The sequence below is a fragment of the Carcharhinus amblyrhynchos genome, chromosome 12 (assembly GCF_965287045.1).
Source record: "Carcharhinus amblyrhynchos chromosome 12, sCarAmb.v2.hapA, whole genome shotgun sequence".
In the NCBI taxonomy this organism is placed as follows: Eukaryota; Metazoa; Chordata; class Chondrichthyes; order Carcharhiniformes; family Carcharhinidae; genus Carcharhinus; species Carcharhinus amblyrhynchos.
In genome coordinates this window covers 86,230,725-86,302,813 of record NC_137335.1, presented here as the reverse complement: position 1 = coordinate 86,302,813, position 72,089 = coordinate 86,230,725, and the positions used below count along the sequence as shown (strand labels likewise).

The following is a 72,089-nucleotide window of genomic DNA, read 5'->3' as shown; positions in this document are numbered from 1 at the left end:
CTCTCCCAGTGCGGGTATCTCCCCTGTAGAACGCTCTCCAAGTGTGGGGTTCTCCCTTGTAGACTCCTCTCCCAGTGCAGGTATCTCCCCTGTAGACCCCTCTCCCAGTGCAGGTTTCTCCCCTTAGACCCCTCTCCCAGTATGGGTATCTCCCCTGTAGACCCCTCTCCCAGTGCAGGTATCTCCCCTGTAGACCCCTCTCCCAGTGCGGGTATCTCCCCTGTAGACCCCTCTCCCAGTGTGGGTATCTCCCCTGTAGACCCCTCTCCCAGTATGGGTATCTCCCCTGTAGACCCCTCTCCCAGTGCAGGTATCTCCCCTGTAGACCCCTCTCCCAGTGCGGGTATCTCCCCTGTAGACCTCTCTCCCAGAACAGGTATCTCCCCCGTAGACGTGGGTTGATGGGTTTTTGATAAGCGAGGGGATTAAGGGTTATGGGGAGAGGGCGGAAATGTGGAGCTGAGCCAAGACAGATCAGCCGTGATCTGATTGAATGGCGGGGCAGGCTCAAAGGGCTAGTTGGACTACTCCTGCTCCTATTTCTTATGAATCTCATGAATCTTATGTATCTCCCCTGTAGGCCCCTCTCCCAGTGCAGGTATCTCCCCTGTAGGCCCCTCTCCCAGTGCGGGTATCTCCCCTGTAGGCCCCTCTCCCAGTGCGCGTATCTCCCCTGTAGACACTCTCCCAGTGCGGGTATCTCCCCTGTAGGCCCCTCTCCCAGTGCGCGTATCTCCCCTGTAGGCCCCTCTCCCAGTGCAGGTATCTCCCCTGTAGGCCCCTCTCCCAGTTCGGGTATCTCCCCTGTAGGCCCCTCTCCCAGTGCGCGTATCTCCCCTGTAGACCCTCTCCCAGTGCGGGTATCTCCCCTGTAGACCCCTCTCCCAGTGCGCGTATCTCCCCTGTAGGACCCTCTCCCAGTGCACGTATCTCCACTGAAGACCCCTCTCCCAGTGCAGGTATCTCCTCTGTAGACCCCTCTCCCAGCGTGGGTATCTCCCCAGTAGGACCCACTCCCAGTGCAGGTATCTCCTCTGTAGACCCCTCTCCCAGTGCGGGTATCTCCCCAGGAGACCCCTCTCCCAGTTCAGGTATCTCCCCTGTAGGCCCCTCTCCCAGTGCAGGTATCTCCCCTGTAGGCCCCTCTCCCAGTGCAGGTATCACCCCTGTAGACCCTCTCCCAGTGCAGGTATCTCCCCTGCAGGCCCCTCTCCCAGTGCAGGTATCTCCCCTGTAGGCCCCTCTCCCAGCGCAGGTATCTCCCCTGTAGACCCCTCTCCCAGTGCACGTATCTCCTCTGTAGACCCCTCTCCCAGTGCGGTTATCTCCCCAGGAGACCCCTCTCCCAGTGCAGGTATCTCCTCTGTAGACCCCTCTCCCAGCGCGGGTATCTCCCCAGTAGGACCCACTCCCAGTGCAGGTATCTCCTCTGTAGACCCCTCTCCCAGTGCGGGTATCTCCCCAGGAGACCCCTCTCCCAGTTCAGGTATCTCCCCTGTAGGCCCCTCTCCCAGTGCAGGTATCTCCCCTGTAGGCCCCTCTCCTAGTGCAGGTATCACCCCTGTTGACCCTCTCCCAGTGCAGGTATCTCCCCTGTAGGCCCCTCTCCCAGTGCAGGTATCTCCCCTGTAGGCCCCTCTCCCAGCGCAGGTATATCCCCTGTAGACCCCTCTCCCAGTGCACGTATCTCTTCTGTAGACCCCTCTCCCAGTGCGGTTATCTCCCCAGGAGACCCCTCTCCCAGTGTGGGTATCTCCCCTGTAGAGCCGTCTCCCAGTGCCGCAATCTCCCCTGTCGGCCCCTATCCCAGTGCGGGTACCTCCCCAGTAGACCCCTCTCCCAGTGCAGGAATCTCCCCTGTCGGCCCCTCTCCAAGTGCAGGTATCTCCCCTGTAGGCCCCTCTCGCAGTGCGGGTATCATTCCTGTAGACCTCTCTCCCAGTGCGGGTATCACCCCTGTAGACCCCTATCCCAGTGCGGGTATCTCCCCTGTAGAACCCTCTCCCAGTGCGGGTATCTCCCCTGAAGGCCACTCACCCAGTGCAGGTATTTCCCCTGTAGGCCCCTCTCCCAGGGTGGGTATCACCCCTGTAGACCCCTCTCCCAGTTCAGGTATCTCCCCTGTAGACCCTCTCCCAGTGCAGGTATCTCCCCTGTAGGCCCCTCTCCCAGTGCAGGTATCTCCCCTGTAGACCCCTCTCCCAGTGCACGTATCTCCACTGAAGGCCCCTCTCCCAGTGCAGGTATCTCCTCTGTAGACCCCTCTCCCAGTGCAGGAATCTCCCCTGTCGGCCCCTCTCCCAGTGCAGGAATGTCCCCTGTCGGCCCCTCTCCCAGTGCGGGTATCACCCCTGTAGACCCCTCTCCCAGTGTGGGTATCTCCCCTGTAGACCCCTCTTCCAGGGTGGGTATCTGCCCTGTAGACCCCTCTCCCAGTGCAGGTATCACCCCTGTAGACCCATCTCCCAATGCAGGTATCTCCCCTTAGACCCCTCTCCCAGTGCAGGTATCTCCCCTTAGCCCACTCTATCAGTGTGGGTATCTCCCCTGAAGACCCCTCTTCCAGTGAGAATATCTCCCATGTAGACCCCTCTCCCTGTGTGGGTATCTCCCCTGTGGACCCCTCTCCCAGTGTGTGAGTCCCCTGTAGACCCCTCTCCCAGTGCAGGTATCTCCCCTGTAGACCCATCTCCCAATGCAGGTATCTCCCCTTAGACCCCTCTCCCAGTGCAGGTATCTCCCCTTAGCCCACTCTATCAGTGTGGGTATCTACCCTGAAGACCCCTCTTCCAGTGTGGGTATCTCCCCTGTAGACCCCTCTCCCAGTGTGGGTATCTGCCCTGTAGACCCCTCTCCCAGTGTGGGTATCTCCCCTGTAGACCCCTCTCCCAGTGCCTATTAATTGGGAACTTTTGGCTCTGTAGTTTTCCACAGGGGAATATTCACAGTTGTTACACAATGAGTGCACTGTGGGATCACGTTTATTAAACCAATCAACAGATTTATTTCAATCAATCCATAAGGACATGGAATTCAATGATTCGAGAAGATTGTTCTAGTTCTCACGTGTCCTTTGACAAAAGCAGGGAAAAAGGAAGCAGGAAGAAGTGTATTTATTTGGTGTTGTTTATGAACTCTCCCAGCTCACTCACTTTTTGTGGCGACTCGGGGATTTTCGCAGTATCCTGTGACACTAATAAATAAACTTTAAATTTTGGGATTAATGTTCTGCTGAGAAATATTGCATTATGCAATCAGAATCTTGTCCCGACATTCCAGTCTGTGAGCTTTTCTTTGGTTCTGGAGGCCGTGAGCCTCGGAACAAACTATCTCGGAATGAATATCTCACAAACAATGATTTCTCAGTAATCGATCTGCCTGGTTTGAGCTTCCTCAGGGAGGGGAATGTTTTTATCAGGATTTGGAACTTGCTTTATGTCTCCCCTGTAAGTGCCGGTCTCTCCTTCAACAGCAGCGCCTGTCCTGTGTTGTATAAATAGGATATTATTGAACACAGTGAGTGTTTGAGAAACAGTCTGCTTTCCGGGAAACCACGTTATATTTCCTCGACTTTCACTTTGACTTTATCTGCTCTCTGCTTCCCTCTGCCGATTGGGTCCCTGAGTTGAGGTGAATTGTGAAATTCCCCCTGAGTCTCCCGGGGTCGGAGACCTTCCTTCCAACAATGCAACACTCGCTCAGCGCTCTCCTGGATTTTGTGCTCAGGCCTCTGGAGTGACTCTTGCACTCACAAGCTTCTGACTCAGAGGTGAGCTGCTCCCCTTCCCACTTCAGCTGGAGCTCAGGTGTCCACATTCTCACCTCGGAATCTACAGAATTGTGGCTTCAAGACCCACTCTGAGGACTAGAGCTCAAAAATCAAAATACTGACAGTTCAGTGCAGTACTGAGGGAGTGCTGCACTGTCAGAGATACTGAATTTAGGATGAGATGTTAAACTGAGACCCCATCTCCCCCCTCAGGGGAGTGTGAAAGATCCCATGGCACTATTTTGAAGAAGGACAGGGGTGTTCTCCCTGGGGTCCTGTCCAACATTTACCCTCAGTCAACATCACAGAAACAGATGATCTGGGAATTAGCACAGTGCTGATCAGGTGTCCAGTTGGTGATTGAATCAGTCATAGAGACTCTCTGGGGTTTAACCGAGTTTTCAGGATTATACCCTCTCCTGAACAATATGCAGACAATTCTCAGCAGCCGCAAGAGTTTGAAAATCTGACTGTGAGACCCCGCTCCCAGTGCAACTATCACCCCTGTGGACCCCGCTCCCAGTGCAGGTATCACCCCTGTAGACCCCTCTCCCAGTGCGGGTATCTCCCCTGTAGACCCCTCTCCCATTGTGGGTATCTCCCCTGTAGACCCCTCTCCCATTGTGGGTATCTCCCCTGTAGACCCCTCTACCAGTGCGGATATAAGAACATAAGAAATAGGAGCAGGAGTAGGCCATCTAGACCTTCAAGCCTGCCCCGCCATTCAATAAGATCATGGCTGATCTGTCGCTGCTCAGTTTCACTTTCCCGCCCTCTCCCCATAACCCTTAATCCCCTCTCTTATCAAAAACCCATCAACCCGCATCTTAAAAATATTTAGCGAGGCAGCCTCCACCACTTCAACGGGCAGAGAATTCCAGAGATTCACCACCCTTCGAGTGAAGAAGTTCCTCCTCAACTCCGTTCTAAACCGCCCCCCTTTTATCTTGAGGCTGTGCCCCCTAGTCCTACTGTCTTTTTTGAGCGGGAAGAGTCTCTCCACCTCTATCCTATCCATCCCATTCATCATCTTATACGTCTCAATGAGATCTCCCCTCATTCTTCTAAACTCTAACGAGTACAAGCCCAGTTTATTCAGCCTCTCCTCATAGCTCAACCCCCTCAACTCCGGTATCAGCCTAGTAAACCTCCTCTGCACTCCCTCCAAGGCCAAAATATCTTTGCGCAGGTGCGGCGCCCAAAACTGCACACAGTACTCCAGCTGTGGCCTCACCAATGCCCTATACAGCTGCAGCAAGACCTCCCTACTTTTATATTCAATCCCCCTCGCTATGAAGGCCAGCATCCCATTCGCCTTCCTGACCACCTGCTGCACCTGCAAGCTGGGTTTTTGTGACTCATGCGCAAGGACCCCGAGGTCCCTCTGCACCGTCGCCTGCTGCAGTTTTTCGCCACGTAAGTAATAGTCCTTCCTACCATTCTTCCTACCAAAGTGGACCACCTCACACTTGCCAACATTAAATTCCATTTGCCATTTCCTGGCCCATTCGCCCAGCCTATCTAGATCCTTCTGCAGGCACTCCACACCCTCCGCACACTTTGCCGTTCCTCCAAACTTGGTGTCATCAGCAAATTTCGACACCCTACACTCGGTTCCCTCCTCCAGATCATCTATATAAATGGTAAAAAGCTGAGGCCCCAGCACCGACCCCGGGGCACTCCACTAGTCACCATCCGCCAATCCGAATAGCACCCGTTGACCCCCACTCTCTGCCTCCTATTTGACAACCAATCCTCTATCCACGCTAACACCCTACCCCCAACTCCATGTCCCTCAACCTTCTGCAATAACCTCTTGTGAGGTACTTTGTCAAACGCCTTCTGAAAATCTAGAAAGACCACATCCACCGGCTCTCCTCTATCCACCGCCCTAGACACATCCTCATAGAACTCCAGTAAATTTGTCAGACACGACTTCCCTTTAATGAAACCGTGCTGCGTCTGCTCTATCAAGCAATTTCCTTCAAGATGCCTCGCAATTTCCTCCTTAATGACAGATTCTAACATTTTACCTACCACAGACGTTAAACTAACCGGCCTATAACTCCCCGCCTTTTGCCTGGCATCCTTCTTAAACAACGGCGTAACATTAGCCGTTTTCCAATCTTCCGGCACTTCCCCAGAATCCAGCGACGTCTGAAAAATAACCACCAAGGCATCCACTATCACCTCCGCCATATGTGCCCTGTAAACCCATCTCCCAGTGTGGGTATCTCCCCTGTAGACCCCTCTCCCAGTGCGGGTATCTCCCCTGTAGACCCCTCTCCCAGTGCGGGTATCTCCCCTGTAGACCCCTCTCCCATTGTGGGTATCTCCCCTGTAGACCCCTCTACCAGTGCGGATATAAGAACATAAGAAATAGGAGCAGGAGTAGGCCATCTAGACCTTCAAGCCTGCCCCGCCATTCAATAAGATCATGGCTGATCTGTCGCTGCTCAGTTTCACTTTCCCGCCCTCTCCCCATAACCCTTAATCCCCTCTCTTATCAAAAACCCATCAACCCGCATCTTAAAAATATTTAGCGAGGCAGCCTCCACCACTTCAACGGGCAGAGAATTCCAGAGATTCACCACCCTTCGAGTGAAGAAGTTCCTCCTCAACTCCGTTCTAAACCGCCCCCCTTTTATCTTGAGGCTGTGCCCCCTAGTCCTACTGTCTTTTTTGAGCGGGAAGAGTCTCTCCACCTCTATCCTATCCATCCCATTCATCATCTTATACGTCTCAATGAGATCTCCCCTCATTCTTCTAAACTCTAACGAGTACAAGCCCAGTTTATTCAGCCTCTCCTCATAGCTCAACCCCCTCAACTCCGGTATCAGCCTAGTAAACCTCCTCTGCACTCCCTCCAAGGCCAAAATATCTTTGCGCAGATGCGGCGCCCAAAACTGCACACAGTACTCCAGCTGTGGCCTCACAATGCCCTATACAGCTGCAGCAAGACCTCCCTACTTTTATATTCAATCCCCCTCGCTATGAAGGCCAGCATCCCATTCGCCTTCCTGACCACCTGCTGCACTTGCAAGCTGGGTTTTTGTGACTCATGCGCAAGGACCCCGAGGTCCCTCTGCACCGTCGCCTGCTGCAGTTTTTCGCCACGTAAGTAATAGTCCTTCCTACCATTCTTCCTACCAAAGTGGACCACCTCACACTTGCCAACATTAAATTCCATTTGCCATTTCCTGGCCCATTCGCCCAGCCTATCTAAATCCTTCTGCAGGCACTCCACACCCTCCGCACACTTTGCCGTTCCTCCAATCTTGGTGTCATCAGCAAATTTCGACACCCTACACTCGGTTCCCTCCTCCAGATCATCTATATAAATGGTAAAAAGCTGAGGCCCCAGCACCGACCCCGGGGCACTCCACTAGTCACCATCCGCCAATCCGAATAGCACCCGTTGACCCCCACTCTCTGCCTCCTATTTGACAACCAATCCTCTATCCACGCTAACACCCTACCCCCAACTCCATGTCCCTCAACCTTCTGCAATAACCTCTTGTGAGGTACTTTGTCAAACGCCTTCTGAAAATCTAGAAAGACCACATCCACCGGCTCTCCTCTATCCACCGCCCTAGACACATCCTCATAGAACTCCAGTAAATTTGTCAGACACGACTTCCCTTTAATGAAACCGTGCTGCGTCTGCTCTATCAAGCAATTTCCTTCGAGATGCCTCGCAATTTCCTCCTTAATGACAGATTCTAACATTTTACCTACCACAGACGTTAAACTAACCGGCCTATAACTCCCCGCCTTTTGCCTGGCATCCTTCTTAAACAACGGCGTAACATTAGCCGTTTTCCAATCTTCCGGCACTTCCCCAGAATCCAGCGACGTCTGAAAAATAACCACCAAGGCATCCACTATCACCTCCGCCATATGTGCCCTGTAAACCCATCTCCCAGTGTGGGTATCTCCCCTGTAGACCCCTCTCCCAGTGCGGGTATCTCCCCTGTAGACCCCTCTCCCAGTGTGAGTATCTCCCCTGTAGACCCCTCTCTCAATGCAGGTATCTCCCCTGTAGACCCCTCTCCCAGTGTGAGTATCTCCCCTGTAGACCCCTCTCTCAATGCAGGTATCTCCCCTGTAGACCCCTCTCCCAGTGCAGGTATCTTCCCTTAGCCCACTCTACCAGTGTGGGTATCTCCCCTGTAGACCCCTCTTCCAGGGTGGGTATCTCCCCGGTAGACCCCTCTCCCAGTGTGGGTATCTCCCCAGTTGACCCCTCTCCCAGTGCAGGTATCTCCCCTGTAGGCCCCTCTCCCAGTGCGGGTATCATTCCTGTAGACCTCTCTCCCAGTGCGGGTATCTCCCCTGTAGACCCCTCTCCCAGTGCGGGTATCTCCCCTGTAGACCCCTCTCCCAGTGCGGGTATCTCCCCTGTAGACCCCTCCCCCAGTGCAGGTATCTCCCCTGTAGACCCCTCTCCCAGTGCGGGTATCTCCCCTGTAGACCCCTCTCCCAGTGCGGGTATCTCCCCTGTAGACTTCTCTCCCCGTGCGGGTATCTCCCCTGTAGACCCCTCTCCCAGTGTGGGTATCTCCCCTGTCGACCCCTCTCCCAGTGCGGGTATCTCCCCTGTAGACCCCTCTCCCAGTGTGGATATCTCCCCTGTAGACCCCTCTCCCAGTGTGGGTATCTCCCCTGTAGACCCCTCTCCCAGTGCCTGTTAATTGGGAAGTTTTCTCTCTGTAGTTCTCCACAGGGGAATATTCACAGTTGTTACACAATGAGTGCACTGTGGGATTACGTTTATTAAACCAATCAACAGACTTATTTCAATCAATCCAAAAGGACATGGAATTCAATGATTCGAGAAGATTGTTCTCGTTCTCACGTGTCCTTTGACAAAAGCAGGGAAAAAGGAAGCAGGAAGAAGTGTATTTATTTGGTGTTGTTGTTTATGAACTCTCCCAGCTCACTCACTTTTTGTGGCGACTCGGGGATTTTCGCAGTATCCTGTGACACTAATAAATAAACTTTAAATTTTGGGATTAATGTTCTGCTGAGAAATATTGCATCATCCAATCAGAATCTTGTCCCGACATTCCAGTCTGTGAGCTTTTCTTTGGTTCTGGAGGCCGTGAACCTCGGAACAAACTATCTCGGAATGAATATCTCACAAACAATGATTTCTCAGTAATCGATCTGCCTGGTTTGAGCTTCCTCAGGGAGGGGAATGTTTTTATCAGGATTTGGAACTTGCTTCATGTCTCCCCTGTAAGTGCCGGTCTCTCCTTCAACAGCAGCGCCTGTCCTGTGTTGTATAAATAGGATATTATTGAATACAGTGAGTGTTTGAGAAACAGTCTGCTTTCCGGGAAACCACGTTATATTTCCTCGACTTTCACTTTGACTTTATCTGCTCTCTGCTTCCCTCTGCCGATTGGGTCCCTGAGTTGAGGTGAATTGTGAAATTCCCCCTGAGTCTCCCGGGGACGGAGACCTTCCTTCCAACAATGCAACACTCGCTCAGCGCTCTCCTGGATTTTGTGCTCAGGCCTCTGGAGTGACTCTTGCACTCACAAGCTTCTGACTCAGAGGTGAGCTGCTCCCTTCCCACTTCAGCTGGAGCTCAGGTGTCCACATTCTCACCTCGGAATCTACAGAATTGTGGCTTCAAGACCCACTCTGAGGACTAGAGCTCAAAAATCAAAATACTGACAGTTCAGTGCAGTACTGAGGGAGTGCTGCAGGTCCAGAGATGCTGAATTTAGGATGGGACGTTAAACTGAGACCCCATCTCCCCCCTCAGGAGAGTGTGAAAGATCCCATGGCACTATTTTGAAGAAGGACAGGGGTGTTCTCCCTGGGGTCCTGTCCAACATTTACCCTCAGTCAACATCACAGAAACAGATGATCTGGGAATTAGCACAGTGCTGATCAGGTGTCCAGTTGGTGATTGAATCAGTCATAGAGACTCTCTGGGGTTTAACCGAGTTTTCAGGATTATACCCTCTCCTGAACAATATGCAGACAATTCTCAGCAGCCGCAAGAGTTTGAAAATCTGACTGTGAGGCCCCGCTCCCAGTGCAACTATCACCCCTGTGGACCCCGCTCCCAGTGCAGGTATCACCCCTGTAGACCCCTCTCCCAGTGCGGGTATCTCCCCTGTAGACCCCTCTCCCATTGTGGGTATCTCCCCTGTAGACCCCTCTCCCATTGTGGGTATCTCCCCTGTAGACCCCTCTACCAGTACAGGTATCTCCCCTGTAGACCCCTCTTCCAGTGCGGATATGTGCCCTGTAAACCCATCTCCCAGTGTGGGTATCTCCCCTGTGGACCCCTCTCCCAGTGTGAGTATCTCCCCTATAGAACCCTCTCCCAATGCAGGTATCTTCCCTTAGCCCACTCTACCAGTGTGGGTATCTCCCCTGTAGACCCTTCTTCCAGGGTGGGTATCTCCCCTGTAGACCCCTCTTCCAGGGTGGGTATCTGCCCTGTAGACCCCTCTCCCAGTGCAGGTATCGCCCCTGTTGACCCCTCGCCCAGTGCAGGTATCTCCCCTGTAGACCCATCTCCCAATGCAGGTATCTCCCCTTAGACCCCTCTCACAGTGCAGGTATCTCCCCTTAGCCCACTCTATCAGTGTGGGTATCTCCCCTGAAGATCATTTCCTAAACATCCCTGATGTTTAAAATGAGGTAAAATTCATCAGGCAGTGGGACAGAATGGATACTAGCTTTTAGTTTACTTATTAGTGTCACAATAGGCTTACATTAACACTACAATGAAGTTACTGTGAAAATCCTATTTGAAAAATAGACAAAGATTTAAAAAAGGCAAAATATCTGATCTAATTGAAAATGGACAGTAACAGAAAGCAGCTGTAATTATGAACACAAGATTTCCTCTGGGACAGAATCAATTCAATGAATGGAACATGAGGAAGAATGGAATAAGATACATTGGACACTGATTACTGGAACACTCTGTCACCATAGAACACCGTTCCTCTGTGTCACTCAGAGAGCTGACCATGTTTTCAAATAAAAGTAAAATATTTCATCATAAAAATGCATTTAGATTGAGTCTTTTTCACTGATTAATATCAGTAGCTCGGTTCCTTATTGTAACAATGCCATAGCAGCATTTCTACCTCTGAATAAGAGGGTGTAAAGTTCAAACCCCATTTTAAACAGTGCTGGTAAATAGCGGCTGGATCTTCAGTTCAGAGCTGAGTTCACACCCAGTGGGATCCATGTTCCAGCTCTGGTGGGTGGTCTCTACCTGTTGAATGGAGTTGTGAAAGCCGGTGAAACTTTCCTGCTGTGTAGGGCTAGCCCGATCAGTCCCTGGGATCAGGAGTGTTCACATTGTGACTGTCAATCAGTCTGTGGATTTTCCACTGCTCTCACTGCTCTCTGGGGACAGAACACGGAGATGGGAAAACAGCAACTCAGTGACCCCTCTACCAGAATTGAAAAGAGGCTGAATGGCCTCTTTCTGTGCTGTCAAAGAACAAGGATTTTGAAGTGAAATCTCCAGAGAACAGGGGGTCTGTCAGATTGGAGAGGGAGGGCCCTTTAATCGCAGCTTTTGACAAGGTTTGATTTGACTGAAATGAATTTGAAACAATAATTTCCGTTAATGTCACAAAGCAGTGACATAGAGAACACGTGTCTTACTGTGCAATACTGCTGCCCATTGGCTCAGGGTGAGATACCATCTCCATCTGAGATGTAGGGGTGAGGAGAGGACAATAGGGGAGGGCTCCCTGGGGATTGGAAGTGATCTTTGGTCCCTCGAGGAGCTCTCCTGGGACTCCTGACTCCCCGTGAACATTAACATAAAACCTGTACCTCCTGTTTAGATGACAGCTATTGGTCAGATCAACACCAGTAAAAGATCAGCACAGCGAGTTTGTGCTCGGGGAAGTCTAACTCTGCACAGGGAGCTAAATCAGGCATTAATCCTCCTCATTCAAATGTGATCCATTCCAGGGTTGGTCATATTTCAAGTACATTTCAGACGCTGGAGACATCCCTATGGAATTGGTGTTTTATGGATCCATTCAGTTGCAATGGAATCCGATTTCTGCCCTTGGCCTTCACTCGGGTGCTGTGCAAAGCTGGACATGTCACGCTGAAGATGTAGAGCAAGTGGCAGGACAGTCATTCACTGCTCATTCTGTGCTCGCCAGCCTCTCTCTGCTGAACTGCAGCCCCTCAAAGATCGGAAAGAAATGGCTGATGGAATAACATAAAATCCACCATGAAAACGTGAAGACTTTAAGGATACTGAAGCTTCATCAGAGCAGTGTGGTCAATTACGTCCGTAGTGTTAAACACAAGGACGTTACTAAACAAGAGAGCGAGAGCGCATATCCACGTGTCAATCTCCTCGATTTCCTATAACAACAGCAGAACAAATGAATCCTTGTGAAATCTGAAGCTTCAAATCATAATAATTACAACATTTCTATACAAATACCGGTTCGAGATGTTGCTTCATCTAGGAACCTCCCAAACAGCGGCTGCAGCGTGTGCACTATCTGCATTCTGGCAACTCGTAAACATAAATCTTCATGAATCTTTATTTTCCACATTGTTAATGGTGGCATTGCGATAGTTACTGGACCACAATCCAGAACCCAGGTTAATGTTCTGGGAGCTTGAATTTAAATCCCACAGTGACAGCTGGTGAAATTTGAATTCAACTAATGAATAAATCCTGAATGAAAAGGTATTCTCGATCACTGTGACCATCAAACTACTGGGTTGTCAGAACTCATCTGGGTCACTAATTCCCCTTTAGGGAAGGAAATCTGCCATCCTTACCAGGTCTGGCCTACAGCTGACTCCAGAGCAATGTGGTTGACTCTTAACTGCCCTCTCAATCGGCCAATCAAGACACTCAGCTGTACCAAAGCACCACAGAAAATTGAACAGGAATAAGACCCAGCATTGCCCTGGGCACCAGAAATAACAGTGGCACATCTTGATCCCTCCCTAACAGCACTGTGGGTGGCTTTGATGATATTGCATCCACGGTGCGAATTACTCAAGGTCATTCTACAAAGGGCAGCCTTGTCCATGAGCAAGGCATAGTCAGAACCCTTGACCACACTGCCCACCATATCCATCTTTGTGGGCTAGTCTCCTCACTGATGTGGAGATGCTGATATTGGACTGGGGTGGGCGCAATAAGAAGTCTCACAACACCAGGCTAAAGTCCAGCAGGTTTATTTGGAATCACCAGCTTTCAGAGTGCTGCTCCTTCCTCAGGTGAGTCCTGAGCTGAGTTAGCTGCGTCACTCACCTGTTGAAGGAGCAGCGTTGTGAAAGCTGGTGATTCCAGATAAACCTGTTGGACTTTAACCTTGTGTTGTGAGACTTCTGACTGTCTCCTCACTGATGGCAGGAGCTCAGGACACAGAACTCCTTCGATTGGATGTTTTGCAGCTTGTGCTTAAGGATATGAAGTTAACGTACACTCTCGACATTTCCCAGACCTTCTGTGTCCAACAGCAGGAGGCAGTGTTGTTTGCGAGGGTGTGGGACACACCACATCCAGATACCCTTTGTGTGAGCTTGGGCCGTCTCTCCAGCTGAAAAACCTGAGCAGAAAAATATATTTAATTTGAATTTGCTGTCAGAGACAAAATGTGACTGCGCTTAGATTATTAACTATCTGCAGGATTCGTGAGAATCTCTCGTTGTCATAATAAATTGTTCAAACATCTCCAGAACACTGTGTTTATTATGTAATTAGGGACAAGTACATTTCTCCAAGAGTCACTAATATCTCGGGAGTATTTTTTATGCTGGGTGAGTTTGTTTCAATTCTTTGAACCAAATTCAAATTTAATTGAATGAAAGATGTGCAGGTGAGGTGGATTGGCCATGTTAAATTTAAACTGCCCCTTAACGCACCAAGATATATGTGTGAGGGGAAATTAGCCAAAGGGGAGTGATGGAGTGGGGTGAGAGGAGGGGAGTATGAGGGGGGTGAGGTGAGGGGAAGGGAGGGGAGGGGAGGGAAGGGAAGGGGAGGGGAGGGGAGGGGAAGGGAAGGGAAGGGAAGGGAAGGGAGGGGAGGAGAAGGGATGAGATGGGAGGGGAGGGGAGGGGAAGGGAGGGGAGGGGAAGGGAGGGGAGGGGAGGGGAAGGGAGGGGAGGGGAGGGGAGGGGAAGGGAGGCTGGGAGAGGAGGAGGGGGTGGGGGAGAGGAGGAGGGGGTGGGGGAGAGGAGGGATGAGAGGGAGGGGAGAGGAGGGGTGAGGGGGAGGGGAGAGGAGGGGAGAGGAGGGGAGAGAGGAGAGGGGAGGGTGGAGGGGAAAGGGGAGGGAAGGGATGGGATGGGATGGGAGGTGAGGGGAGGGGAGGTGAGGGGAGGTGAGGGGAGGGGAGGTGAGGGGAGGGGAAGGGAGGGGAGGTGAGAGGGAGGGGAGGTGAGGGGAGGGGAAGGGAGGGGAGGTGAGGGGAGAGGAGGTGAGGGGAGGGGAAGGGAGGGGAGGTGAGAGGGAGGTGAGGGGAGGGGAAGGGAGGGGAGGTGAGAGGGAGGGGAGATGAGGGGAAGGGAAGGGATGGGATAGGACGGGAGGTGAGGGGAAGGGAGGGGAGGGGAAGGGAGGGGAGACTGGGAGAGGAGGAGGGGAGGGAGGGGGAGAGGTGGGGGAGGGGAGGAGGGGGTGGGGGAGGGGAGGGGGAGAGGTGGGGGAGGGGAGGAGGGGGTGGGGGAGGGGAGGAGGGGAGAGGGGAGGGTGGAGGGGAGGGAGGAGGGGAGAGGGGACGGGGGAGGGTGGAGGGGAGAGAGGGAAGGGGAGGGTGAAGGGGAGGGTGGAGGGGAGAGGGGGAGGGTGGAGAGGAGGGAAGGGGAGGGTGGAGAGGAGGGAAGGGGAGGGTGGAGGGGAGAGGGGGAGGGTGGAGGTGAGAGGGGAAGGGAGGGTGGAGGGAGAGGGGAGGGGAGGGTGGAGAGGAGAGGAGAGGGGAGGGGAGGGTGGAGGGGAGAGGGGAGGGGTGGGTGGAGGGTGGAGGGGAGAGGGGAGGGGTGGGTGGAGGGGAGAGGGGTGGGTGGAGGGGAAGTGAGGGAGGGGAAGTGAGGGGAGGGGAGGAGAGGTGGGGGAGGGGAGGGGGGGAGGTGATGGGAGGGGGGAGGGAGGGGAGGGGGAGGGGAGGGGGAGGGGTGGAGGGGTGGGGGGAGGGGGAGGGGAGGGGGGGGAGGAGAGGAGGGGGAGGGGGAGGGGAGGGGGTGTCAGAAGGGGGGGTGGTGGATGGGAGGGAAAACAGTGGAATAACAATCCTCGGGTCAATCACTTGTTTAAGATCAAATCTGTTTGAAATATGTTTTAAATAGTAACAATTCCTAAAACATTAGGAATAATGGTAGGAAGGACTATTACTTACGTGGAGAAAAACTGCAGCAGGCGACGGTGCAGAGGGACCTCGGGGTCCTTGTGCATGAGTCGCAAAAACCCAGCTTGCAGGTGCAGCAGGTGGTCAGGAAGGCGAATGGGATGCTGGCCTTCATAGCGAGGGGGATTGAATATAAAAGCAGGGTGGTCTTGCTGCGGCTGTATAGGGCATTGGTGAGGCCGCAGCTGGAGTACTGTGTGCAGTTTTGGTCGCCGCACTTACGCAAGGATATTTTGGCCTTGGAGGGAGTGCAGAGGAGGTTTACTAGGCTGATACCGGAGTTGAGGGGGTTGAGCTATGACGAGAGGCTGAATAAACTGGGCTTGTACTCGTTAGAGTTTAGAAGAATGAGGGGAGATCTCGTTGAGACATATAAGATGATGAATGGGATGGATAGGATAGAGGTGGAGAGACTCTTCCCGCTCAGAAAGGACAGTAGGACTAGAGGGCACAGCCTCAAGATAAAGGGGGGGTGGTTTAGAACAGAGTTGAGGAGGAACTTCTTCACTCAAAGGGTGGTGAATCTCTGGAATTCTCTGCCCGTTAAAGTGGTGGAGGCTGCCTCGCTAAATATTTTTAAGATGTGGGTTGATAGGTTTTTGATAGGCGAGGGGATTAAGAGTTATGGGGAGAGGGCGGGAATGTGGAACTGAGACACGACAGATCAGCCATGATCTTATTGAATGGCGGGGCAGGCTCGAAGGGCTAGATGGCCTACTCCTGCTCCTATTTCTTATGTTCTTACGTAATCCAGGATTGAAACTAATCTGTTTTAAATTGGAAACTGGGTAGGGGTGTATGTTGATAGAACAAGTTTATTACTCGAATATTTACCATTTCTGTTGGCGAGAATGTTCAGTAAGTAGGATTTTCCAATGCCGTATTTCCCAACCATCGACACAATAACCAATGGCTGGTTGAGAGAAATTAGAATTTCCAGAGCATCGGGTCTTGGGACAAGCTTCCCATCCTTCGTGTTTTCAATGAGACAAACGGGAGCCTCCATCCGACCGGAAAATATCAAGCTGTTTGAAAGAGGAAAACATTGAAAAATCTACACCACAAACTGAGGCCAGTCGACCATCGACTTCCTGCTGGCACAAAAAGGAGTTGTCCCACCCTGCCCTGACCTGTCTGCAGTGCTATGATCCAGGTGAGCCCCACCCAGATTGAGGCCCTTCAGTTGCCAGTTATTGTCCACTTAAGAGCCAATTTTTAAATTCTTTAAGGGATGTAGGCTTTGCTGGTATGTATTGTTCACTGCTCATTGCTCCTTGAGAAGGTGGTGATGAGCTGCCTTCTTGATCTGCTGCTGTTCCTGAGGTGTAGGTACACCCACAGTGCTGTTAGGGAGGGAGTTCCTGGATTTTGACCCAGCGACAGTGAAGAAATGGTAAAATATTTCCAAGTCAGGATGATGAGTGAACAAGGAAGAAAGAACAAAGAAAATTACAGCACAAGAACAAGTCCTTTGGCCCTCCAAGCTTGCTCTGACCATACTGCCCATCTGAACTAAAACCCCTATCCTTCCGGGGCCAATATCCCTCTATTCTCATCCTATTCATGTATTTGTCAAGACACCTATTAAATGTGGCATGGAGGTGAACTTCCAGGTGATGGTGTTCCCAGATATCTACTGCTCTTGTTCAAAATGGTAGAGGTTGGGAGTTTGCCCAAGGAACATTGGTGAATTGCTGCAGTGCATCTTGTCGATGATACAGAGTGGTGCTACTGAGTGTCGATGGTGGAGGGAGTGGATGTTTGTAGATATGGTGCCAATCAAGCCGGATGCTTTGTCCTAGGTGGTGTCAAGATCCTTAAATGTTGTTGGAGCTGCACCATCCAGGCAAGTGAAATATTGTGACAATAGAAAATTAATATTGTGCATAACCTTAGGTCCTTAGATTAGGTGCTTTGACCGAACAGATGCTGGAGTGTGGCGACTAGGGGAATTTAGTGTTAATGTAAGCTTTACTTGTGACTAATAAATAAATGTTACATTACATCCTCTGTAAGACATTTCATATTTACAGATTTGTCATTAGTAAATCAGAAATGTATTGTTGTTTTGTGAGCGGAGGAATAGGCTCACTGCTTCCGTGACTGAGACCAATCTTGGCTCAGTTTCAATATCCTTATCTCTAAAACAGATGCATTTCAACCAACTCCATCCATGGGTTTCACTGTAAAGAAAGGGTTGATGTTGTTTGATTCCAAATGAGTGAGGAACTACATTGTTAGGCACATGTGTACATTAGATCCAGAATGCCACATTGCTGATCACTCTCCATCTGCCAAAGTTGGGGGTGTGAGGGTGTTGGGGGAAGGTGGGGAGGGGCATGTGCAGGGGCTGTGATTGTCAAAGGAGGGCATGCAGGGGGGGCTGCGGAGGGGGTCATGACAGGGGACACATTGGATGGGTCCCAATGCCCCAATGCTGGTGACCCATGTTGCCAATGGGGGGGAGGTTACACTGCTGCCAATGACAGGGGATTGTCCTGATGTCTGTGGGGAGATGGAGATGGCAGGAGATGGTGCCAGTGCGATTGCGTCCAAGTGCTCAGCAGCTGGCTTCCCCAGTGAGCTTGGGCTCCACTCCCCTCCCCCCCACTCCCCCACCGCCCCCACCTTCGTGAAACTCCCGACTGCCAAATAATTGAGTGCGAAAGATTTCACGGAGTAACTCACTGATAAAACCAGAGAGAAACACTCTGCTTTTCAGAATTTTATGGCACTTAGAATTTTTTGGTGAAGATTATTCGAGGGCACAGGGTGAGATCTGAGGAATAAGAACATAAGAACATAAGAAATAGGAGCAGGAGTAGGCCATCTAGCCCTTCGAGCCTGCCCTGCCATTCAATAAGATCATGGCTGATCTGTCGTGTCTCAGTTCCACCTTCCCGCCCTCTCCCCATAACCCTTAATCCCCTCGCTCATCAAAAACCTATCAACCCGCGTCTTAAATATATTTAGCGAGGCAGCCTCCACCACTTCAACAGGCAGAGAATTCCAGAGATTCACCACTCTTTGAGTGAAGAAGTTCCTCCTCAACTCTGTTCTAAACCGCGCCCCCTTTATCTTGAGGCTGTGCCCCCTAGTCCTACTGTCCTTTCTGAGTGGGAAGAGCCTCTCCACCTCTATCCTATCCATCCCATTCACCATCTTATATGTCTCAATGAGATCTCCCCTCGTTCTTCTAAACTCCAACGAGTACAAGCCTAGTTTATTCAGCCTCTCCTCATTGTTCAACCCCCTCAACTCCGGTATCAGCCTAGTAAACCTCCTCTGCACTCCCTCCAAGGCCAAAATATCTTTGTTTAAGTGCGGCGACCAAAACTGCACACAGTACTCCAGCCGCGGCCTCACCAGTGCCCTGTACGGTTGCAGCAAGACCTCCCTGCTTTTATATTCAATCCCCCTCGCTATGAAGGCCAGCATCCCATTCGCCTTCCTGACCACGTGTTGCACCTGCAGGCTGGGTTTTTGCGACTCATGCACAAGGACCCCGAGGTCCCTCTGCACCATTGCATGCTGCAGTTTTTCGCCATGTAAGTAATAGTCCTTCCTATCATTATTCCTACCAAAGTGGACAATATATTTCGTATTTGTGTCTGTGTAAAATAATCTGATTATTTCAAACTTCTGTAAGTTATAGGATGTAACAAACGGTAATAACTGACACAGAAACTCAAAGCTTGTGTTCAGTATTGGCGGTTGGATATGTGACAGGATTTCAATATCTATTCTCCCTGTGTTAGAGGACCAAAACAATCCCCGGGGATAAAGTAGAAATGGTCGAGAGCTTCAAGTTTCTAGGTGTCCAGATCACCAACAACCTGTCCTGGTCCCTCCACATTGACACTATAGTAAAGAAAGCCCCACCAACGCCTCTACTTTCTCAGAAGACTAAGGAAATTTGGCATGTCTGCTCCGACTCTCACCAACTTTTACAGATGCTCCATAGAAAGCATTCTTTCTGGTTATATCACAGTATGGTATGGCTCCTGCTCTGCCTAAGACCACAAGAAACTCAAAAGGGTTGTGAATGAAGCCCAGTCCATCACGCCAACCAGCCTCCCATCCATTGACTCTATCTACACTTCCTGCTGCCTCAGACCACAATCCGACCCAGGCCCTACCCCCATATCCCTACATATTCACCCACGAATCCACACATCTCAGGACACTAAGGGGTAATTTTAGCATGGCCAATCAACCTAACCTGCACATCGATGGACTGACAGAGGAAACTGGAGCACCTGGAAAAAACCCATGCAGGTATGAGGAGAATGTGCAAACTCCACACAGACAGTGACCCAAGCTGGGAATCAAACCCAGGTCCCTGGAGCTGTGAAGCAGCAGTGCTAACCATTGTGCTACCCTGCCTCTCCTTACAGATGCTGCCAGACCTGCTGAGATTTCCCAGCATTTTCTCTTTTGGTTTCAGATTCCAGCATCCGCAGTGATTTGCTTCTATCCAGTTTTTTAACGGCGGGGGGGGTGGGGGGGGGGGCGGCCTGGGTTGGGAGAGGAGGGGGGTGGTCTTTATGAAAACTCGAGCCAGTTCCCACAGAAGGGACAATTTTCACTCTTGTGGAGTCTGCACCCTTCACAGCGGCTGTGTCAGGAAGATGATCTGTGGCTGGCAGTTATTAAACATTGATATCCCTGCATCTCTGTATGAAGTTAAAAGATTTGAACAAGGTGGTTACTAACTCAGTACATTCGCATCACTAAACATTTAATTGCACTGCCGCTGCCTGAAGTTTGATAAACAGGCTGCGGAAACGTGAATTCAGACAAGAAAACCCTTTTCAATTCATATCAACAGTAATAAATGACACAATGAAAACAGATTAAAAACCTTTAAACGGTCGCTCAAATTTCTCTGTGATTCCCGGGCTCTATGACTTTCTAATTAATTACTGAGCGTTGTCACAAATTTATTGAGCCTAAAATAACGAACTGGTTAGCAGTTTTCCTTCAGGAAATAGATCTAATACTTACAAGTGAACATATGAATGTTTCAGTCAGAAATAGGTCGTCAATTCTCCAAAGAGTAAAGGAGGCAGCAGTGAGGGCGGGGCAGGTGGGTGGGGGAGGAGAATGAAAGACATTTCCAGTATCAGAAACATTCCTCACATCCAGAGGACACAGAGTGAGAATATTCAAAGGCAGGGAAGATTTGAGAGGAGAGCTGGAATGACAGAAATAGTGAGAGAGGGTAAAGGCAGAGCGAAGGCACTCACCAGACTGTGTCACTTGGCTGGTTCTGTGGGGTGTGCTGAGCCTCGGAAATCTCCGGGCTTTCTATAGGAGACACTCAGTGAGACGGGCTGTACCGAACGACAGAGGGTGCTCCAGGTCAAACAATCAATTTGTGTCCACTCAGCTCTTGATTCAAATCGAAACCACAACACAGTGAGACTGGATCCTGAACTTCCTAACCTGTCGGTATTAAATCTCGTGATAAAATCTTCGGAATTACCCCAAAACTCAATATGATCGTACATTGAAATAAAGCATTGTATAGAGATGGACATTTTTACGAAGGAATTATAAATATCCTCGATGTTTTTTGATATTGTCAGTGTTAGTTCTTTTCGTGTGAAACTCTGATCAGTAAGTGCACAGTGCTGATGTTTCTGATAAGTTCAAATCCCAACCTGGTTGTTTGAAATGTTGAACTCAGTTTCTGAAACTCTGGATTATCTGGTTCTCTCGAGTTACAGAATCATTATGGCGCCAGTGGAGGCTATTCGTGCCATCAGGTCCATGCTAGTCCTCTGAAGAACAACCCACTTCCTCCCCTGACTCCCCTCGGTCTCTATAACCCTGAGGACACTCTAAGTTGTCTATAATTCCTACAAATGCCCTCCAATTTCCTTTTGAAACCATTGACCATCTCCACAGGGGCAGCGAGTTCTGGGTCACTGCCACTTGCTGTTAAAAGTTTCTTCATGGAATCAGAGGCCAGATTTTTCTGCCATCTCACCTCCTCCCCCTCCTCTCTCCCCACCTCTGCCAGTGAGGACAGAGGATTTGACACTCAACCAAATCTCCATTGTAGCGGGACTGGAAAAACCTGCTGGCATGAACAGCCTCAATATCCTGCCCCATAGAATCCTGACAGCGCAGAAGGCCGTCATTTGGCCCATCAAGTCTGCACCGACTCTCTGATAGAGCATCTTACCCAGGCCCACCATCTGCCCTATCCCCATAACTCCTCACCTTTATGCTGCTGGCCCTTTAACCTACACATCTTGAGACACTAAGGGGGAATTTAGCATGGCCAATTCAACTAAGTTACAACAAAAGGAGAAAACGCTGGAAAATCTCAGTAGGTCTGGCGGCATCTGTGAGGAGAGAAAAGAGCTGAAATTTTGAGTCCAGACGACTCTTTGTCAAAGCTCTCAGCTCTTTTCTCTCCTGACAGATGCTGCCAGACCTGCTGAGATTTTCCAGCATTTTTTTCTTTTGGCTTCAGATTCCAGCATCTGCAGTAATTTGCTTTTATTTCAACTTAACCTGCACATCTTTGAACTGTGGGAGGAAACCAGAGCACCTGAAGGAAACCCACACAGACATGGGGAGAACATGCGCAGACAGTGACCCAAGGCTCAAATTGGGAACTTCTTCACTCAAAGAGTGGTGAGTCTCTGGAATTCTCAGCCCAAGTGGTGGAGGCTACCTCGCTGAATATATTTAAGTCACGGGTAGGTAGATTTCTGATAAGCAAGGGAATTAAGGGTTATGGGGAGAAAGCGGGGAAGTGGAACTCTCAAATCACCTCGGGATTGTCTCGAAATTCATATTTTAAATTCCCAGCAATTCGATATTTCAACATCCATTAGGGATAATTTTGCCAATATTTTTAGAAGGGATGTGGGTGTCAGAATTTCTTGCCCATTTTCTCTCCCTGCAGATTCTGTCTGACCAGTTGCGTTTGTCCAGCGCTTTCTGTTTTTACCGCAGTTTACCCAGGAAGGGTAAATTATCGAAAAAAGTTACAGCGAAAGGTAAAACTAGCTGTATCATGCTGCTAATATGCAACAGCAACACGAGTTGTACTTAAGGCACAAAATGTTTTGCCCATCATTTGTTATGTCAACATCAGTGCCAGTGCGATGCCAGGTCCATAAACCGTCCAACTAAATGGCAGGTGTCTTCGGGACAAAGAGCTGACATTCTGATCTTCAGATCAGCCATGATCTTATTGAATGGCGGGGCCGGCTCGAAGGGCTAGATGGCCTACTCCTATTTCTTATGTTCTTAAGTTGAACCCAGGTCCCTGGCATGGTGAAGCAACAGTGCTAACCACTGTGCCACCGTGCCGCCCATCTTCCTTACATTCCTCCTGTATGCCTTATTCAAAGCCTTAAATCTGGGTGTCCTAAGATGGAATCCACCCCCCCTTCACCCCCCACCCCCACCACACACACACATACATACACACACCTTTTCAGTCATGCTGAGGTCTATGTAGTTTTTGGAAGCATGAAAAATGTGCAGGCCTGCAGGTGAGAATGAAACAATGCAGTCCCAAGACCCCCCTCCCCAGCTCACTGCCGGCAAATGTCCAATTGTGGAAAACAAGCTCGACGAACTTAAAGCCAGATTCACTTTCCAAAGAAAGCCCATCAATGCCTTTACTTTCTCAGAAGACTAAGAAAATGTGGCATGTCAGCTCTTTGCCTCTTCACCTGCCATTTAGTTGGACGGTGTATGTACCTGGCATCACACTGGCACTGATGTTGACATAACAAATGGTGGGTAAAACATCTTTGTGCCTTAAGTACAACTCGTGTTGCTGTTGCATATTAGTAGCATGATACAGCTAGTTTTACCTTTCACTGTAACTTTTTTAGATAATTTACCCTTCCTGGGTAATCTGGGGTAAAAAAACAAAGAGCTGGACAAACGCAACTGGTCAGACAGAATCTGCAGGGAGAGAAAGTGGGCAAAAAATTCTGAGACCCACATCCCCTCTAAAAACTATTGGCAAAATTATCCCTCATTAATAAGGTATAGACTTGCTGAGAATTTAAAATGTGAATTTCGAGACAATCCCGAGGTGATTTGAGAGTTCCTTCTCCCTCCTACTCTAGTTGCTCCTGTTCCTAATTACTTCCTGTCGTTCTTGCTGAGGTTACGTTTTTACAGTGACCGTTTAAAAAGAATTTCCTGCTCTGCATTTAACAACAGCTTTTACTGTGATTGGTTGAGTTGCATTATAAATAGTGGAACATTTCCAGGAAGAGGCACCGACCCAGCTTCACACTACTGGACAGAACAAGACAGAATCCGAACAGCGGAAAGGTGAGAACTTCAACTCTTGTCAGACAGGTCAGGCAGTGAAAGAAAATATAAAGTGTTAAACAGCGAAAAGTCCCATTTAAATCCCTGGCACCGACAGGAGAGGGATCTCTGCCAGAGAGTGGGGTGGGGGCAGAGATGAAGGTCAGACACGAGGTGACGGTGGTGGGTAAGGATGTACTGCACCCTTGGGTGCTCCCGCAGCCTGTTCGGGAAAGGGAGACAGAGACAGAATCAGAGACAAGATGCAGTGTTGGAGGATTCGATTATTCCGCATCCAGTTAGGATTGTGAGTGAATGAGACCCGGGGGGGCGGGGGGTGGATGTTTTCTGTTAGCCGCCGCACAGGTCGGTAATCTGATGTTCTGAGTTGTTAAAACGCTACAGGGAGTAGGAGGGCAACAACTGTTCTCACCGTGAGAATAAATAATCTGGATACAAATAAACTAGAATTCCAGGACAGTTTGTGTAGTATTTGCTGAACTGCTCCCTGTGCTACTTTGAAAAGATTCCAGACTGAGGATAAATACACATAACAAAACATGGCTCACAATTTGATATTCGGAATCAGGATATTAATTCTTCAAACAATTTTCTATCAAGGGAGTTTGTAAATATTGAGTAATTTCCATCGTAACAAAATGGGGGCGGGGAGGTATTTTTAAGCAGGATAGGGAGAATAGCGGGAGAGTGAGTAAACTAGAGACTGAGTACATAGATTCATACAATCCTACAGTGCAGAAAGCCATTCGGCCCATCGAGTCTGCACCGTCCACAATCCAACCCAGGCCCTATCCCCATAACCTACTAATCAACCCGACTAACCCCCGACACCAAGGAGCAATCTAGCATGGTCAATGTACCTATTCGTGGAGCAGCAGGGTAGATAGCACAGTTAACACTGCTGCTTCACAGCGCCAGGGACCTGGGTTCGATTTCCTGCTTGGTCTGTGTGGAGTCTGTACGTTCTCCCCATGTCTGCATGGGTTTTGTCCAGGTGCTTCGGTTTCCTCCCACATTCTGAGAGACATGCTAGTTCGGTGCATTGGCCATGCTGAATTCTCCCTCAGTGTACCCGAACAGGCGCTAGACTGTAGCCACGAGGGGAATTTCACAGTAACTTCATTGCAGTGTTAATGTAAGCCTCACTTGTGACTAATAAGTAAACTTTAACCCGCACATCTTTGGACTGTGGGATGAAACCAGAGCAAAGCCACACAGACATGGGGAGAACGTGCAGACTCCACACGGACAGTGACCCAGGCAGGGAATTGAACCTGGGTCCCTGGCGCCGTAGGCAGCAGTGCTAGCAACTGTACCACCGAGCCACCCCAGTTGTTCAGATTGATACAAAAAACACCCACACCAATTGGAGAGAACATTGAGATGTACCTGTGATAATATGAACTAAAGTTGGCCAAGTCTAACTGCAATAGTGGGAGAGAAATAATGAGACTCTGAGAAGGACTGATAAAGTGGAAATTATTAACGTCATAAAGAATTGCTGTTAAGATTCTAATAAGTGAGTTACATATCTTCAAATAAATAAGTGTTTAGAGACCAGACTAGAACAAAATGAGGTGGGGTGACAGTCTATCTAAAACTCAAATCTTAGAACATGTAAGAGAGAAGACACAAAAAAAAGGAAAGGTTCAACATAGAATCATTTTGGACAGAATTAATAGATGAAAACTGAGGTCAACGATCATTGGGATAAACAATACACCCCCCAGGGCAGTGTGAAAGCCTTGATTGTGAATAGTGGGATGTATTAAGGAAGATGCCCTGAAACGAAGCAACTATAATATTTTGTATAATTTCCTGTGATACTTTAAAAGCCTAATGTTACAAGTCAGGTCGTATACTCCAAGGTGTTCTATGAAGCTCGCCTGAACTGTAATGTTTTATGTTGAATTTGGTGAGGATGAGCACGGGAGGTTTCACTTCAGGTCTGATTCAACTGATCCACGAGGAATTTTTATCAAAAACAAAGTTTAATTAAGAATATTGTTGACATGTATAGTAAGACAATTAGCAAGAATTTTTTAACAATTCCAACCAAGAAACACAACATTACAACAATGTGTAATTCTTTAGGAAATATCACTAAGCCAATATCCAAAACCCTCCAAATAAGCACAATACAGCACAGGTTAGTGCTCACTCACTAGAGGAATCCCGCCTTCTGGGCTCAATGCTGAAAATCCCTTCTGAAGAAACTCACAGGAGATTGTAGTTGAACCTGTTTCCCAAAACACAGCTTCTTTAACAGAAGAAAAGAACAAGAGAGAATCTGTTTCCTAGCTTGCTGCTAAACTGCTTCCCAGAATGAAATTCCCCGAAATGAAACTGAAAGCCCAAACTAACATACCCCTATCACCTGACTGCCATAGCTTAGCTCCACACCAATGACATCACTCAAGCTGCAAGCTGCATGGCTTTAAAAAGAAACTTCTCTTAAAGACACACTCACATGACACTCGTAATGCCAATAGTTACAGCATGTATATTGTATTTCTCTGCAATGATCCTATACTATTTCAGTTAACAGGATGGCACCAAACACAGAAATGGAATCTCCAATGCTTCTGATTGAGAACTCGGTAGAAGGGAAACTGTCTGTGTGCCAAAAGGCTGTGGAGGTGTTAAAGAGCATTGACCAACCTTTGGTTGTTGTGGTGATTGTTGGAAAATACCGCACAGGAAAATCATTTCTGCTAAACAAACTTGCAGGAAAACAGAAAGGTAAGTGTGAGACTGTGGGAGAATTGACACCTCCTGCCCATTGTGGAGGCTGATGACTGATAGTATGAGCTGAGAACTGAAGGAATGTTGGGAAGTACAGATGGGGGTGGGTGGTCCTGCAGCAAATGGGAAGGAGCTTTTATGATGTTAGAATGTCCGATTCTGCACTCGGTCAGTGTGACCTAAGAGCCCAGAATTTCCTCCTTGGCTCAGAATTTGGCCAATGTGGATGGACCGGAACTTTATGTGTTGCAGAGAAATATTGGGAGCCACAATGTGACTGTCTCCCTCTAGAAATGTTACCACTCAACCAAAGACTCAATGGGATCATGCGATACTTCAATAATGCATTTATTAACTCATCATGGCAAATATCTACTTTTGGTTTGTCTTAATTGAGTAAAACATTTTGTTGAGGAATATCAATGTTTACAGGCAAGTGAAACTTTAGTTTTCAGATTAATCTGCAAGGTGTAATCTTTAAAAGGCTGTCAGTCCTTCACTTCTGCATGTGACAGCCTAGGCTCTCCGTATAAATACTGGCATTGGTCTCAGGGACAACACCTTCTAACAAAAAGACCAGACTATTATTAACTGAGTCAAACTGTCAAGAATGTTACGCTAAGTACCAGCTAGAAAATAATTCTCACACATCTTATAATTTATCCTAATTCACCAGGATTTCCTGTTGGAGGAACTGTACAGTCAGCGACCAAGGGAGTCTGGCTATGGTGTCGCCCACATCCACGGATGACTGATCACTGCTTGGTGCTGTTGGACACTGAAGGTCTTGGAGATGTGGAAAAGGTAGAAATGTTTACTTTTCACAATAACATGGAGAACAATATTTACACGTACACTGTTTTCTGAATAAATGCACATCTATTCAGTCTGTCGCAATTCAACAGTAAGAAGTTTCACAACACCAGGTTAAAGTCCAACCTATTTACTTGATAGTAAACCGATAGGTTTTTGGGGTTTGCCCCTTTGCAGGTGAGCGGAGAGTTCTGGTCTCAGACAGAGCATATAACAGCACGCACAGTTTACAGAATACTGATTAGAATGCGAGTCTTTACAGCTGATCTGGGCACGGGCATTCAGCCTCTGATCTTTGGGTAAGCGTTCTCCAAGGCAGCCTTCACGACACACGACAGCACGGAGTCGCTGAGCAGAGACTGATAGCCAAGTTCTGCACACATGAGGACAGTCTCAACTGGGATCTTGGATTCATGTTGCACTATCTGTAACCCCCATGACTTGCCTGGGTTTGCAAAACCTCACTTACTGTACTGTCCGGAGACAATACACATCTCTTTAACCTATGCCTAATGCCCTTTCCACTCATGTTGTCTGCATCTTTAAGACTTGAATAGCACGTTAGCTGTGAAGACTCACATTCTAATCAGTATTCTGTAAACTGTGTGTGCTGTTATATGCTCTGTCTGAGACCAGAACTCTCCATTCACCTGATGAAGGGGCAAACCCCGAAAGCTTGTGGGTTTAGAACATAGAACATAGAACACTACAGCACAAACAGGCCCTTCGGCCCACAAGTTGCACCGATCACATCTATACTTACCAAGCCAGAGAACTATCTGTAACTTCCAATGCCATTAGATCCCATATACTCATCCAGAAGTCTTTTAAAAGACCCCAGCGAGTTCGCTTCTACCACCACCGACGGCAGCCGATTCCACTCACTCACCACCCTCTGAGTGAAAACCTTTCCCCTAACATCTCCTCTGTACTTGCTTCCCAGCACCATAAACCTGTGTCCTCTCGTAGCGACCATTTCTGCCCTGGGAAATAGCCTCCGAGAATCCACCTATCTATTCCTTTCAACATTTTATAAACCTCTATCAGGTTGCCTCTCAACCTTCGAAGAGATCTAGCTCCCTCAACCTGTCTTCATAAGGCATGCCTGCCAATCCAGGCAACATCCTTGTAAATCTCCTCTGCACCCTCTCAATAGCTTCCACATCCTTCCTGTAGTGAGGCGGCCAGAACTGTGCACAGTACTCCAAGTGGGGTCTGACTATCAAATAAATTGGTTGGACTTTAACCTGGTGTTGTGAGACTTCTTACTGTGTTTACCCCTGTCCAATGCCGGCATCTCCACAACAATTCAACAGTCGCAGGATAAGAGGCAATCATTGAGGGCTGAAGTGAGGGGAAATCACTTCACTCAGGGGGCTGTGAAGCTTTATCTTATCCCAGAGAGTTGTGGCTGTTCCGTGGTTGAACCCATTTAAGAACCCCCCCACCACCCCACCACCCACCTTACCCCCCCCTTCCCCCCACCAACACACACACACATACAGCCTATTGCTAATAAGACCATATATTTCCAAAGGTGAGTAAATCCTGTCCCCAAGAATCTTCTCCAATAATTTCCCTACCACGGATGTAAGGCTCACCAGCCTGTAATTTCCCGGATTATTCCTGTTGCCCTTCTTAATCAAAGGAACTAGATTGGCTAATCTCCAGTCCTCTGGGAACTCTACTCAAGAGGATAGAAGGATTTCCTACAAGGTCTCAGCAATTTCCTCCCTCACCTCAATCAGTATTCTGGGACAGATCCCATTAGATCCTGGGGAACTGTCTATCTAAATACTTTATAGAATACCCAACACCTCCTCTGTTTTTATATTGACATGCCCTAGAATATCAACATCCAATGAATGGAAAATACTTCTTATGATGACAATACTGTCCCCACGGCATGAGAGGTTCTGGTATCAGTGAAAGCCTTTCATATTTCTTCTCTCTTGTGGTGTCTGTAAATGTAAACACTGGAACTGGGGTGAACAGACAGTCCTTGTGATGCAGATGCTGGGAAATCTGCCCAATATTTGGCCTGTTTGTTTCATACCCTCAGCCTGAGATCAGACACATTTTCACAGCTTGGGAGGAGACAGGGACATGCAATGGAACATCACCAAGACAAGTTTCAGCTCTGCCCAAACACAACCCTCGACCTCGTCTGCCCAGGAATTGGTGGGAAGGGTTTGAGGAATCAATCTTCATCATCCTCCATTCTCATAATTACTGATTGTGAAACTGAAATTGAAATACAAACAGCAACCCATTTCACTCATTAATTTTCCATTTAAATATTAGGAATTCATCTCTGGGGTGCCTTATCTTCACTTTCAGAGTTTTATTTGAAACATTGGATTGTAATTGATTAAATAAACCATGATGATTAATATCAGTCACTGTTTATCTCTGTATTGTAGGGTGATGAAAGCAATGATAACAAGCTTTTCGCATTAGCCATTCTGCTGAGCAGTATGTTACTGTACAACAGCAAGGGAACAATCGATCAACAGGCACTGCAGGACATCGAGTATCCTTCACATGAGATTCTCCATCCTCTTCATCAGAAAATAACAATTGATTGCATTTAACTCAAAATGACACTGTAAAACTCTGGAACGGTTAACAATGAGGAGATCTTGTGATGCAGCTTATAGTGTCCCTGCCTCTGACCCTGTCTCTGGACAAATGTGAGGGAATGCATTTTGGAAGGTCTAATACAGATAGGAAATATACAGTAAATGGCAGAACCCTTAAGAGTATTGATAGGCAGAGGGATCTGGGTATACAGGTACACAAGTAATTGAAAGTGGCAATGCAGGTGGAAGAGGTGGTCAAGAAGGCAAGCGACATCTTGCCTTCATCGCCCGGGCCATTGAGATTAAAAATTGGCAAGTCATGTTGCAGTTTTATGGAACCTTAGTTTGGCTGCACTAGGAATATAGTGTTCAATCCAGATCGCCACACAATCAGAGGGATGTAGAAGCTTTGGAGAGGGTACAGAAAAGCTTTACCAGTATGTTGCCTGGTATGGGAGGGTATTAGCTATGAGAAGAGGTTGGAGAAACTTGGTTTGTTCCTACTGGAATGACAGAAGTCCAGGGGCAACCTGATAGAAGTCTACAAGATTACGAAGGGCATGGACAGAATGGATAGTCAGAAGCTTTTTCCCAGGGAGGAGTCAATTACGAGGGGACATGGGTTTAAGTTGTGAGGGACAAGGTCTAACGGAGATATACAAAGCAAGTTTTTCACACGGAGGATGGTGGGTGCCTGAAAAAAAGTTGAAGTTTATTTATTAGTCACAAGTAAGGCTTACATTAACACTGGAATGAAGTTATTGTGAAATTCCCCTAGTCACCGCACTCCGACACCTATTCAGGTCAATGCACTTAATCAGCATGTCTTTCAGATTGTGGGAGGAAACCAAAGTCAAAAGGGAAGTGTGAAAATCAGTGTCAGAATTGAACTGTAATGTTACAATAAAATCTCAGTGAATCGTTAGAATGTTGCACAATTCAGAAAATGGATATTTACAGGGGGATCCTGTGGGTGGGATGGGTGGGATCCTGAGTAGCAGGGATGAAAGTGAGGGGGGCATAGATGGGGACTGCGATGCACGGCATCGTGGGGGTGGGGCGGAGCAGGGTTTGAATTGCGTATACTTTAATGCGAGGAGTATTTGCAATAAGGTGGATGAACTTGCAGCGTGGATCAGTACCTGGAACTTTGATGTTGTGGCCATTTCAGAGACATGGATAGAGCAGGGTCAGGAATGGTTGTTGCAGGTTCCGGGGTTCAAATGCTTCAGTCGGAGTAGAGAAGGAGGTAGAAGGGGGGGAGAGGTAGCATTATTAGTCAAGGATTGTATCACAGTGTCAGAGAGGAAGTTTGATGAGGACTTGTCTGTTGAGGTAGTATGGGCTGAGATTAGAAATAGGAGAGGAGAGGTCACCCTGTTGGGAGTCTTTTATAGACCTCCTAAAAGTTCTAGAGAGGTTGAGGAAAGGATTGCGGAGATGATCCTGGATAGGAGTGAAAGTAATAGGGTAATTGTTATGGGGGTCTTTAACTTTACTAATATTGATTGGAATAGCTATAGCTCTAGCTCATTAGAGGGGTCAGTTTTTGCACAAAGCGTGCAGGAAGGTTTTTTGACTCAGTATGTAGATAGGCCAACTAGAGGTGAGGCTATATTGGATTTGGAAATGAGCCAGACCAGGTGTTAAGACTTGGAAGTTGGTGTGCATTTTGGTGATAGTGACCACAATTCGGTTACGTTCACCTTAGTGATGGAAAGGGATAGGCATGAACCTCGGGTCAGTAGTTTTAGCTGGGGGAAGGGTAATTATGAGGCTATTAGAAGAGAATTAGGAAGCATAGGTTAGACTAGGAGACTACAGGGTCTGGAAACGTCCAAAATGTGGAGTTTTTTCAAGGAGCAGCTACTGCAAGTCCTTGATATGTATGTCCCTGTCAGGCAAGGAGGAAATGGTCGAGCGAGGGAACCGTGGTGCACTAAAAAAGTTGATTCGCTGGTTAAAAGGAAAAAGGAGGCTTATGTCAGGATGAGACTTGAGGGCTCAGGTAGTGCACTGGAAAGCTTTAGATTGGCTAGGAGGGAGTTGAAGAGTGAGTTAAGAAGGGCTAAAAGAGGACATGAGAAGACTTTGGCTGATAGGATTAAGGAGAATCCTAAGGCGTTCTATAGATATGTTAAGAACAGGAGATTGGTTAGGGCAAGATTAGGGCCAGTTAGAGACAGCAGTGGGAAGTTATGTTTGGAACCGGAAGAGATTGTAGAGGCATTGAACCAATATTTCTCTTCGGTATTCACGCAGGGGGATATAAATGTAGCTGTGGAGAACACTGGGTTACAGGGTTGTAAACTGGATAGTATTGCAGTTGATAAGGAGGATGTGCTAGATATTCTCGAGAGTTTGAAAATAGATAAGTCCCCTGGGCCGGATGGGATTTACCCTAGGATTCTCTGGGAGGCAAGAGAGGCGATTGCAGAGCCTCTGGCTCTGATCTTCAGGTTGTCGTTGGTCACACGTATAGTGCCAGAAGATTGGAGGATAGCGAATGTTGTCCCATTGTTTAAGAAGGGGAACAGAGACTTCCCCAGGAATTATAGACCGGTGAGTCTTACTTCTGTTGTGGGCAAGGTTTTAGAAAAAAATTACTAGGGATAGGATTTATAGTTATTTAGAGAGTAATGAATTGATTAGAGATAGTCAGCATGGTTTTGTGGAGGGTAGGTCGTGCCTTACTAACCTTATTGAGTTTTTTGAGAAAGTGACCAAAGAGGTGGATGGGGGTAAGGCAGTGGACGTGGTATATATGGACTTTAGTAAGGCGTTTGATAAGGTTCACCATGGAAGACTTCTGCAGAAAATGCAGATGTATGGGATTGAGGGTGATTTAGTTAATTGGATCAGGAATTGGCTAGCAGATAGGAGACAGAGGGTGGTGGTTGATGGTAAGTATTCATCATGGAGTTCGGTTACAAGTGGTGTGCCTCAGGGATCTGTTTTGGGGCCACTGCTGTTTGTAATTTTTATAAATGATCTGGATGAGGGTATAGTTGGGTGGATTAGTAAATTTGCTGATGACACCAAAGTCGGAGGTGGGGTAGATAGTGAGGAAGGGTGTCATAGTTTACAGAGAGACTTGGACAAGTTGCAGAGCTGGGCCGAGAGGTGGTGGATGGAGTTTAATGCGGAGAAGTGTGAGGTAATTCACTTTGGCAGGAATAACAGATGTGTAGAGTATAGGGCTAACGGGAGGACTCTGAATAGTGTTGATGAACAGAGGGATCTAGGTGTATGTGTACATCGATCCCTGAAAGTTGGGAATCAAGTAGATAAGGTTGTTCGGAAGGCATGCGGTGTCTTGGCGTTTATTGGTAGGGGGATTGAATTTTGGAGCCGCAGCATCATGTTGCAACTGTACACAACTCTGGTGCGGCTGCACTTGGAGTACTGTGTGCAGTTCTGGTCCCCACATTATAGGAAGGATGTGGAGGCATTGGAGAGGGTGCAGAGGAGGTTTACCAGGATGTTGCCTGGTATGGAGGGGAGGTCCTATGAGGAGAGACTGAGGGATTTGAGGTTGTTTTCGTTAGAAAGAAGGCGGCTAAGAGGGGACCTTATTGAAACATATAAGATGATTCGAGGTTTAGACAGGGTGCATAGTGATAGCCTTTTTCCTCAGTTGGAAAAAGCTAGCACGAGGGGGCATAGCTTTAAATTAAGGGGTGGTAGTTATAGGACGGATGTCAGGGGTAGGTTCTTTACCCAGAGGGTGGTGAGGGATTGGAATGCCCTGCCTGCTGCAGTTGTAAATGCGCCTAGTTTGGGGGCATTTAAGAGATCCGTGGATAGGTTTATGGATGGAAAGGGATTGGTTTAGGTTAGAGGGTCATTGCTTTTTAATTGGTCGGCACAACATCATGGGCCGAAGGGCCTGTTCTGCACTGTAATGTTCTATGTTCTGTGTTCCACGTACTTGTAAAACAAAGTTTATTTATTACATTAACACTGCAATTAAGTTATTGTGAAAATCCCCTAGTCACCACATTCCGGCACCTGTTTGGGTACACTGAGGGAGAATTTAGCACGGTCGATGAACCTAATCAGCATGTCTTTTGGACTGTGGGAGGAAACCCACACAGACACGGGGAGAATGTGCAGACTCCTCACAGACAGTGACCCAAGCTGGGAATTAAACCTGGGACCCTGGCGTTGTGAGGCAGCAGTGCTAACCATTGTGCCACTGTGCTGCCCCAGCACAATACATGACAGCAGAGGATTGATGTCAGTGTCTTGAGGTGGGAAGAGACAGAAACCAGTCCCTGTTTCTGATAAAGGTAAAGCTTGTGGTGCCTTTTCAGGTGAAGTAGCTGAGTCATGTTGCAGGAACACAAACAATGGCTACCCACAGGTAATTTGGAATTGCATTTTCTTATGAGGAGAGGTTGAGTAGGTTGGGCTTGTGCTCAGTGGAGTTGAGAATGAGTGTAGCCTTATTGAGAGTGACACAATGGATTAGCACTGCTGTCTCACAGCGCCAGGAACCTGGGTTTGATTCCCAGCTTGGGTCACTGTCTGTGTAGAGCCTGCACCTTCTCTCCATGTCTGCGTGGATTTCCTCCGGATGCTCCAGTTTCCTTCCACATTCTGAAAGACATGCTGGTTTGGTACGTTGGCCATGCTAACTTCCCCCTCAGAGTATCGGAATAGGCACCGGAGTGTGGCAACTAGGGGATTTTTACAGCATTGTTAATGTAAGCCTACTTGTGACACTAATACATAAACTTAAAACTTAAAAAAAGCTTGTTGGAAGCCGAGCAGACATTATCAATATTCGATAAGAAGATGGACAATTGGTCCACAGAATATGTCGTGGAACTTGAAAAGAGCAAATAAATTCACTTTAGGAAGCGTGGATAGAGGATTGGCTGTCAAATAGGAGGCAGAGAGTGGGGGTCAATGGGTGCTATTCGGATTGGCGGTTGGTGATGAGTGGAGTGCCCCAGGGGTCGGTGCTGGGGCCTCAGCTTTTTACCATTTATATAGATGATCTGGAGGAGGGAACCGAGTGCATGGTGTCAAAATTTGCTGATGACACCAAGATTGGTGAAATGGCAAATTGTGCGGAGGGTGTGGAGAGTCTGCAGAAGGATCTAGATAGGCTGGGCGAATGGGCCAGGAACTGGCAAATGGAATTTAATGTTGGCAAATGTGAGGTCGTCCATTTTGGTAGGAATAATGGTAGGAAGGATTATTACTTACGTGGCGAAAAACTGCAGCAGGCAACGGTGCAGAGGGACCTCGGGGTCCTTGTGCATGAGTCGCAAAAACCCAGCCTGCAGGTGCAGCAGGTGGTCAGGAAGGCGAATGGGATGCTGGCCTTCATAGCGAGGGGGATTGAATATAAAAGTAGGGAGGTCTTGCTGCAGCTGTATAGGGCACTGGTGAGGCCGCAGCTGGAGTACTGTGTGCAGTTTTGGTCGCTGCACTTGCGCAAGGATATTTTGGCCTTGGAGGGAGTGCAGAGGAGGTTTACTAGGCTGATACCGGAGTTGAGGGGGTTGAGCTATGAGGAGAGGCTGAATAAACTAGGCTTGTACTCGTTAGAGTTTAGAAGAATGAGGGGAGATCTCATTGAGACATATAAGATGATGAATGGGATGGATGGGATAGAGGTGGAGAGGCTCTTCCCGCTCAGAAAGGTCAGTAGGACTAGAGGGCACAGCCTCAAGATAAAGGGGGGGCGGTTTAGAATGGAGCTGAGGAGGAACTTCTTCACTCAAAGGGTGGTGAATCTCTGGAATTCTCTGTCCGTTGAAGTGGTGGAGGCTGCCTCGCTAAATATTTTTAAGACGCGGGTAGATAGGTTTTTGATAAGAGAGGGGATTAAGGGTTATGGGGAGAGGGCAGGAATGTGGAACTGAGCCACGACAGATCAGCCATGATCTTATTGAATGGCGGGGCAGGCTCGAGGGCTAGATGGCCTACTCCTGCTCCTATTTCTTATGTTCTTATGTAATCCTAGAGTCTCAATTTGTATTCAAATGATTTGATTGTGCACAAATCTCACACATGCATAGACTTTAGGTTTTGACAGGTGTTAAATATCAAGTTTCAGTTATTAAGCATTGTATCAATAGCCTCCACCTGTACGTACTTCAATTGATGCAATTGCACTCATAAAACCATCTTTCCATTGTTCCTATTTTCAATATTACTCTTTGTTACAGCATGAGATCTACATGTGCAATAACTGTGATCACCTATTTCTTAGTTACTCCGCTTAACAGTCGATCAGTTATGTGACACAACTGACCAACATCATTCGAACCAAGTCTGAAACAGAAAATAGCGAAGGAAAAGACTTCATGGAATATTTTCCTAGTTTTGTCTGGGTTGTGCGAGATTTTACTCTGGAGCTGAAAATTGGCAAGAAAAGTATAACAGCAGATGAATATTTGGAGAATGCCCTTAAACTGAAACCTGGTAAGGAAGTGAAACAATTGATAAAACTCACGGGTAATCAAGTGGTATGCAAATTTAATAAATGATGTTAATCTTCTTTGGGCATGTTGCGCAATCCTATTGGGCAAAAGCAAGATTGAGAAGCATCAGCAATGATTGGAGCCTCACATGATCCAGTTGACATCATCATCAATGGGCTTCCTGAAGCAGGTTCTGGCTCTGATCTCCTTTCTTTACAATCCTGTCTGTTTCCTCTCTCAGTTCTCTGTACAATCCCACTCTTTTTGGGTTGTGCAGAAACATCTCCCTTTAATTTTTTCACTTCCATTCATCCTTCTATCATCACTTCAACACCTGATCCCCAATATTGGGTCCTCTTGTTTCAGTGCTTTTCTTATCTATTTAGTTTACTTTCTCTGTGTATCTCCAAATGCACAACTCATTGGATGCCTGACCTTCTTAACCTCAGTGTCCAAATTTCAGCTTCATACTTTATCAGGTTCATTCAAACTCATCGCTGATCTTTTTTGCAATTTTGTGTTCAGTTGTCCAGCCAATATCCTCATCCTTTATAATCCATTTTAATCCTGCCTATTCTTCTCTTCAGCAAATCAGCCGTTTTCAATCAATACATTTTCCTGATATTTCTATTGTCTCACTTCATCTGAGCCCCGTCCAAAGATGTGTGGGTTCGGTTGATTGGCCATGCTAAATTAATCCTAGTTTCAAGGGGGTTATTAGGGTAAAAATGAGGGGTTACGGGCACAAGGCCTGGGTGGGATTATGGTTGGTACAGACTCGATGGGCCGAATGTCTCCTTCTGCGCTGTAGGGATTCTATAATGAACTGTTCCTCTTTTGTTATAATTCTTTTGTTTACCAGTTTCTGAGATATCCTTTAGATTAGACTTTGATCTTGTTCACATTGATCTGTTTACATTAATTCACCGAATCTGAATGCTGAAAGTGTTGGCTCAATCCTTAGGCAAAACCTGTCGGGAGCCAGGTGTGTCACAATGAAAATCAGGAACCTGTAACTTACCATCACTATTAAAGTAATAAACCAGATGAACTTCCCCTTGACAGTTAGAATTCTGCCCCATTGCATTTCCCATTCGGCACTGATCTGTATGAACAATAAGTGATCTTTATTTCTGTTACAGGTTCAGATGAGAAATCCAAGAAGTTTAATTTGCCCAAACAGTGTATCAGATATTACTTTCGCTCCAGGAATTGCTTTGTGTTTGATTGCCCTGGAAATAAACGCGTTCTTCGGAACATAGAAACAGCCAAAGAGAGTGAGCTGGAACAAGGTTTTGTTCAAGCGTGCAATAAATTCTGTGACTTCATTTACACAAAGGCAGAGGGGAAAAAAGTTCCTAACTGTGGGAACAAGAAGGTGACTGGTGAAAGTAAGTCCTTTTGAATTCTGTGTACAGATTGGAAATACACAAACCAGTCGAAACCATCAAAGCTGCTCAATAAGTAAAAAATACAGACAGTTCAAAAGCAGGACAGAATATCCACCATACAATTTGTTTGGGTTGATTTTGAGATTTTGCTATTGGCTGGAGTACTTGAAGCAGTTTCCTGGCTCTGGTCTCAGTAACAATCACAAGCTACAAGGAAATCATTGACACAATCTAAGGTGCATGAAAATATTGCCTGATTCACCTTTTGTTTTACGCCCTCAGTTTCTCGAGTTCCACCTCCAGCATCACCTTACCGTTAACAAATGGCCTCCTATTTCAGATACATCCACCTAAATCCCTTCAACTTCATGTAACTGATTCATTGACAAGTGATTAATATCAGAGTGAAGATAATAATTGCAGAGATGCTGGCCACAATCTTCCAGTATCGGGGTGGGGGTGGGGTGGTGGTAGTGGGGGGAGGCAGGGGAGCACACAGTGGTTTGCACTGCTGCCTCACAGAGCCAGGGACAGAAGTTCGATTCTGGTCTCCGGTGACTGTCTGGACTTTGCACATTCTCCCTGTAACTGCATTAGGTTGTGTGGATTGGCCATGCTAAATTACCCCTTAGTGTCCAGAGATGTGCAGGTTAGGTGGATTGGCCATGGTAAATGCGTAGCGTTGCGGGGATAGGGTATGAGGGTGTGGGGGGTAATATTCTCTTTTAGCGAGTTGGTTCAGACCTGATGGGCTGATTGGCCTCATTCTGCATTGTAGGTGATCTATGGCAAAAGGGTGGTTCCAAAATACTGGATCACAGATGTTAGGATAAGCTCAGATCAGGGGAAAAGGTTAAATGTGGCAGTTGCAGCCAGTTAGTTCAGCCTCTCTGAGGTGAGAAATCTTTTCGAAATTATAATCTGGGAAAAAATTAACAGCCATTGAGGATAGGTGTGGGCTAGCAAAGAACAGATTTATTAAAGGCAAATCATGTTTGATTAATCCAGTTCAGCTTTCTGCTGGGAGCACAAAAGGTGGATGAGAGCACAGAGCAATGGGTTTTGTGTATTAATGACCGATGATCTGATGTCCTTTAGGGAAGGAAGTCTGCTGTCCTTACCTGGTCTGGCCTACATGTGATTCCAGAGCCATAGCAATGTGGTTGACTCTGAAATGCCCCCAAAAGCAAATTGTGTGGAAGGTGTGGAAAGGCTGCAGAGATCTGGATAGGCTGAGTGAGTGGGCAAGGACCTGGCAGATGGAGTAAAATGTGAACAAATGTGAGGCTATCCAGTTTGGTAGAAATAATAGTAGGAGGGATTATTATTTAAAGGGCAAACAGCAGCAGCATGCTACGGTGCAGAGGGACCTGGGGGTCCTTGTGCACAAATTGCAAAAACCCAGTCTGCAGGTGCAGCAGGTGATCAAGAAGGCGAATGGAATGTTGGCCTTTATAGCGAGGGGGGATAGAATATAAAAGCAGGGAGGTCTTGCTGCAACTGTACAGGGCACTGGTGAGGCCGCAGCTGGAGTACTGTGTGCAGTTTTGGTCGCCGCATTTGCGGAAGGGTATATTGGCCTTAGAGGGAGTGCAGAGGAGGTTCACTAGGCTGATACCGGAGATGAGGGGGTTAGCCTATGAGGAGAGATTGAATAGACTGGGTCTGTACTCGTTGGAGTTTAGAAGGCTGAGGGGGGATCTTGTAGAGACTTACAAGATAATGAAGGAGATAGATAGGGTAGAGGTAGAGAGATTCTTCCTGCTTAGAAAGGATAGCAGAACTAGAGGGCACAGCCTCAAAATAAAGTGGGGGGGGGTTGCAGTTTAGATCGGAGTTGAGGAGGAACTTCTTCACTCAAAGGGTGGTGAATCTCTGGAATTCTCTGCCCGTTGAAGTAGTGGAGGCTGCCTCGCTGAATATATTTAAGTCACGGGTAGATAGGTTTCTGATAGACAAGGGAATTAAGGGTTATGGGGAGAAAGTGGGAAAGTGGAACTGATCCACTTCAGATCAGCCATGATCTTATTGAATGGCGGGGCAGGCTCGAAGGGCTAGATGGCCTACTCCTGCTCCTATTTCTTATGTTCTTATGTTCTTAAATGGCCCAGCAAGACACTCAGTTCAAGGGCAATTAGGAATGGGCAATAAATGCTCTCCCAGACAGTAACGCCCACACGCCATCAATGAATAACAAAAGTAAAAGGGAAATGTGCCCATGTCAGATGGTTTGTTGCTTTGGCAAGGTCCTCTTGTTAACAGAATCGAAATCTGTGTGATAAAAGAAGCAGTATGGAGACAAAATTGGCCAATGGATAGGAAATGGAATCTGTGAATGACTATTTTTTTCATGCAGGAGGGAGGTGGGATTACCCAAATTCACTTCCTGAGCCCCAGTTGTCCCTGATGTTGATCACTTAGACTTGGGTGTGCAGAGCAAAATTTAAAATTTGAAGATAGAGTGAAATTTGGAAGTGTTGTTTATTATTAAACAATGAGGAACTCAGTTATAGACCTCAGGAGGCTTTGGTCAGAATGATGAAATGGATAATCCATGGCAGATGAAATCTAACACAGAAAAACGTGATAAAGCTCTGATAGGAAAAATGTGGAGAACCAAACGGGACAATTGGCACGTTAACAGCCTTCTGAATTTGTTCTGTCACATTCAAAAATTTGTTTATATTAACCCTGAAGCCTCTCTGTTCCAGAACTGCCTTTAAAATTGTACCAGCTCAGCTTTCCTTCCTACAACATGTATCACTAGATACTTCTCTGGACTAATTTTCATTTTTATTCATTTGTGGGACATGGTTATCGCTGCCTGGCCAGCATTTATTGCCCATCCCTAGTTGCCTTTGGAGGACAGTTGAGAGCCAACCACATTGCTGTGGCTCTGGAGACCAGAGCCAGACCAGCTAAGGACAACAGATTTCCTTCTCTAAAGGACATGAGTGAACCAGATGGGCTTTTCTGACACTTGACAACGGTTTCATGGTCATCAGTAGATTCTTAATTCCAGATTTTTTTTATGGAATTCAAATTCCACCTTCTGCCGTGGTGGGATTCGAACCCGGGTTCCCAAAGTATCAGCTGAATTTTTGGATTGACAGTCTATCGATAATACCACTCGGCCTTTTCCTCCCCTTTGCCACATGTCTGCCAATTTCATCAGTCTGTTTACATCCTTCTGAACTCTTTATTGTATTTCTGAGTTGTGAAGAAAGGCCATCAACAGAAAATGTCACCCTGATGTTTCTACCCCAACATATCTCCCTGAAGATGCTGAGTGTTTCCAGCATTTACTGTTTGTAATTTAGATTTTCAGCATCTGAAAAACATTGTTTTTAATTTTAATTTCTCAATGTGATATTTTTATTGGTTTCTCTAGTGTTTGCACATCTTGTGACGATGTATGTTGACATAATTGGCAGTGGAAAGCTTGTCGTTCTTGACAAAGTTGTGGAGAATTTGGCTGAAGCAGAGAATGAGAAAGCGGTGAATGAAGCTAAGAAACACTATGAAGTGAATATGAATCAGATGGTGGATCTCCCAACAGAAACTGCTACGGAACTGAATAACATTCATGAAAAGTGTCACAAAGATGCATTTGACATTTTCCTGAAACGTGCTTTAGGGAGCAGTGAGAAATACAAAGACAGACTGGAGGTTTGTATCAGCTGAACAAATGTAACACATCAACTTTACTGTCAACTTTTCTTTCTGTAATAATGACCAGAATTGCACACAGTATTCCAATTGTGACCTTACTAATGTCTTGTACAACTTCAACAAGACATACCAATGTATTTGAGAGAGATGATGCAAAAAGTTTTTTTGGAGGGTTGTGGGTCTTGGAACTCTCTTCCTAGAACGGTGGTGGGAGCAGAGTCTTTGAATATTTCTGAGGTGAAGTGGATAGGTTCTTGGTAAATGAAAGGGCGATAGGATATCAGCAGTGGCAGGATACAGATTTTGAGAATAACATTAGATCAGTCACGATCTTATTCAATGGCCAAGCAGACTTAATGGGCTGAATGGCCTCATCCTGGCCCACATTTGCATGTTTGTAGCCTAATTAACTTCTCTTTACATTCACAGGCTGATATTAAGAAAATCTTTGAAGATTATAGTAAAAGAAATGAAGAGAAATCTAAGGAAAAATGCAAAGACTTATTGAAGGAACTATTCGAGGAAATAGACACAAAAATAACAAGTAACAGCTATGCAAAGCCCGGAGGATACACTGAGTATCTGACAGATCGAAATGATGCTGTGGAAAGTTATCATTCAAACTTACAAAAAGGAGTTAAGGTAATTGTTAAAAAGACTTTTCAGAAAATCAAAATGATTGTTCTTAATAATTTGATGCAGTGTTTGTCTGTGAGGACTTTTTAGACTGATCATCTTAAATAATGTACCTGATGTGGGTTTATTTGGTGGGACTCTGATGCCTGAAACAAGAGGAATCAAGTGGACAAGTTCATTCTTCAACACCATTTTCACCTGGGACAGACATGAGTGATAGAAATCTTTTTTTTCTTTTTTTTTGTGTGGTGAGAAATGCATGATAAATTTGTAAAAGCCTTGGCCTGCAAATTCTTTTGGAGTTGCAGTTGAGTTGGATTGCCACTCCACTCTTAGTTCCATTCTGGAAAGTGAATCCACTCCTATCTTGCCAGAACTTCCAGCTCAGGGCCAGGTGAGGTCACTCTAGTGCAGAGGGCTCCTTGAGCCCTACGCTCAAGTCCAGTTGAGTCGAAGGTAAGGAAGCCACGCCCTGATTTTTACAGCAGTGGCTGCCATAAAGCAAGCAGGTTTAATGTTTTAAATTCAGTGGGCAGGGATCTGGAGGTGAGATTTGGGGTAGTCTGGGGTTGGCACCACTCTTTTGGAAGGGTGTGAAGGCACAGCCTTTTTGAAGTCATGTTAAGATTTTTTATCTGTTTACTCAATAGGCGACAGAAATTCTTAAAGAGTTTCTAGCTCAGAGAATGACTGAATCGGAGTGCATTCGACAGATGGATCAGGGACTCACAGAGCAACAAAGGAGAATGGAAGGCAAGTAATTTTCTCCAAGCATGTTAATTCACCTGGCCGGGAATTTCCTTTGAGCTGTTCTCACTCTGGTTCCATAACTTTACCAGACGTTTTTCAAACTTAATCCCTGTGACATGTGTACATATCACACTGCTATTGGCTCCTAATCCAGTTGACATAAATTCGAATAAACACTGAGAAGAAAACTTCATATCCAGCGGTGTATCCCCATAACTACTATTACACTGGTAGAATATGCAGCATTTAGTATCCTGCTTGATCAAGTCCCCGTTTCAGTGCCAGCATTCAGAAAATATAGAGTTCAAACCCCAGTCCAGCCTATCCCAGAACCCTTGCATTAAATTCTGGATTGGTATCCAGTGCATTGTGATTGGTGTTCTTTGTGGATCTTTTTCTGATGTTCCATCTTTTAGTGTATTTATTAATTTGTTCCCTTCAAGTAGCCAGACAGAGCCATAGATTATTTCACAACAGTGATTCATTCTATAGCAACAGAATCCTGGAAGATCATCTGTGACTCGTTCAAGTACAGAACTGAGGAACACACAAGCAGATTACAAGTTATTAACATGTACTAATCTAGGTATAGGAGTTATCTCTATCCCATTGCAACTATTGATTTAGATTACATCATGCATAAGTTACAAATGTAAAACACCAATCACTACCATCGAACAGTTGCTTAATTATAATATCCAATCAGCATGAAGATTTAGTCATGTTAGCTTCCCTAATTCATCATTGTTACAAGGTATCATTGATGTCCCAGCTTGTGTCTGTGTTTATGGAAAGCAATCACTTCTCAGATGTCTGAATTTATCAATTCTCTCAGACTAAAACCCATCTGGTTCAGTAATGTCCTTAAGGGAAGGGCAACTAATGATGGGCAATAATTGTTGACCAGACAGTGATGCCCATGTTTCACGATTGAATAAAAACTAAGGGCCTTGATGCTCATTTGGTCAATTTTAACAAATACCTTTGGTTTCTTTCTTAGCAGCTTCTGTGAATTCTAAGCTTATGTGATTATTAACCTTTTCATGTGTGTAAGAACTTAAAAAACATACAGGTAACATCATAGCTATTGTATGTTTTATATTAAGTTGGTCTCATGAAGAGGTTCTTAGTCTTGTATTGCTAAACATAAGTGTTCATTGGTATCAAACAACTAAGTAGAAATAATCTGTTATGAGCTAACTCCATGCTTACGTCGGGACAGGCCTCCGTCTGGTCCACAACTCTCTAGTCTCAAGTCCTGTAACCCTTTACAAGTCACTGTAGGCGACGCTGTACCCAGTCCCACATTAACCCTTGCTATGCCGGATACCCTTATACTACACCTCCCCGAACTTTCTAATGAATGCATTTAAATTTTCATTGAGCTTCCCTTCTGCTTCCCCTCAAGTCTCTGAGTTTACAGATTGAGACAGTCAGGAGGTTTGATGAATCTCCCAGATCTCATTCGGGTCACAGTCGGAGGAGTGCATGATGACTTTTCTCCATTGATTGGGGAAAATTTTGTTTACTTGGGGGTTCTGTTTTCTGTTTGTCTTTCTGGTACTTGGTCATTTTCTTCTGATAGGTTGAAGTAGATAGCAGGAGGTTTACCTCAGGGATGAGGAAGAGGCTTCTTCTCTTCATCCTGATCGTAACACTCGGTGAATGGATGACGTGTGACCTTGGCTGACTATTCCCCGTCCAGACAAAGAGGCCTCTCTTTCACTGTCCCTGATTCATACACTGTCCCCTTTCTGTAACTCAGGCAGGTTTCTGGTATGGTACCTGTAATAACTTGGCAATACATTGCAATGTATGTGGCAGCCTACTGCTCTTTGTAGGTCTGCTCTCAGTCCTGAATATTTTGGTCGTTAATGACTGCCAATCTTGAAGTTAGTTCCTTTGAGAGGAAAGGAACTGAGTTCTCTGCCAATCTGCAGTGCTGTGGGGCTAGCCCACATTGCAATGCGATGGATGTGTGAGTTATTGGATACACTCAGTTGTGTTAAACCACTGCAAATTAGATGACGATTAATTACAATTAGGGCATGCGTTACAATCCTAATCCATCATCTGAATCATTTCACAGGTCACAGAATAATAGAGACATAGAGGTTTCCAGCATGGAAACAGGCTATTCGGCCCAACTTGTCCATGCCACCCTTTTTCCTTAAACCCCAATTGCCCATATCCCTCTGCACCCATCTTACCCATGTAACTGTCTAGAACATAGAACATAGAACACTACAGCACAAACAGGCCCTTCGGCCCACAAGTTGCGCCGATCACATCTATACCTACCAAGCCGTAGATCCCATATACTCATCCAGAAGTCTTTTAAAAGACCCCAGCGAGTTTGCCTGTACCACCACTGACGGCAGCCGATTCCACTCACTCACCATCCTCTGAGTGAAAAACTTACCCCTAATATCTCCTCTGTACTTGCTTCCCAGCACCTTAAACCTGTGTATTCCCACAGAAACCATTTCAGCCCTGGGAAATAGCCTCCGAGAATCCACCCTATCTATTCCTCTCAACATTTTATAAACCTCTATCAGGTCACCTCTCAATCTTCGTCTCTCCAGGGAGAAGAGACCGAGCTCCCTCAATCTGTCTTCATAAGGCATGCCTCCCAATCCAGGCAACATCCTTGCAAATCTCCTTTGCACCCTCTCAATACCTTCCACATCCTTCCTGTAGTGAGGCGTCCAGAACTGCGCTCAGTTCTCCAAGTGGGGTCTGACAAGGGTCTTATAAAGTTGCAACATTACCTCCTGACTCCTAAACTCAATCCCTCGATTAATGAAGGCCAGTACACCATATGCCTTCTTGACCACATACTCCACCTGCGAGGCTGATTTTAAGAGTTCTATGGACCCGGACCCCAAGACCCTTCTGCTCTTCAACACAGCTAAGTCTCCTACCCTTGATATTGTACTCCTTCATCCCATTGGACTTTCCAAAATGGACCACTATATGCTTTTTAAAAGACAAAACTGTATCCACCTGCAACACTACCCTGGCACCTTGTTCCAAACACTCATCACCCTCTGCATGGAAAAAATTGCCCCTCTGGACACTTTTGTGTCTCTCCCCTCTCACCTTAAACCTATTCCCTCGAGTTTTAGACTCTCTTAACTTTGGGATAAGGTAGTGACGATCTAGCTGATCTGTGCTCCTCATTATTTTATAGACCACTATAAGATCACCCCTCAGCCTTCTACACTGCAGAGAAAAATGTCCCAGTCTATCCAGCCTCTCCTTATAACTCAAACCATTAAGTCCCAGTAGCTTCCTAGTAAATCTATTCTGCACTCTTTTTACTTTAATGATATTCTTTCTTTAGTAAGGTGACCAGAACTGTTCACAATATTCCAAGTGCGGCCTGACCAAAGTCTTAAGTTCACCTTCATGTGTAACTGGGTAGAAGCGTTGTGACATCACTGTGTCGCATATTTAATAAGTTGTGATGAATTTCTCCAATGTTGTTAAAAATCCTCAAGGATTAATCTTTGTAATTTTTACAGCTGAGAAAGAAAAACAGGCCCAGCAGGAGCTGCAAAAAGCTGCAAGTGATCAACAATTACAAATGATCAAAGAGGTGATGGAATCGATGACACGGAGCCATGAAGAAAATATGGACAAGATGATGAAGATTTTGAGGGAGGCGAGGGAAGCAGCAAGGGAAAAAATGAAGAGACATGAAAATGTAAGATCTGAAGAGATGGCACGAATGACAAGGGAAAGTGGTTCTGTGTGTATCATACTGTGAAGAACATTAATATGGTGAGGAGGTATGAGTTAGACTGACATGGTGAGTGATGAGGTATTTCAGTTAAAATGGAGAATAATTATTCAAGTAACCACGGTGAATCTGTTTTTCATACTCGCAGCACAATCTTCAGTGGATTTGTAATGAAACTATGATTTGTGTCACACACATGTCTGCTGTAATTTTATACAATACTGTTACTTGCTCTGCTGTCAATTATTTTCAACTGTAACTGAGACGTGTGCCAGTGTTTGAGAGTTGAGGCTTCACACAGACAAATTCTTTCCTTCTCCCGTGGGGTGTGGGTGTCACTGGCAAGGCCAGCATTTGTTGCTCCTCCCTAATTGTCCCTGAACTGACCATTTCAGAGGTGCTGTTCAAGGCAGCCACATCACTGTGGCTCTGGAGTCACGTATACAAGGGACAAAACAAAAGACAAAGAAAAGTACAGCAAAGGAACAGGCCCTTCGGCCCTCCAAGCCTACGGCGATCATGATGCCCAAACTAAACTAAAACCGTATGCACTTGCTGATTCCACATCCTTCCATTCCCATCCTATTCATGAGTTCATCTAGTTGTCCCTCAAATGCCACAATTGTACCAGCTCCCACCACCTCCACGGGCAGCGCGTGTGCCTTTACCTTTCATACCAGTCTACCATGACGGACCTTGTCAAAGGCTTTATTGAAGTCCATGTATACAACATCCACTGCCTTTCTCTCTTCTATCACCTTCGTCAGTTCCTGAAAAACTCTCCCCTTCAAAAAAGCATGCTGTCATCACTAATAAGTCCAGTTCTTTCCAAATGTGAGTAAATCCTGTCCATCAGAATCTTTTCCAATAATTCCCCCACCACTGATGTAAGGCTGAGCAGCCTAATATTTCCCGGGTTATCCCTTTAAGAAGCTGTCCTTCTTAAACAATGAATCAGATGGTGGATCTCCCAACAGAAACTGCTGCGGAACTGAATAACATTCATGAAAAGTGTCACAAAGATGCATTTGACATTTTCCTGAAACGTGCTTTAGGGAGCAGTGAGAAATACAAAGAGGTTTGTATCAGCTGAACAAATGTAACACATCTACTTTACTGTCAACTTTTCTTTCTGTAATAATGACCAGAATTGCACACAGTATTCCAGGTGTGACCTTACTAATGTCTTGTACAACTTCAACAAGACATACCAATGTATTTGAGAGAGATGATGCAAAAAGTTTTTTTGGAGGGTTGTGGGTCTTGGAACTCTCTTCCTAGAATGGTGGTGGGAGCAGAGTCTTTGAATATTTCTGAGGTGAAGTGGATAGGTTCTTGGTAAATGAAAGGGCGATAGGATATCAGCAGTGGCAGGATACAGATTTTGAGAATAACATTAGATCAGTCACGATCTTATTCAATGGCCAAGCAGACTTAATGGGCTGAATGGCCTCATCCTGGCCCACATTTGCATGTTAGTAGCCTAATTAACTTCTCTTTACATTCACAGGCTGATATTAAGAAAATCTTTGAAGATTATAGTAAAAGAAATGAAGAGAAATCAAAGGAAAAATGCAAAGACTTATTGAAGGAACTATTCGAGGAAATAGACACAAAAATAACAAGTAACAGCTATGCAAAGCCCGGAGGATACACTGAGTATCTGAAAGATCGAAAAGATGCTGTGGAAAATTATCGTTCAAACTCACGAAAAGGAGTTAAGGTAATTGTTAAAAAGACTTTTCAGAAAATCAAAATGACTGTTTATAATAATAGGATTCAGTGTTTGTCTGTGAGGACTTTTTAAACTGATCATCTTAAATAATGTACCTGTTGTGGGTTTATTTGGTGGGACTCTGATGCCTGAAACAAGAGGAATCAAGTGGACAAGTTCATTCTTCAACACCATTTTCACCTGGGACAGACATGAGTGATAGAAATCTTTTTTTTTGTGTGGTGAGAAATGCATGATAAATTTGTAAAAGCCTTGGCCTGCAAATTCTTTTGGAGTTGCAGTTGAGTTGGATTACCACTCCACTCTTAGTTCCATTCTGGAAAGTGAATCCACTCCTATCTTGCCAGAACTTCCAGCTCAGGGCCAGGTGAGGTCACTCTAGTGCAGAGGGCTCCTTGAGCCCTACGCTCAAGTCCAGTTGAGTCGAAGGTAAGGAAGCCACGCCCTGATTTTTACAGCAGTGGCTGCCATAAAGCAAGCAGGTTTAATGTTTTAAATTCAGTGGGCAGGGATCTGGGGGTGAGATTTGGGGTAGTCTGGGGTTAGCACCACTCTTTTGGAAGGGTGTGAAGGCACAGCCTTATTGAAGCCATGTTAAGATTTGTTATCTGTTTACTCAATAGGCGACAGAAATTCTTAAAGAGTTTCTAGCTCAGAGAATGTCTGAATCGGAGTGCATTCGACAGATGGATCAGGGACTCACAGAGCAAGAAAGGAGAATGGAAGGCAAGTAATTTTCTCCAAGCATGTTAATTCATCTGGCCGGGAATTTCCTTTGAGCTGTTCTCACTCTTGTTCCATAACTTTACCAGACGTTTTTCAAACTTAATCCCTGTGACATGTGTACATATCACACTGCTATTGGCTCCTAATCGTTCGTACTCGTTAGAGTTTAGAAGAATGAGGGGAGATCTCATTGAGACGTATAAGATGATGAATGGGATGGATAGGATAGAGGTGGAAAGACTCTTCCCGCTCAAAAAAGACAGTAGGACTAGGGGGCACAGCCTCAAGATAAAGGGGGGGCGGTTCAGAACGGAGTTGAGGAGGAACTTCTTCACTCAAAGGGTGGTGAATCTCTGGAATTCTCTGCCCGTTGAAGTGGTGGAGGCTGCCTCGCTAAATATTTTTAAGAAGCGGGTTGATGGGTTTTTGATAAGAGAGGGGATTAAGGGTTATGGGGAGAGGGCGGGAAAGTGGAACTGAGCCACGACAGATCAGCCATGATCTTATTGAATGGCGGGGCAGGCTCGAAGGGCCAGATGGCCTACTCCTGCTCCTATTTCTTATGTTCTTATGTTCTTATTAATCCAGTTGACATAAATTCTAATAAACACTGAGAAGAAAACTTCATATCCAGCGGTGTATCCCCATAACTACTATTACACTGGTAGAATATGCAGCATTAAGTATCCTGCTGGATCAAGTCCCCATTTTAGTGTCAGCATTCAGAAAATATAGAGTTCAAACCCCAGTCCAGCCTATCCCAGAACTTGTGCATTAAATTCTGGATTGGTATCCAGTGCAATGTGATTGGTGTACTTTGTGGATCTTTTTCTGATGTTCCATCTTTTAGCGTGTTTACTAATTTGTTCCCTTCAAGTAGCCAGATGGAGCCATAGATTATTCCACAATAGTGATTCATTCTATAGCAACAGAATCCTGGAAGATCATCTGTGACTCGTTCAAGTACAGAACTGAGGAACACACAAGCAGATTACAAGGTATTAACATGTACCAATCTAGGTATAGGAGTTCTCTCTATCCCATTGCAACTATTGATTTAGATTACATCATGCATAAGTTACAAGTGTTAAACACCAATCACTACCATCGAACAGTTGCTTAATTATAATATCCAATCAGCATGAAGATTTAGTCATGTTAGCTTCCCTAATTCATCATTGTTACAAGTTCTCATTGATGTCCCAGCTTGTGTCTGTGTTTATGGAAAGCAATCACTTCTCAGATGTCTGACTTAATCAATTCTCTCAGACTAAAACCCATCTGGTTTAGTTTATGTCCTTAAGGGAAGGGCAACTAATGATGGGCAATAATTGTTGACCAGACAGTGATGCCCATGTTTCACGATTGAATAAAAACTAAGGGCCTTGATGCTCATTTGTCAACTTTAATAAAGACCTCTGGTTTCTTTCTTAGCAGCTTCTGTGAATTTTAAGCTTATGTGATTATTAACCCTTTCATGTGTGTAAGAACTTAAAAAAGATACAGGTAAGATCATAGCTGTTGTATGTTTTATATTAAATAGGTCTCATGAAGAGTTTCTTAGTCTTGTATTGCTAAGCATAAGTGTTCATTGGTATCAAACAACTAAGTACAAATAAACTGTTATGAGCTAACTCCATGCTTACGTCTGGACAGGCCTCTGTCTGGTCCACAACTCTCTCTAGTCTCAAGTCCTGTAACTGTTTACAAGTGACTGTAGGCGACGCTGTACCCAGTCCCACATCAACCCTTGCTATGCCGGATAACCTTATACTACACCTCCCCTAAATTTCTAATGAATGCATTTACATTTTCACTGAGCTTCCCTTCTGCTTCCCCTCAAGTCTATGAGTTTACAGATTGAGGCAGTCAGGAGGTTTGATGAATCTCCCAGATCTCATTCTGGTCACAGTCGGAGGAGTGCATGATGACTTTTCTCCTTTGATTGGGGAAGATTTTGTTTACTTGGAGGTTCTGTTTTCTGTTTGTCTTTTTGGTACTTGGTCATTTTCTTCTGATAGGTTCAAGTAGATAGCAGGAGGTTTCCCTCAGGGATGAGGAAGAGGCTTCTTCTCTTCATCCTGATCGTAACACTCAGTGAATGGATGACGTGTGACCTTGGCTGACTATTCCCCGTCCAGACAAAGAGGCCTCTCTTTCACTGTCCCTGATTCATACAGTATCCCGTTTCTGTAACTCGGGCAGGTTTCTGGTATGGTACCTGTAATAACTTGGCAAAACATTGCAATGTATGTGGAAGCCTACTGCTCTTTGTAGGTCTGCTCTCAGTCCTGAATATTTTGGTTGTTAATGACTGCCAATCTTGAAGTTAGTTCCTTTGAGAGGAAGGGAACTGAGTTCTCTGCCAATCTGCAGTGCTGTGGGGCTAGCCCACATTGCAATGCGATGGATGTGTGAGTTATTGGATGTGCTGTTGGTAAGGTGTCATTTTCTTCACCGGAGAGTTTTAAGAGTGCAGTTGTCTCCTTCTGTCTTATCATTTGATTGTGGGTATCTTGGGGAGCTGGTATGCTGTTGAAAGCTGTAAGTGTTGGAAAATTGGACAAAGTATTTGCAAACTGTGGGACGTTATCAGGTACCACCTGGGCCAGGAGGCTATGGCTCACAAACATTGAAACCTCTTAACTGAACTGTTCCACACCAATTTAATTCAATTCAAGGCTAATTAGATGTTCCACGCAATGTCCACTTAAAATATGTGATGTCACTGAATTAAACCTGTAGATTTCCCCATGACAACGGCACCTCAGTGGGTTCTGTCTTTCACACACATACCCATGATAATGAATGAGGTGTAACTTTGGAATTGTACCTAGTGCAGGAGTTCAGGATTACACAGTACACCAGGGTTTTGAGCTTGTACAGAGTGATATAAATGAGCTCATATTATGCTGCAGGAGTTCCAAATTGTTGCATATCCTCACATTGAATGATGGGACAGAATCGAGGGGCTGAACAGCCAACTCCCATTCCTATTTCCTATGGTCTTAAAAAATACATCCTTGACCAAGCATTTGTCATGTTTTCTAATATCTCGTCGTATGAGCCAATGTCAAAATTTATTTAATAATGTCACTGTGCATTAGTGCTTTGGGATGTTTGAAAAAGTTAAAGGTGTTATATAAATAAAAATAGTTGTTGTTCTTACTGATTTGCCTAAAAGTCATAAATAAAAAGATAAATTGTGGATAGCCAAGAGGATCGAAGAAACTGTCAGGGAAATTGAAATTTCAGAGAGGGAAAAGGCATGGATAATTAGTGTGGCAAGAGACCCGGTCTAAAACTAAAACAGGCAAAAGTTCGAGAGGAATTAGGACAGGGTTTATGGAGACGAGCATGTGGGAGGCTGGTCAGGAGGCTGCTGGGATAGATAAGAGGGTATAAAGATGAAGTAGCAATGCACAGGTGGAGAGAAATTAATATGGTGAAGTGGTAGGAGCTAGACTAACGCGGTGAGTGGTGAGATTGAGGAGTTGGAGGCTGGTCTTGGGAAGGGGGTGAGGAACATGGCCAGCATTCTAACCTTTGTGACTCCAGTCCTACTCACTTAATAACAGCCTTTTGAAGCGACTTCACAAACCAATACACTCAGTTGTGTTAAACCACTGCAAATTAGATGATGATTAATTACAATTAGGGCATGCGTTACAATCCTAATCCATCATCTGAATCATGTCACAGGTCACAGAATAATAGAGCCATAGAGGTTTACAGCATGGAAACAGGCTATTCGGCCCAACTTGTCCATGCCGCCCTTTTTTCTTAAACCCCAATTGCCCATATCCCTCTACACCCATCTTACCCATGGAACTGTCTAGAACATAGAGCATAGAACACTACAGCACAAACAGGCCCTTCGGCCCACAAGTTGCGCCGATCACATCTATACCTACCAAGCCGTAGATCTCTCTGTAACTCCCTATGCCATTAAATCCCATATACTCATCCAGAAGTCTTTTAAAAGACCCCAGCGAGTTCGCCTCTACCACCACCGACGGCAGCCGATTCCACTCACTCACCACCCTCTGAGTGAAAAACTTACCCCTAATATCTCCTCTGTACTTGCTTCCCAGCACCTTTAACCTGTGTTCTCTTGTAGCAACTTTTTCCGCATTAAACTTGGAGTTTAATTCGGAAAAGTGTGAGGTAATTCACTTTGGTAAGAATAACAGATGTGTAGAGTATAGGGCTAACGGTAGGACTCTGAATAGTGTTGACGAACAGAGGGATCTAGTTGTATCTGTACAAAGATCCCTGAAAGTTGGAAATGAAGTAGATAAGGTTGTTAGGAAGGCATACGGTGTCTTGGCGTTTATTGGTTGGGGGATTGAATTTAGGAGCCGCAACGTCATGTTGCAACTGTACAAAACTCTGGTGCGGCCGCACTTGGAGTATTGTGTACAGTTCTGGTCCCCACATTATAGGAAGGATGTGGAGGCATTGGAGCGGGTGCAGAGGAGGTTTACCAGGATGTTGCCTGGTATGGAGGGAAGATCCTATGAGGACAGACTGAGGGATTTGGGGTTGTTTTCGTTGGAAAGAAGGCGGCCAAGAGGAGACCTTATTGAAACTTACAATATGATTAGAGGTTTAGATAGGGTGGATAGTGATAGCCTTTTTCCTCGGATGGAGAAAGCTAGCACGAGGGGACGTAGCTTTAAATTAATGGGTGGTTGTTATAGGATGGACATCAGAGGTAGGTTCTTTACCCAGAGGGTGGTGAGGGATTGGAATGCACTGCCTGCTGCAGTTGTAGATGCGCCTAGTTTGGGGGCGTTTAAGAGATCCGTGGATCGGTTTATGGATGGAAAAGGATTGGGTTAGATCAGAGGGTCATTGCTTTTTCTTAATTGGTCGGTGCAACATCGTGGGCCGAAGGGCCTGTTCTGTGCTGTAATGTTCTATGTTCTATTTCAGCCCTGGGAAATAGCCTCCGAGAATCCACCCTATCTATTCCTCTCAACATTTTGTAAACCTCTATCAGGTCACCTCTCAATCTTCGTCTCTTCAGGGAGGAGAGACCTAGATCCCTCAACCTATCCTCCTAAGGCATACCTCCCAATCCAGGCAACATCCTTGTAAATCTCCTCTGCACCCTCTCAATAGCTTCCACATCCGTCCTGTAGTGAGGCGACCAGAACTGCACACAGTACTCCAAGTGGGGTCTGACAAGGGTCTTATAAAGTTGCAACATTACCTCCCGACTCCTAAACTCAATCCCTCGATTAATGAAGGCCAGTACACCATACACCTTCTTGACCACACACTCCACCTGCAAGGCTGATTTAAGAGTCCTATGGACCCGGACCCCAAGACCCTTCTGCTCTTCAACACAGCTAAGACTCCTACCCTTGATATTGTACTCCTTCATCCCATTGGACTTTCCAAAATGGACCACTATATGCTTTTTAAAAGACAAAATTGTATCCACCTGCAGCACTACCCTGGCACCTTGTTCCAAACACTCACCACCCTCTGCATGGAAAAAATTGCCCCTCTGGACACTTTTGGGTCTCTCCCCTCTCACCTTGAACCTATTCCCTCGAGTTTTAGACTCCCTTACCTTTGGGATAAGGTAGTGACGATCTAGCTGATCTGTGCTCCTCATTATTTTATAGACCACTATAAGATCACCCCTCAGCCTTCTACACTGCAGAGAAAAATGTCCCAGTCTATCCAGCCTCTCCTTATAACTCAAACCATTAAGTCCCGATAGAGTTCTATGAGGATGTGTCTAGGGCGGTGGATAGAGGAGAGCCGGTGGATGTGGTCTTTCTGGATTTTCAGAAGGCGTTTGACAAGGTACCTCACAAGAGGTTATTGCAGAAGGTAAGGGGACATGGAGTTGGGGGTAGGGTGTTAGCGTGGATAGAGGATTGGTTGTCAAATAGGAGGCAGAGAGTGGGGGTCAATGGGTGCTATTCGGATTGGCGGTCGGTGACTAGTGGAGTGCCCCAGGGGTCGGTGCTGGGGCCTCAGCTTTTTACCATTTATATAGATGATCTGGAGGAGGGAACCGAGTGTAGGGTGTCGAAATTTGCTGATGACACCAAGATTGGGGGAAAGGCAAATTGTGCGGAGGGTGTGGAGAGTCTGCAGAAGGATCTAGATAGGCTGGGCGAATGGGCCAGGAAATGGCAAATGGAATTTAATGTTGGCAAGTGTGAGGTGGTCCACTTTGGTAGGAAGAATGGTAGGAAGGACTATTACTTACGTGGCGAAAAACTGCAGCAGGCGACGGTGCAGAGGGACCTCGGGGTCCTTGTGCATGAGTCGCAGAAACCCAGCTTGCAGGTGCAGCAGGTGGTCAGGAAGGCGAATGGGATGCTGGCCTTCATAGCGAGGGGGATTGAATATAAAAGTAGGGAGGTCTTGCTGCAGCTGTATAGGGCATTGGTGAGGCCGCAGCTGGAGTACTGTGTGCAGTTTTGGGCGCCGCACCTGAGCAAAGATATTTTGGCCCTGGAGGGAGTGCAGAGGAGGTTTACTAGGCTGATACCGGAGTTGAGGGGGTTGAGCTATGAGGAGAGGCTGAATAAACTAGGCTTGTACTCGTTAGAGTTTAGAAGAATGAGGGGAGATCTCATTGAGACGTATAAGATGATGAATGGGATGGATAGGATAGAGGTGGAGAGACTCTTCCCGCTCAAAAAAGACAGTAGGACTAGGGGGCACAGCCTCAAGATAAAGGGGAGGCGGTTTAGAACGGAGTTGAGGAGGAACTTCTTCACTCAAAGGGTGGTGAATCTCTGGAATTCTCTGCCCGTTGAAGTGGCGGAGGCTGCCTCGCTAAATATTTTAAAGAAGCGGGTTGATGGGTTCTTGATAAGAGAGGGGATTAAGGGTTATGGGGAGAGGGCGGGAAAGTGGAACTGAGCCACGACAGATCAGCCATGATCTTATTGAATGGCGGGGCAGGCTCGAAGGGCTAGATGGCCTACTCCTGCTCCTATTTCTTATGTTATGTTCTTATGTTCTTCCTAGTAAATCTATTCTGCACGCTTTTTACTTTAATGATATCCTTTCTTTAGTAAGGTGACCAGAACTGTTCACAATATTCCAAGTGCGGCCTGACCAAAGTCTTAAGTTCACCTTCATGTGTAACTGGGTAGAAGCGTTGTGACATCACTGTGTCGCATATTTAATAAGTTGTGATGAATTTCTCCAATGTTGTTAAAAATCCTCAAGGATTAATCTTTGTAATTTTTACAGCTGAGAAAGAAAAACAGGCCCAGCTGGAGCTGCAAAAAGCTGCAAGTGATCAACAATTACAAATGATGAAAGAGATGATGGAATCGATGGCACGGAGCCATGAAGAAAATGTGAACAAGATGATGAAGATTTTGAGGGAGGAGAGGGAAGCAACAGGGGAACAAATAAAGAGACTTGATGAAGTAAGATCTGAAGAGATGGTAGAAATGACAAGGGAAAGTGGTTCTGTATGTATCACACTGAAGAACATTAATATGGTGAGGAGGTAGGAGTTAGACTGACATGGTGAGTGATGAGGTATTTCAGTTAAAATGGAGAATAATTATTCAAGTAACCACGGTGAATCTGTTTTTCATACTCGCAGCACAATCTTCAGTGGATTTGTAATGAAACTATGATTTGTGTCACACACATGTCTGCTGTAATTTTATACAATACTGTTACTTGCTCTGCTGTCAATTATTTTCAACTGTAACTGAGACGTGTGCCAGTGTTTGAGAGTTGAGGCTTCACACAGACAAATTCTTTTCTCCTCCCGTGGGGTGTGGGTGTCACTGGCAAGGCCAGCATTTGTTGCTCCTCCCTAATTGTCCCTGAACTGACCATTTCAGAGGTGCTGTTCAAGTCAGCTACATCACTGTGGCTCTGGAGTCACGTATACAAGGGACAAAACAAAAGACAAAGAAAAGTACAGCAAAGGAACAGGCCCTTCGGCCCTCCAAGCCTACGCCGATCATGATGCACAAACTAAACTAAAACCGTATGCACTTGCTGATTCCACATCCTTCCATTCCCATCCTATTCATGTGTTCGTCTAGTTGTCCCCCAAATGCCAGAATTGTACCTGCTCCCACCACCTCCCCGGGCAGCGCATTCCAGATACTGACCACCCTCTGTGTAAAAAAACATGCCTCGCACATCTCCTCTAAACTTGTCTCCACACACTTTAAACCTCTGTCCCCTGGTACTTGACTTTTCTACCCTAGGAAAGAGCATCTGACGATCCACTCTGTCCATGCCACTCATAATCTTGTAAACCTCTGACAGGTCACCCCTTAACCACCGACGTTCCAGTGAGAACAAACCGAGTTTATCCAACATCTCCTCATAGCCAATACCCTCCAGATCAGGCAACATCCTGGTAAACCTCTTCTGTACCCTTTTCAAAGCATCCACATCCTTCTGGTAGTGTGGTGACCAGAATTGTGCACAATATTCCAAATGAGGCCCAACTAAAGTTCTGTACAGATGTAGCATGACCTACCAAATTTTATACTCAATGCCCCAACCGATGAAAGCAAGCATGCCACATGATTTCTTGACTCCTTATCCAGCTGTGTTGCCACTTTCAGTGATCAGTGGACATGTAAACTCAGATCTCTCTGCTTGTCAATACTTCTAAGGGTTCTAGCATTTACTGTATAATTCCTACATGCATTGGACCTTTCAAGATGCATTCCCTCACACTTGTCTGGATTAAACTCCATCTGCCATTTCTCTGCCCAAGTCCCCAACTGGTCGATATCTTGCTCTGACAATCCTCTTCACCGTGCGCAACTCCACCAATCTTTGATGTCATTTGCGAACTTATTAATCAGAGCAGCTACGTTTTCTTCCAAACCATTTACATATACTAAAACAACAAAGGTTCCAGGCTGATCCCTGTGGAACACCACGAGGGACAGAATTCCATTCAGAAAAGCACCTCTCTACTGCTACGCTCTGTCTTCGATGGCCAAGCCAGTTCTGTCTCCATCTTGGCAGCCGTCCTCTGATCCCATGTGACTTCACCTTTCGTACCAGTCTACCATGACGGACCTTGTCAAAGGCTTTACTGAAGTCCATGTGTACAACATCCACTGCCTTTCTCTCTTCTATCACCTTCGTCAGTTCCTGAAAATCTTCCCCCTTCAAAAAACCATGCTGTCATCACTAATAAGTCCAGTTCTTTCCAAATGTGAGTAAATCCTGTCCATCAGAATCTTTTCCAATAATTCCCCCACCACTGATGTAAGGCTGAGCAGCCTCATACTTCCCGGGTTATCGCTTTAAGAAGCTGCCCTTCTTAAACAATGAATCAGATAGTGGTTCTCCCAACAGAAACTGCTGCGGAACTGAATAACATTCATGAAAAGTGTCACAAAGATGCATTTGACATTTTCCTGAAACGTGCTTTAGGGAGCAGTGAGAAATACAAAGACAGGCTGGAGGTTTGTATCAGCTGAACAAATGTAACACATCAACTTTACGATCAACTTTTCTTTCTGTAATAATGACCAGAATTGCACACAGTATTCCAGGTGTGACTTTACGAATATCTTGTACAACTTCAACAAGAGATACCAATGTATTCAAAACACAGATGATGCAAAAAGTTTTTTTGGAGGGTTGTGGGTCTTGGAACTCTCTTCCTAGAATGGTGGTGGGAGCAGAGTCTTTGAATATTTCTGAGGTGAAGTGGATAGGTTCTTGGTAAATGAAAGGGCGATAGGATATCAGCAGTGGCAGGATACAGATTTTGAGAATAACATTAGATCAGTCACGATCTTATTCAATGGCCAAGCAGACTTAATGGGCTGAATGGCCTCATCCTGGCCCACATTTGCATGTTTGTAGCCTAATTAACTTCTCTTTACATTCACAGGCTGATATTAAGAAAATCTTTGAAGATTATAGTAAAAGAAATGAAGAGAAATCTAAGGAAAAATGCAAAGACTTATTGAAGGGACTATTCAAAGGAATAGACACAAAAATAACAAGTAAAAGCTATGCAAAGGCCGGAGGATACACTGAGTATCTGAAAGATCGAAAAGATGTTGTGGAAAGTTATCATTCAAACTCACAAAAAGGAGTTAAGGTAATTGTTAAAAAGACTTTTCAGAAAATCAAAATGACTGTTCATAATAATATGATGTAGTGTTTGTCTGTGAGGACTTTTTAGACTGATCATCTTAAATAATGTACCTGTTGTGGGTTTATTTGGTGGGACTCTGATGCCTGAAACAAGAGGAATCAAGTGGACAAGTTCATTCTTCAACACCATTTTCACCTGGGACAGACATGAGTGATAGAAATCTTTTTTTTTGTGTGGTGAGAAATGCATGATAAATTTGTAAAAGCCTTGGCCTGCAAATTCTTTTGGAGTTGCAGTTGAGTTGGATCGCCACTCCACTCTTAGTTCCATTCTGGAAAGTGAATCCGCTCCTATCTTGCCAGAACTTCCAGCTCAGGGCCAGCTGAGGTCACTCTAGTGCAGAGGGCTCCTTGAGCCCTACGCTCAAGTCCAGTCGAGTCGAAGGTAAGGAAGCCACGCCCTGATTTTTACAGCAGTGGCTGCCATAAAGCAAGCAGGTTTAATGTTTTAAATTCAGTGGGCAGGGATCTGGGGGTGAGATTTGGAGTAGTCTGGGGTTAGCACTGCTCTTTTGGAAGGGCGTGAAGGCACAGCCTTTTTGAAGTCATGTTAAGATTTTTTATCTGTTTACTCAATAGGCGACAGAAATTCTTAAAGAGTTTCTAGCTCAGAGAATGACTGAATCGGAGCGCATTCGTCAGATGGATCAGGGACTCACAGAGCAACAAAGGAGAATGGAAGGCAAGTAATTTTCTCCAAGCATGTTAATTCACCTGGCCGGGAATTTCCTTTGAGCTGTTCTCACTCTGGTTCCATAACTTTACCAGACGTTTTTCAAACTTAATCCCTGTGACATGTGTACATATCACACTGCTATTGGCTCCTAATCCAGTTGACATAAATTCTAATAAACACTGAGAAGAAAACTTCATATCCAGCGGTGTATCCCCATAACTACTATTACACTGGTAGAATATGCAGCATTAAGTATCCTGCTTGATCAAGTCCCCGTTTTAGTGTCAGCATTCAGAAAATATAGAGTTCAAACCCCAGTCCAGCCTATCCCAGAACCCTTGCATTAAAGTCTGGATTGGTATCCAGTGCAATGTGATTGGTGTTCTTTGTGGATCTTTTTCTGATGTTCCATGTTTTAGTGTATTTATTAATTTGTTCCCTTCAAGTAGCCAGACAGAGCCATAGATTATTTCACAACAGTGATTCATTCTATAGCAACAGAATCCTGGAAGATCATCTGTGACTCGTTCAAGTACAGAACTGAGGAACACACAAGCAGATTACAAGTTATTAACATGTACCAATCTAGGTATAGGAGTTATCTCTATCCCATTGCAACTATTGATTTAGATTACATCATGCATCAGTTACAAATGTTAAACACCAATCACTACCATCGAACAGTTGCTTAATTATAATATCCAATCAGCATGAAGATTTAGTCATGTTAGGTTCCCTAATTCATCATTGTTACAAGTTATCATTGATGTCCCAGTTTGTGTCTGTGTTTATGGAAAGCAATCACTTCTCAGATGTCTGACTTAATCAATTCTCTCAGACTAAAACCCATCTGGTTCTGTGATGTCCTTAAGGGAAGGGCAACTAATGATGGGCAATAATTGTTGACCAGACAGTGATGCCCATGTTTCACGATTGAATAAAAACTAAGGGCCTTGATGCTCATTTGGTCAATTTTAATAAAGACCTCTGGTTTCTTTCTTAGCAGCTTCTGTGAACTTTAAGCTTATGTGATTATTAACCTTTTCAAGTGTGTAAGAACTTAAAAAACATAGAGGTAAGATCATAGCTGTTTTATGTTTTATATTAAGTAGGTCTCATGAAGAGGTTCTTAGTCTTGTATTGCTAAATATAAGTGTTCATTGGTATCAAACAACTAAGTACAAATAAACTGTTATGAGCTAACTCCATGCTTACTTCTGGACAGGCCTCTGTCTGGTCCACAACTCTCTCTAGTCTCAAGTCCTGTAACCCTTTACAAGTCACTGCAGGCGGCACTGTACCCAGTCCCACATTAACCCTTGCTATGACGGATAACCTTATACTACACCTCCCCGAAATTTCTGATGAATGCATTTACATTTTAATTGAGCTTCCCTTCTGCTTCCCCTCAAGTCTCTGAGTTTACAGATTGAGACAGTCAGGAGGTTTGATGAATCTCCCAGATCTCATTCTGGTCACAGTCGGAGGAGTGCATGATGACTTTTCTCCATTGATTGGGGAAAATTTTGTTTACTTGGGGGTTCTGTTTTCTGTTTGTCTTTCTGGTACTTGGTCATTTTCTTCTGATAGGTTCAAGTAGATAGCAGGAGGTTTACCTCAGGGATGAGGAAGAGGCTTCTTCTCTTCATCCTGATCGTAACACTCGGTGAATGGATGATGTGTGACCTTGGCTGACTATTCCCCGTCCAGACAAAGAGGCCTCTCTTTCACTGTCCCTGATTCATACACTGTCCCCTTTCTGTAACTCAGGCAGGTTTCTGGTATGGTACCTGTAATAACTTGGTAATACATTGCAATGTATGTGGAAGCCTACTGCTCTTTGTAGGTCTGCTCTCAGTCCTGAATATTTTGGTTGTTAATGACGGCCAATCTTGAAGTTAGTTCCTTTGAGAGGAAGGGAACTGAGTTCTCTGCCAATCTGCAGTGCTGTGGGGCTAGCCCACATTGCAATGCGATGGATGTGTGAGTTATTGGATGTGCTGTTGGTAAGGTGTCATTTTCTTCACAGGAGAGTTTTAAGAGTGCAGGTGTCTCTTTCTGTCTTATCATTTGATTGTGGGTATCTTGGGGAGCTGGTATGCTGTTGAAAGCTGTAAGTGTTGGAAAATTGGACAAAGTATTTGCAAACTGTGGGACGTTATCAGGTACCACCTGGGCCAGGAGGGTATGGCTCACAAACATTGAAACCTCTTAACTGAACTGTTCCACACTAATTTAATTCAATTCAAGGCTAATTAGATGTTCCACGCAATGTCCACTTAAAATATGTGATGTCACTGAATTAAACCTACAGATTTCCCCACGACAACGGCACTTCAGTGGGTTCTGTCTTTCACACACGTACCCATGATAATGAATGAGGTGTAACTTTGGAATTGTACCGAGTGCAGGAGTTCAGGATTACACAGTACACCAGGGTTTTGAGCTTGTACAGAGTGATATAAATGAGCTCATATAATGCTGCAGGAGTTCCAAATTGTTGCATATCCTCCTATTGAATGATGGGACAGAATCGAGGGGCTGAACAGCCGACTCCCATTCGTATTTCCTATGGTCTTAAAAAATACATCCTTGACCAAGCTTTTGTCATGTTTTCTAACATCTCGTCGTATGAGTCAATGTCAAAATTTATTTAATAATGTCACTGTGCATTAGCGCTTTGGGATGTTTGAAAAAGTTAAAGGTGTTATATAAATAAAAATAGTTGTTGTTCTTACTGATTTGCCTAAAAGTCATAAATAAAAAGGTAAATTGTGGATAGCCAAGAGGATAGAAGAAACTGTCAGGGAAATTGAAATTTCAGAGAGGGAAAAGGCATGGATAATTAGTGTGGCAAGAGACCCGGTCTAAAACTAAAACAGGTAAAAGTTCGAGAGGAATTAGGACAGGGTTTATGGAGACGAGCATGTGGGAGGCTGGTCAGGAGGCTGCTGGGATAGATAAGAGGGTATAAAGATGAAGTAGCAATGCACAGGTGGAGAGAAATTAATATGGTGAAGTGGTAGGAGCTAGACTAACGCGGTGAGTGGTGAGATTGAGGAGTTGGAGGCTGGTCTTGGGAAGGGGGTGAGGAACATGGCCAGCATTCTAACCTTTGTGACTCCAGTCCTACACACTTAATAACAGCCTTTTGAAGCGACTTCACAAACCAATACACTCAGTTGTGTTAAACTACTGCAAATTAGATGACGATTAATTACAATTAGGGCATGCGTTACAATCCTAATCCATCATCTGAATCATGTCACAGGTCACAGAATAATAGAGCCATAGAGGTTTACAGCATGGAAACAGGCCATTCGGCCCAACTTGTCCATGCCGCCCTTTTTTCTTAAACCCCAATTGCCCATATCCCTCTGCACCCATCTTACCCATGGAACTGTCTAGAACATAGAACATAGAACACTACATCACAAACAGGCCCTTCGGCCCACAGGTTGCGCCGATCACATCTATACCTACCAAACCATAGATCTCTCTGTAACTCCCTATGCCATTAAATCCCATATACTCATCCAGAAGTCTTTTGAAAGACCCCAGCGAGTTCGCATCTACCACCACCGACGGCAGCCGATTCCACTCACTCATCACCCTCTGAGTGAAAAACTTACCCCTAATATCTCCTCTGTACTTGCTTCCCAGCACCTTTAACCTGTGTTCTCTTGTAGCAACTTTTTCCGCATTAAACTTGGAGTTTAATTCGGAAAAGTGTGAGGTAATTCACTTTGGTAGGAATAACAGATGTGTAGAGTATAGGGCTAACGGTAGGACTCTGAATAGTGTTGATGAACAGAGGGATCTAGGTGTATCTGTACATAGATCCCTGAAAGTTGGAAATCAAGTAGATAAGGTTGTTAGGAAGGCATACGGTGTCTTGGCGTTTATTGGTAGGGGGATTGAATTTAGGAGCCGCAACGTCATGTTGCAACTGTACACAACTCTGGTGCGGCCGCACTTGGAGTATTGTGTGCAGTTCTGGTCCCCACATTATAGGAAGGATGTGAAGGCTTTGGAGACGGTGCAGAGGAGGTTTACCAGGATGTTGCCTGGTATGGAGGGAAGGTCCTATGAACATAGAACATAGAACATTACAGTGCAGAACAGGCCCTTCGGCCCACGATGTTGCGCCGACCAGTTGAAAAACAATGACCCACTAATCTAAACCAATCCCCTTTCGTCCATAAACCTATCCATGGATCTCTTAAATGCCCCCAAACTAGGCGCATTTACAACTGCAGCAGGCAGGGCATTCCAATCCCTCACCACCCTCTGGGTAAAGAACCTACCTCTGACATCCGTCCTATAACTAACCCCCCTTAATTTAAAGCCATGCCCCCTCATGCTAGCTTTCTCCATCCGAGGTAAAAGGCTATCACTATCCACCCTATCTAAACCTCTAATCATCTTATATGTTTCAATAAGATCCCCTCTTAGCCGCCTTCTTTCTCGCGAAAACAACCCCAAATCCCTCAGTCTCTCCTCATAGGACCTTCCCTCCATACCAGGCAACATCCTGGTAAACCTCCTCTGCACCCTCTCCAAAGCCTCCACATCCTTCCTGTGATGTGGGGACCAGAACTGCACACAGTACTCCAAGTGCGGCCGCACCAGAGTTGTGTACAGTTGCAACATGACGCTGCGACTCCTAAATTCAATCCCCCTACCAATAAACGCCAAGACATCGTATGCCTTCTTAACAACCTTATCAACTTGATTCCCAACTTTCAGGGATCTATGTACGCATACACCTAGATCCCTCTGTTCATCCACACTATTCAAAATCCTCCCGTTAGCCCCATACTCAACACATCTGTTATTCCTACCGAAATGAATTACCTCACACTTCTCCGCATTAAACTCCATCCGCCACCTCTTGGCCTAGCTCTGCAACCTGTCTAAATCTCCCTGCAAACTATGACACCCTTCCTCACAATCTACCATATATACCACGTCAACTGCCTTACCCCCATCCACCTCTTTGGTCACTTCCTCAAAAAACTCAACAAGGTTAGTAAGGCTACAAAACCATGCTGACTGTCTCCAATCAATTCATTACTCTCCAAGTAACTATAAATCCTATCCCTAATAATTTTTTCTAAAACCTTGCCCACAACAGAAGTAAGACTCACCGGTCTATAATTCCCGGGGAAGTCTCTGTTCCCCTTCTTAAACAATGGGACAACATTCGCTATCCTCCAATCTTCCGGTACTATACCAAAGAACAACGATGACCTGAAGATCAGAGCCAGAGGCTCTGCAATCATCTCTCTTGCCTCCCAGAGAATCCTAGGGTAAATCCCATCCGGACCAGGGGACTTATCTATTTTCAACCCCTCTAGAATATCCAGCACATCCCCCTTATCAACTGCAATACTGTCTATTTTACACCCCTGCACCCCAGTGTCCTCCTCAGCTACATTCATGTCCCCCTGCGTGAACACCGAAGAGAAATATTGGTTCAATGCCTCTCCAATCTCTTCCGGTTCCACACACAACTTCCCTCTACTGTCTGTAACTGGCCCTAATCTTGCCCTAACCAACCTTCTGTTCTTGACATACCTATAGAACGCCTTAGGATTCTCCTTAATCCTATCAGCCAAAGTCTTCTCATGTCCTCTTTTAGCCCTTCTTAACTCACTCTTCAACTCCCTCCTAGCCAATCTAAAGCTTTCTAATGCACTACCTGAGCCCTCAAGCCTCATCCGAACATAAGCCTCCTTTTTCTTTTTAACCAACGAATCAACTTTTTTAGTGCACCACAGTTCCCTAGCCCTACCAAATCCTCCTTGCCTGACAGGGACATACCTATCGCGGACTCGCAGTAGCTGCTCCTTGAAAAACTCCACATTTCGGACGTTCCCAGTCCCTGTAATCTCCGAGTCCAACCTATGCTTCCTAATTCTCTCCTAATAGCCTCATAATTACCCTTCCCCCAGCTAAAACCACTGGCCCGAGGTTCATGCCTATCCCTTTCCATCACTAAGGTGAACGTAACCGAATTGTGGTCACTATCACCAAAATGCACACCAACTTCCAAGTCTAGCACCTGGTCTGGCTCATTTCACAGCACCAAATCCAATGTCGCCTCACCTCTAGTTGGCCTATCTACATACTGAGTCAAAAAACCTTCCTGCACACTTTGTACAAAAACTGACCCCTCTAACGAGCTAGAGCTATAGCTATTCCAATCAATATTAGTAAAGTTAAAGTCCCCCATAACAATTACCCTATTACTTTCACTCCTAACCAGGATCGTCTCCGCAATCCTTTCCTCAACCTCTCTAGAACTTTTTGGAGGTCTATAAAAGACTCCCAACAGGGTGACCTCTCCTCTCCTATTTCTCATGTCTGCCCATACTACCTCAAGAGACAAGTCCTCATCAAACTTCCTCTCTGACACTGTGATACAGTCCTTGACCAATAATGCTACCCCTCCCCCCTTCTACCTCCTTCTCTACTCCGACTAAAGCATTTGAACCCCGGGACCTGCAACAACCATTCCTGACCCTGCTCTATCCATGTCTCTGAAATGGCCACAACATCAAAGTCCCAGGTACTGATCCACGCTGCAAGTTCATCCACTTTATTGCGAATACTCCTTGCATTAAAGTATACGCATTTCAAACCCTGCTCCGCCCCACCCCCACGATGCCGTGCATTGCAGTCCCCATCTATGCCCCCCTCACTTTCACCACCTCTACTCAGGATCCCACCCCGCCTCCGAATCAGTTTAAACCTCCCTGCATAGCCTTTACAAATTTACCCCCCAGGATATTGGTTCCCCTCTGATTCAGGTGCAGACCATCCCTCTTATAGAGGTCCCACCTTCCCCAGGATGAGCCCCAATTGCTCAAGTACCTGAACCCCTCCCTCCTGCACCATCCCCTCAGCCACGAGTTCAAACTTTCCCTCTCTCTATTCCTCTCTAAACTATCCCGTGGCACAGGCAAGAGTCCGGAGATAACCACTCTTTCTGACTTGGCCTTTAGTTTCCACCCCAACTCCATAAATCTCTGCTTCATATCCCCTTCCCTTAACCTCCCTATGTCATGCGTCCCCACATGAACTATAACTTGGGGTTGATCTTCCTCTCCCCTAAGAGTCTTGAATACCCTTTCTGATACATCCCGGACCCCAGCCCCTGGTAGGCAACACACCAGCCCTGAGTCCCTACCATTACTTCTGACTCTCCTATCTGTCCCCTTAACTGGAGTCCCCAATCACGAGGCCCAATCTTTTACATCCCCTAACCACCTGAGCTTTTACAATAGACTCACCCCCAGAGACCTGCTCCCTTTGGCTATCCCCAGTTGATTCCTCCTCAACTGTAGCCTCCAGGACCGAAAACCTATTTTGGAGGGGAACAGCCCCAGGGGATTGTCCCCCAACTTGCTTCTTTCCCCTCCTCTTGGCAGTGACCCAAGACTCATTTCTAGGAGTGACTATCTCCTTATAACTCCTATCAATGTCCACCTCCGCCTCCCAAATTATGCGGAGTTCCTCTAATTCCACCTCCAGCTCCTTACACGCTCCTCCAGAAGCTGCAATCTAACACACTTCCTACAAGTAAAATCACCTGAAACACTACTAGAGTCCCTCATCACATACATCCCACAGGAGATGCAGCTTACTGCCTGAGCTGCCATCCCTGAAACAATTACCAGCAGAAAAATAAAAATATTAAAAAAAAACTTCCCCCACACTTATAATTAGGTTAGAGGAGGTGGGAGGGTGGGATTCTCTACCAGTGTAGAGGATCGTGTATCCTCTCTGCGCTAATATATAGGGTGAGGGGCCCGAGAAAAAAAAACTACAACTACCGGTAAGCGTCCTAGTGACGACTTCCGGTTTCTAATTAAAAAAAACCGCCGAAACTCGCGACTTAAACTAGAAATAAACAGTTAAACAATATAAACAGAAAAAGTTACCTTTTTTGCTGCCTCCTCACATGCCCAAAAAAATGAGGTGAGACTGAGGGATTTGGGGTTGTTTTCTTTGGAAAGAAGGTGGCTAAGAGGAGACCTTATTGAAACTTACAAGATGATTAGAGGTTTGGATAGGGTGGACAGTGATAGCCTTTTTCCTCGGATGGAGAAAGCTAGCATGAGGGGACATAGCTTTAAATTAAGGGGTGGTAGTTATAGGACAGGTGTCAGGGGTAGGTTCTTTACCCAGAGGGTGGTGAGGGATTGGAATGCCCTGCCTGCTGCAGTTGTAGATGCGCCTAGTTTGGGGGCATTTAAGAGATCCATGGATAGGTTTATGGATGGAAAAGGATTGGTTTAGGTTAGAGGGTCATTGCTTTTTCTTAATTGGTCGGCGCAACATCGTGGGCCGAAAGGCCTGTTCTGCGCTGTAATGTTCTATGTTCTATGTTCTATTTCAGCCCTGGGGAATAGCCTCTGAGAATCCACCCTATCTATTCCTCTCAACATTTTGTAACCTTTGCATTCTAACCTTTGTGACTCCAGTCCTACACACTTCATAACAGCCTTTTGAAGTGACTTCACAAACCAATACACTCAGTTGTGTTAAACCACTGCAAATTAGATGACGATTAATTACAATTAGGGCATGCGTTACAATCCTAATCCATCATCTGAATCATTTCACAGGTCACAGAATAATAGAGCCATAGAGGTTTCCAGCATGGAAACAGGCTATTCGGCCCAACTTGTCCATGCCGCCCTTTTTCCTTAAACCCCAATTGCCCATATCCCTCTGCACCCATCTTACCCATGTAACTATCTAGAACATAGAACATAGAACACTACAGCACAAACAGGCCCTTCGGCCCACAAGTTGTGCCGATCACATCTATACCTACCAAGCCGTAGATCCCATATACTCATCCAGAAGTCTTTAAAAAGACCCCAGCGAGTTTGCCTGTACCACCACCGACGGCAGCCGATTCCACTCACTCACCACCCTCTGAGTGAAAAACTTACCCCTAATATCTCCTCTGTACTTGCTTCCCAGCACCTTTAACCTGTGTTCTCTCGTAGCAACCATTTCAGCCCTGGGAAATAGCCTCTGAGAATCCACCCTATCTATTCATCTCAACATTTTGTAAACCTCTATCAGGTCACCTCTCAATCTTCGTCTCTCCAAGGAGAAGAGATCCAGATCCCTCAACCTATCTTCATAAGGCATGCCTCCCAATCCAGGCAACATCCTTGTAAATCTCCTCTGCACCATCTCAATAGCTTCCACATCCTTCCTGTAGTGAGGCGACCAGAACTGCGCACAGTACTCCAAGTGGGGTCTGACAAGGGTCTTATAAAGTTGCAGCATTACCTCCCGACTCCTAAACTCAATCCCTCGATTAATGAAGGCCAGTACACCATACGTCTTCTTGACCACATACTCCACCTGCGAGGCCAATTTCAGAGTCCTATGGACCCAGACCCAAGACCCTTCTGCTCTTCAACACAGCTAAGACTCCTACCCTTGATATTGTACTCCTTCATCCCATTGGACTTGCCAAAATGGACCGCTATATGCTTTTTAAAAGACAAAATTGTATCCACCTGCAACACTACCCTGGCACCTTGTTCCAAACACTCACCACCCTCTGCATGGAAAAAATTGCCCCTCTGGACACTTTTGTGTCTCTCCCTCCTCACCTTAAACCTATTCCCTCGAGTTTAAGACTCCCTTACCTTTGGGAGAAGGTTGTGACTATCTAGCTGATCTGTGCTCCTCATTATTTTATAGACCACTATAAGATCACCCCTCAGCCTTCTACACTGCAGAGAAAAATGTCCCAGTCTATCCAGCCTCTCCTTATAACTCAAACCATTAAGTCCTGATAGCTTCCTAGTAAATCTATTCTGCACTCTTTTTACTTTAATAATATCCTTTCTTTAGTAAAGTGACCAGAACTGTTCACAATATTCCAAGTGCGGCCTCACCAAAGTCTTAAGTTCACCTTCATGTGTAACTGGGTAGAAGCGTTGTGACATCACTGTGTCGCATATTTAATAAGTTGTGATGAATTTCTCCAATGTTGTTAAAAATCCTCAAGGATTAATCTTTGTAATTTTTACAGCTAAGAAAGAAAAACAGGCCCAGCAGGAGCTGCAAAAAGCTGCAAATGATCAACAATTACAAATGTTCAATGAGATGATGGAATCGATGGCACGGAGCCATGAAGATGATATGAACAAGTTGATGAAGATTTTGAGGGAGGCGAGGGAAGCAGCAAGGGAACAAATGAAGAGACATGAAAAAGTAAGATCTGAAGAGACGGCACGAATGACAAGGGAAAGTGGTTCTGTGTGTATCATACAGTGAAGAACATTAATATGGTGAGGAGGTAGGAGTTAGACTGACATGGTGAGTGATGAGGTATTTCAGTTAAAATGGAGAATAATTATTCAAGTAACCACGGTGAATCTGTTTTTCAGACTCGCAGCACAATCTTCAGTGGATTTGTAATGAAACTATGATTTGTGTCACACACATGTCTGCTGTAATTTTATACAATACTGTTACTTGCTCTGCTGTCAATTATTTTCAATCAATAAAGCCTGTAACTGAGACGTGTGCCAGTGTTTGAGAGTTGAGGCTTCACACAGACAAATTCTTTTCTCCTCCCGTGGGCTGTGGGTGTCACTGGCAAGGCCAGCATTTGTTGCTCCTCCCTAATTGTCCCTGAACTGACCATTTCAGAGGTGCTGTTCAAGGCAGCCACATCACTGTGGCTCTGGAGTCACGTATACAAGGGACAAAACAAAAGACAAAGAAAAGTACAACAAAGGAACAGGCCCTTCGGCCCTCCAAGCCTACGGCGATCATGATGCCCAAACTAAACTAAAACCGTATGCACTTGCTGATTCCACATCCTTCCATTCCCATCCTATTCATGTGTTCGTCTAGTTGTCCCTCAAATGCCACAATTGTACCTGCTCCCACCACCTCCCCGGGCAGCGCATTCCAGATACTGACCACCCTCTGTGTAAAAAACATGCCTCACACATCTCCTCTAAACTTGTCTCCACGCACTTTAAACCTATGTCCCCTGGAACTTGACTTTTCTACCCTAGGAAAGAGCATCTGACGATCCACTCTGTCCATGCCACTCATAATCTTGTAAACCTCTGACAGGTCACCCCTTAACCACCGACGTTCCAGTGAGAACAAACCGAGTTTATCCAACATCTCCTCATAGCCAATACCCTCCAGATCAGGCAACATCCTGGTCAACTTCTTCTGTACCCTTTTCAAAGCATCCACATCCTTCTGGTAGTGTGGTGACCAGAATTGTGCACAATATTCCAAATGAGGCCCAACTAAAGTTCTGTACAGATGTAGCATGACCTACCAAATTTTATACTCAATGCCCCAACCGATGAAAGCAAGCATGCCACATGATTTCTTGACTCCTTATCCAGCTGTGTTGCCACTTTCAGTGATCAGTGGACATGTACACTCAGATCTCTCTGCTTGTCAATACTTCTAAGGGTTCTAGCATTTACTGTATAATTCCCACATGCATTGGACCTTTCAAGATGCATTCCCTCACACTTGTCTGGATTAAACTCCATCTGCCATTTCTCTGCCCAAGTCCCCAACTGGTCGATATCTTGCTCTGACAATCCTCTTCACCGTGCGCAACTCCACCAATCTTTGATGTCATTTGCGAACTTACTAATCAGAGCAGCTACGTTTTCCTCCAAACCATTTACATATACTAAAACAACAAAGGTTCCAGACTGATCCCTGTGGAACACCACGAGGGACAGAATTCCATTCAGAAAAGCACCTCTCTACTGCTACGCTCTGTCTTCGATGGCCAAGCCAGTTCTGTCTCCATCTTGGCAGCCGTCCTCTGATCCCATGTGACTTCACCTTTCGTACCAGTCTACCATGACGGACCTTGTCAAAGGCTTTACTGAAGTCCATGTATACAACATCCACTGCCTTTCTCTCTTCTATCACCTTCGTCAGTTCCTGAAAAACTCTCCCCTTCAAATACCATGCTGTCATCACTAATAAGTCCAGTTCTTTCCAAATGTGAGTAAATCCTGTCCATCAGAATCTTTTCCAATAATTCCCCCACCACTGATGTAAGGCTGAGCAGCCTAATATTTCCCGGGTTATCGATTTCAGCAGCTGCCCTTCTTCAACAATGAATCAGATAGTGGAGTTAAGGTAATTGTTAAAAAGACTTTTCAGAAAATCAAAATGACTGTTTATAATAATATGATGCAGTGTTTGTCTGTTAGGACTTTTTAGACTGATCGTCTGAAATAATGTACCTGTTGTGGGTTTATTTGGTGGGAGTCTGATGCCTGAAACAAGAGGAATCAAGTGGACAAGTTCATTCTTCAACACCATTTTCACCTGGGACAGACATGAGTGATAGAAATCTTTTTTTTTGTGTGGTGAGAAATGCATGATAAATTTGTAAAAGCCTTGGCCTGCAAATTCTTTTGGAGTTGCAGTTGAGTTGGATTGCCACTCCACTGTTCGTTCCATTCTGGAAAGTGAATCCACTCCTATCTTGCCAGAACTTCCAGCTCAGGGCCAGGTGAGGTCAC

At 45.7% G+C, this 72,089-nt stretch overlaps 1 protein-coding gene and 1 long non-coding RNA gene across 2 annotated transcripts; one reads left to right on the top strand and one right to left on the bottom strand.

The window, feature by feature from the left end:
- Positions 1 to 12,055: 12,055 nt before the first annotated feature.
- On the bottom strand, positions 12,056 to 16,086 carry LOC145350660 (uncharacterized). Its single transcript, XR_013888242.1, has 3 exons — positions 15,982 to 16,086; positions 13,226 to 13,350; positions 12,056 to 12,142 (listed from the first exon to the last, which is right to left on the bottom strand). It is a non-coding gene; the product is annotated as an uncharacterized LOC145350660 (long non-coding RNA).
- A 7,313-nt stretch (positions 16,087 to 23,399) lies between these two features.
- On the top strand, positions 23,400 to 48,448 carry LOC145350480 (guanylate-binding protein 1-like). Its single transcript, XM_080199679.1, has 12 exons — positions 23,400 to 23,466; positions 26,008 to 26,208; positions 26,888 to 27,015; positions 29,448 to 29,557; positions 35,860 to 36,047; positions 37,189 to 37,437; positions 40,829 to 41,106; positions 41,539 to 41,751; positions 42,396 to 42,498; positions 46,023 to 46,204; positions 47,751 to 47,963; positions 48,434 to 48,448. Exons 2-12 carry the CDS (start codon positions 26,016 to 26,018, stop codon positions 48,446 to 48,448), a joined length of 1,872 nt encoding a protein of 623 aa, XP_080055805.1. The 5' UTR covers positions 23,400 to 23,466; positions 26,008 to 26,015.
- The last annotated feature ends 23,641 nt before the right edge of the window (positions 48,449 to 72,089 follow it).

Excerpts from the sequence above, each read along its gene's own strand:
- LOC145350480 (XM_080199679.1), top strand. The coding sequence starts at position 26,016 with ATGGCACCAAACACAGAAATGGAATCTCCAATGCTTCTGATTGAGAAC. Across the intron at positions 27,016-29,447 it reads GTCTTGGAGATGTGGAAAAG|GGTGATGAAAGCAATGATAA; the intron begins GTAGAAATGTTT and ends TCTGTATTGTAG. Across the intron at positions 42,499-46,022 it reads GCAACAAAGGAGAATGGAAG|CTGAGAAAGAAAAACAGGCC; the intron begins GCAAGTAATTTT and ends TAATTTTTACAG.